Below are 72,089 nucleotides of genomic sequence, written 5' to 3' on the forward strand. Positions count from 1 at the left end.
AAAGAGGAGTACTTATATCAACCATAGTGAAAATGAGAAACTCCGATGTTTCATAAACTTCATCACCAGATTAATTAAAATACACTAAAATGTGTATCAAACTGAATTAGTTTCTCGATTTTTATTAGTCTTTATATTACATTAAATGAGCCAATTATCATGATATTAAAAGATATATAAAGGTTGATCCATTATAATTTTTTAATTCAGTTTTCTCTTATTTCCATTTTACTGTCCTTCAAAAAAACCATAGTCTCCTGAATGGTCTTGTTGGTAAAGTCAACTTTTATTTTTTTTAATGATAAAAATAAAAGTTCGAGTTGAGAAGACATTATTGAGCCGTATAGTTTTGGATTAAAGCATTAATTGCAGAGTTTCTTAAAAAGTGCACTGTGGAATTCTCCTTAAAAAGGAAAAACAAAGTGCATTAAGAAACCGTATCAGCATCTAAACTACCCAACCAAAGTTTCTTCACGCATACGTACATACATACACCACACGCCATACTCGTACATACATACATTTATACATACTCCTATCCAAACACAACATTAAACAAATCATTCATTCATAAAAATGGTTAATTGAGGTGGTGGTGGTGGTGGTGGGTGGCGGCGGCGGCGGCGGTGGGAGAATGCAGAGGGAAGAGTGGTAATAGTTCAGGAGGTTGAGAGGCTCTGGGGGTGGAGAGAGGGGAGGGGTGCAAGTAGAATCCTTTTTCCGCAATCGCTCTCTCTTCTTCTTCCTCGTGCGGCGTGCGTGGGCTCCCACGCGCCAGCATCATCTCGAGTGGGGAAACGGGGGAGGCCATGACGAGGTTCTCGCATGTTCTGTTTCGGAGAAGGGACACGTTGTTGGAGGAGACCATGAGGACGGGGAGGTCAAGGTTTTTGGCGGCGGCGTTGCGGCGCTCGTGGAGCTTGAAGTTGGGCCTTTTTGGGCCGACCAGGGGAGATTGGGCCGCCAGCCGCGAGGGAAGAGTGAGGGGCAGTTTTGGGGCGGCGGGGTCGTCGGAGGCGCCGGTGAGTTTCTGGACGACGGCGCGGAAGTTGGACGGGTCCGCTTGGACGAAGGTGGTGTTCGGGGTTGTGGGGTCGGCGGCGTAGGTGGTGGCGGCGGCGGCGGCGGAAGAAGCCATGTGATGTAAAAACAATGTCAAACGTTGTTGTTTATTGCTGAGGAAGCGGGAAAAGAGGAATGAAAAGTGGGGTTTTATAAGAAGAGAGAAACGGGGTTTCTTCGGGTTGGTGTGTGGCTATGGGTCCGTTTGGTTTCACCCAAAATCAAAAACAAAAGAAAGCAACAGATTCTATGGATTTGGAGAGAAAAGTTAGAGGGAGTGTATCACTTTTTCTCAAAAGACACAAACAACCTTCACTTCACTGCATATAATTTTATTTTTTTTCTTTATTATTCCAATAACAGTTTTTAAGTTTTCTGCTACATTTCTGAAATTTAGTAGCAGTTGATTTTTAAATATGTGTGAAGTTTTCTGAACAAATGCAGTGTTAATGTAATCTTGCTTTGCTTCAATGTGTTGAATGGCGTGTGGTAGAAGTGTGAGATATGTATGAAGTCAGAAGAAAAAAAAACTGATACTTTAATACATGTAATTCTGTAACGGTTAAGCTGAGAAAAATATACTTCACATGCAAGAAGTGTTTCAGGAAAGAAAGAGTGAGATTAATATAATGAAAAACATTAATCTGATATTTGTATCTTGGTAGTGTATTCAGAACTCTAAAACTGTTTATTACGTAATTCTGCATGAAAAAGAAAAAAAGATGAGATTTATGGTTGAGTGATTTAGCAGCAGTTCCACACACCACACTAAACAACAGTGTTTTGTTTCTTACTGTGCTGTTTTCTGATGAAAAGTTGGGGTAAAATCTTTGGGTACTATTACGTATATACAATAACATAATAACGCAGCTTTTTTAAAAGAAGAAACGAGAGAAGCTTTTTCTGATGAGTGGAACTTTGTATCTTTCTTTTATCCTTGCAAGTGAAAATTCATTATCATGACATGATTGACATCGAGTTAAGTTACCTTTTTAATGCGAGTATTATTCAAGTTTGTCGCAAAAATCACGTGAAAACCTTCAAACTTGGTTTCAATTACTGGTGGTGATTAATTTAAGAACTTGTTTAATCAGAGGGTGAAGCACTTGAGCACTGCACATGGGCATGCATGAAAAGTGTGAGTGGAGTGCAATAAGAAAAAATAACAATAATAGATATAAGAGATTAGAAAGATGTTTAATTTAAACTGAATTCATTTACTTGGTGGTGAATATGAAGATGGTCCAAAGAGCAATGAATGAATGAATGCATGAATGATGATGAGTGATGGGGTCAGTTGAGCATTGAAACAAGAAACAAAAAGAAAGAGAGAAAGCAAAGCTATTTTTGCAGAGTCTGAGTTATGATCAGAATCTCAGCATGATGTGCCTCGTGATTCTCACTTTCTTCCACACTTTTTTTAGTATCACTAAACTATATATAGTGTAAAATAAGTAATTTCTGCTCTGAAATTCATCACTCTTCAAGAATCTATCAGTTTATTTCTGCATTATCAGCATAAAATTGTTTTATGAGAGAATTTAAATTTAAGTCAAACATCCTATTATTTTATTTTTAATTATTTAGAAATCGATATTTAAATGTTTTTTTTTATTTCACTTATCGAAGTGTCTTTTAAAATAATACTATAACTTACTCAATATCTTAAAGTGAACAACACCTAAATATATGGTGATCGATAATTATTTTATTATCAAATACCAATAAGAGATAAGACAATTTTATATTAAAAATATGATGCAAATTTTATTTTATAAGTCAGTTTTGTAGGATCGAATTAGACTTAAAACTTATTTCTTAACATGGTATTAAAGTTAAGTTAGAGTCTATTTTAGTGAACTTTCTTGAATATTTTGTTTCACCTTCTATCGAACCGCTAATGGATTATTTATTTTTAGATCCACGCATAAAATGTTTATACCTATATATCTCGATGTGAGGGAAATATGTTAAAAGTCTCACATCTACATATAAGATAATTGTATATTGTATAAGTGAAATACAAATTTCATTTTATAATTATATAAGTGAAATACAAATTTCATTTTATAATCAATTTTGTAGGATTGAATTAAATTATAAATTTTTTATGATATAAAAAAAAATGAGAAGTGAAGGTTCGTTGATTTTGGATTGATACCAATTTGTTTGCTTTACTCTTGGATTGCTTTGCTGGATATGATTTGATTTTTCTGACTTATGACACTTTTTCACAGTTTTGGTTTCTTACCTTTGCAAAATCTTCACTTTTCCACCTTTGTTCTTTCTCGTTTTTCAACACTTCTTCCAAGTTTATGAACATCAATAAAAAAGGAAATTGAAAGTGTGTACAATGATAACCCATTATGGTAATAATAATACAAAAGAAAAAAGGGAGAATAAATGTCAATGATTTATATCATAGCTTTTGGCTAAAGAACAAAAACACGGCTCAATCCTTCCACGTACTTCTATTTTTCTTTTTCTTTTATTTTATAATATACTGATAATGAAATTTTTTTATCTTGACGATTTAATAGTTAAGAAATTAGTTAAATATATTTTTGGTATCTTAAATTTTATTGAATTTTGTAATTAGTTTATTTCAAAATTTTAGATCAATTTAGTAATTTATATTTCAAAATACGTAAATTTAATCATTTTAATCAAATTTTGTTAAGTTTATTTAAACATTTCAAACGTATTTCATGATAGTATTTGACTTAACATTAAAGCGAAAATGTGTCAAATAGTATAAACAACTCAAATACAATCTTGAAATACATACAAGACATCAAATAAATCTAACAAAATTGTATTAAAATGACTAAATTCACTTATTTTGATAGATGAATAACTAAATTGGTCCAAAATTTCTAAATGGACTAATTCCAAAATTCACTGAAAATTAAGAAACAAAAACATATTCAACCCTTAAGAGATGTAGTCGAACGTAAGAATAATATTAATGATGTTTTATACATTTCTTTTTATTTTTGTTATTTTAAGAATATAATTACGTGTTTAAGCAAAAAACTATTCTTTTCAATCAAACCAAAAAGGAATTTATTTTTATCTATGATAAATTTCTTTTTATTTATCTATTTTTTTATTTCTACCAACATGATATAACATAATTGTAAAAAGAAACTAAAACTCTTATTTTAATAAGCATGTTTTGGAGGGGGTAATAACTTTACAGGATATATACACTATAAATAAAATTTAATGCTTTAATAAAAAAAAAAATATTAAAAACCATCGAAAATCATCGTACTATTACATTATTTTATGAGAAAAACTAGTTAATCAGAAGCATTAAAGTGTCGTTTTATATAAAGTGATGGCATTTTTGTTTAATAAAAAAAATGTGATTTAGACTATACAACCTGAAGTATTGCTTAACTTCTTTTACAAGACTCATAAATAAAATAAAATAAAAACAATAAGACCGCACATCAACCTAATAATTCTTATTCAAACTTTGTTATATTATATATATTCGAATGCTTTTAGATAAGAAAATTGAATTTAAATTTTATATTTACATGTGTATAAAACAAGTGCTAATAAGCCCTCACATGTTTGTCAGTACTTTTTTATAATCTAATTATTAAATTTAGGTTGGGGACATGTTAAGTTTGTAAAGTTTTAAATGTTAAACGTTTATCAAGTGTGGATTGTAAGTTATTACTAAATAGAAGTTTATGCACTTAGTGCGTAAAAAAGAGATGAACTGAACTCGCCGTAAACATTTAAGCAATAAAAAGTTGTTTTTGTGAAAAATTCACCCTAATTTTGTATTCGTTGTGGGTTTCGACCAAACACCTTATTAGTGAATGCACGAGGTACTACTAGCTGCTTATCAAGAAAAAAAAAAAAGCAATACGGAATCACATGGACTAAATTTATAATAAGGTTAAACATGTTTTACGTAATTTAATTTTATGAATATTGGAATTAATTTTTCTTTAAATTTTAGATCAATTTAGTTTCTCGTATTTAGAAATACGTGGATTTAATCTTTTTATTTAGATTGAGCGTTTACCATTTGGTCACCAATTATTGGATCGAATGCTTACCATTTGACCAAAAGTTATAATTGTTAGTCAGAATGCAATTTATAATTTTTCTATTTAAGAGCATATGAGCCAAAACGTCATGATTCAATTGTAACTCGGTTCACCTAGCCTCTAGCACTGGACAATTGATGCCACCATTAACAATTTTAACTAAATCCAAATTTGGTTAAGTTTATTTGATGTTTCAGACGCGTTTTTCAACTAACATTGAAGCAAAAATATGTTAATTGACGAAAATAATTCAAATGTTATCATAAAATGTGTTTAAAACGTTAAATAAACTTAACAAATTTTGGTTAAAATGACTAAATTCACACATATCTAAAGTTTGAAGACTAAATTCACACATTTCTAAAGTTTGAAAACTAAATTTGACTAAAATTTTGAAGAGAGACTAATTTTAATTTTCACTGAGAATTAAAAAACCAAAAATATATTTAATCATTTATTATATATATATATATGACAATTTTTTTCTTGTTGAATTAATTTAATAAGATTGAGTTTGGTTTAAATTTCGTTATTTTAAATTTTGTTTTAGTTGGAATTTGAACCAAAGTAATGTTGAATTACAATAAAACAATGAATGAGGTTACATGATTAAGGAATCATATATTTATTACCTTTGGTCTAGATTTCATATATGTATTATAATAAATTATTATAATATAAATAAGTGTGAATGAATTCTTAAAGTTCATTTTTCAAAAAGAAAAAAAGTAGTATATTATTACTCCATTAGTTGATATTAGTAGTTATGCATAATTTATGTGAATATTGATGAAATTGACAAAACGAAGGGTTTGTTATTTTTTTTAGTCAAAAGGTGCACTTATAGAAAACCATCGTTTTCAATTTCAATGATAAGAGGCATATGTGGAAGACACTATCATTGCCAAATATAGAGTGCTATGTTAACTAACCATCACACTCTTATTTCAAATTACAAGTTTGCTAATTTTATTTTTAAAATCACATTAACAATAATTAACTTTTGTTAATTCACTAAACCCATAAATTAGAGTTTACCCTATAAATACCTTAAAATATATTGCTATAAATATGTGAAAGTGTTACTTTATCCAAAAAAAAAAGGATAAAAACAATGAGGAAAACTTAAAGTATTGAATTTCTGTACAAATATTAAATAAGAAGCTCCCATTAATTAATCTTTTCTTGTATATTAAAATAGAATAATACGTTTCAATTAAAGAAAATGCGAATGGGAAAGTTTAAAAAGAATAAAATAATAACCTATTTTTTTAATTTTAAAATATTTAAAAAGATGTTTAAAAAAAATAGACTCGTTCACTTTAATTTATTTTTTGGGTGCATAAACAGGGCCAAGGCCCAACACAGGTTCTTCATCGTCGAAGGAAAAAAATGTGGAACTTGCTGCTTACGCTTTTACTTATATTTCTTTTGCTTACTTATATTTTTGGTACTAAATAATTTAGAAATTTTGCATATAGTTTCTAATAATTTTTTTATAACTTTTGATTCTTGAAAATTTTATATTTTATATTGGTCTCTTCCACTATAATATTTATATTGATATGATAAGTTATTATATAATAGAAGACACGAGTTATTATGATGAAAAACTAGAGATAAAAAAAAAGTTTAAAATATTTCAAAAAAAGTAAGAAAATAAATATAGCAATAGAATTAAAAAAAAAAACCATTTCAACGATCAAATATCTATAAATAATTCAAGGACTAAAAATAAAAATTTGAAATTTTAAAAAAATCTTAAATATTATATTTAGAACAAAAATATAAGTGTACAAAAAGTATTTAACCAATTTACTCTTTCATTTAAATATATAACTTTGAGTGTGAGACTTTCATTTTAAATTCATCTTACATGTTTTTTCCTTCTCTATTTCAAGTGACTCTTGCTTGCTCTCATCATAAAAGTTTTCTCGTTCTGCATAATCTCCACACGACACATGACTTTTTTATTTTAATTTAATTTTTTATTAAAACTATCATAAATATATTATATAGATTTTTTTATCTTTATCTAGCAATATCCGTGTCATTTATGTAATTTTTTTAAGTATATTAAATAATAATAAATAGATAGTTTTTTATGCTATAAGCATTTGAATTTATTCTTTATATAATATCATTGATATGTGGATGAAATTTCTTATTATCAAATACTCTGAGGTTAGTAACAGAATATGTATGATATATGATAGTCTAACAAACAATTTCGCAAATTTAGTTAATATTTGAAGCATGGTTGAGCATAAAAAAAAACTTAGATAGAGAAGAAATTTAAACCAATAAGAGAGTAAACTATTTTGTTTTGTCCTGTGTTCAGTGTTCATGAGGAAAGATAAAATGTCATGCTTTGATGCCACATTTGTTTTTTCTTTGTGAATTCTCAGACATCAATAGAAAACATTATTAAGAAACCACCATTCGTGTAATTCTTCTATTCTATTTCATTTCTCTTCTCCAAAATTCAAGAACAACATAGAAACGTAATGTCAAATTTATTTGATAATTAACACAATTATTCCCTCCAACTTATATAAGAGTAGTGAAGGACATTAAAAGAGAGGAACTTTAAAAAGACAAAATCAAAGAGCAAGATTAGCCAAGTCAAAAGTTTTACTAACAGCTTTGCACCAAGATTCAAATTTCTTTTTCCTTAGTTCCTCACTCATTAAGGGACGGAAAACTTTAGCATTCTTCATCTTTTCCTTGCAATTGAAAATATGTTCTTCTTTCCAAACCCCAATAGCCAACCCTGCAGCATATGCTGCTCCAAGTGCTGTTGTCTCTATGTCAACAGGTCTAACCACTGACCTTCCCAACAAATCTGCCTGTACAACAAACATCATTATTATTCACAAAAACACTATCACTTATGTACTAAACAACAACAAAGCATTCAACACCAACACTAAATCATATAATGTTATTGTTATTAGCACAAACCTGAATCTGCATCAAGAGGTTGTTAATAGTTGCACCACCATCCACTCTGAGCAACGATTCCTCTTTGGAATCTAGTGTTGAGTCTTTATGCATTGAATCCAAGACCTCTTTCACTTGGAAACACATGCTCTCAAGCACCGCTCGAGCAATGTGAGCTTTGTTCGTAAGCCTTGTCATTCCAACAATAACACCTCGAGCATCTTCACGCCACCATGGAGCAAACAATCCACTAAAAGCAGGAACAAAGTAAATCCCACCAGTGTTTTCAACCTCTGACGCCAGTTCCTCTATCTCCGAAGCACTCGAAATGAGGCCAAGACCGTCTCTAAGCCACTGCACTGCAGCTCCAGCAATGGCAACCGATCCTTCCAATGCATAATTGGTTGGTGCATTTGGGCCAAGCTTGAAGGCCAAAGTGGTTAGAAGACCGTGTGTTGATTTAACTATCCCTTCACCAGTGTTCAGCAATATAAAAGCACCTGTGCCATAAGTGCTCTTAGCCTCCCCCTTATGGCATGATTGTCCTAACATCGCAGCATGTTGATCCCCTAAACATCCAGCAATAGGGATACCAGCAATTGGCCATCCAGCACCAATCTCTCCTATAACTTCAGAATTACTAACAATTTTAGGCAGAATCTCAGCAGGAATTTTAAGAGTTTTTAGGATAGTTTCGTCCCACTGCAGGGTTTTCAGATTCATGAACATTGTCCGAGATGCGTTTGAAACATCAGTAACATGCAATCCACCCTTTACCCCACCAGTCAAATTCCATATCAACCAAGTATCTATAGTTCCAAACAACGCATCCTTTTTCTCTATAGCCTCCTTCACAGCACTCACATTCTCCATCAGCCACAGTAACTTCACTGCACTGAAGTATGTGCTAATAGGCAAGCCACACCTCTCCACAAAATGGTTTCTACCTCCAGATAACTCATTTTCCAGTCTCCTGTTTCAAAAATCAAATCAAATCTAGTCCATGAGACCGTGATTAATAACAAAACAACAGCACAAGAAAGATGAAAAACTACCCCCACCAAAGTATTAGTAAATGATTTGAGACTCTTGAGCAGTTCATACAAGTATACTATTATACACAAGCATTTCCTTCTGTTTCAATCCATGTTTGATCATATTTGAGATAAATTAAAGTGATTTTCAATTTTTTCATGCGACACACCAATGTTTGGTTCCCCTTTGAAAAATTGATTACAGTGCAAAATGAATTTCAAACAGTTCATATTCCAAACAGACGGATCCAGAATCACGTAAAATTATCAGGGAAAAAAAATTTAAAATTTAGAAGCGAATCGTGGTTTAATCCATAGAACAAGAAAATAGGACCTGCAAATGGAAGAAGTGCGAGCATCCATCCAAACGATGGCGTTGTAGAAAGGGAGACCGGTGGATTTGCTCCAAACGAGAGCGGTTTCTCTCTGATTGGTGAGACCGATGGCCTTGAGGCCCTTGTCGACGTTGAAGCCATCGGCGGTGGCCTTGTCGACGGCTTTGGCCACGCACACCTTCACGCTCTCCAGGATCTCCATCGGGTCATGCTCGACCCACCCGGGTTGCGGGTAGAACTGCGTGAACTCCACGTGGTGGATTCCGATGGCTTTACTCGATCCGTCGTAGATTATGAACCTGCTGCTGGTCGTACCTTGGTCGATGGCGCCAATGAACACATCCTCGGACGACATCGTTTTCGATGTTGTCGATGCTTATCAACTTAGAAGAAGAACACAACACAACACAACACAAAAACCTTTGTCACTGCCAAACAAAAGAAAACAAATGAAATCAAATGCCTCTGCGTTTGTTTGGTTTGATTAATTTATGAGAGTTGACCCGAACGCCACGGGTTCCTCGGAAAGCTGGTCCTTGTTTTTAGAAAATTGGATCGTTGATTTCAGAGTTTATCCCAATCTGCTATTATCCTATTTGTTACACCAACCATTTTTCCGCATTAAAGGAAAAAATCGAGAAGATCCATGGATTCAAACAACATCAAGATATGGATTATGTTATGTTCAATCGGTTATAACTAGAAAGGTAAGAAAAAATTAAATATATTTATATAATATTAATACCTTTTAAAAGACTAATTAGGATATGATTATGTACTTTGACACTATGTGTGTATACATATAATGTTTCTATTTTACTTTATAATATTATTTTAGTTATTTATTTTATTAAAATATATAAATATTAATAACGTAATTAATTGTAATGTTTGTACTTGGTATACGTATTTTTTTTATTTTATTTTCTAAAAACTTTTTTAGATTAAAATAATTATTTTATCAATTGATTCTTTAATTGACGGAAAAAATAAACTAAGACATCAAATTCATGATATAAAGAATTTTAATACCTATTGAGAATAAATATATGGAGATAAAATGTTGAATAATTTATACTCTTAAAGTCAAATCAACACAATAATCTATTTCACAAAATACACAACTTTCAACCACACCTTCAATAATATTTCTTCCAAGCATATTTGAAATTATAAATAATTTTCATGAACTCAATAAAAATTAAAAAAAAAAAGTTTGAACTCTTAGGAAAAAAGTGAAAAATTATTTACATATTAATCCTAAATTCTTCTAAAAATGTCATGTTTTTAGTGATGGTTAATATGAGCTCCATATTATTACTTTTCAATTGGAGATATTTTGCTAAAGGATTAAATTGTTTAATTTTAGTCAAATACATTTACAATGATATAATTACATGGATCGAATTACAAATAATTTAACTTTATATATATAATGATCGTAATTTATACACGGTGAATGCATGCATATTTAACTCGTAATATGTAATAATAACACTATTTCGCGAATGCTTTTTTTCTTTTCAAAATTATTCTATTTAAAATGTATTTCTTAAAATAATATCAATGATTATTTTATAAGGTTAATAAGGTTTAAAATCTAATTATTAATTTTTTTTAGATAAATTAAAAATTATTTTTAATTCTATAAATTTTAATTACAGAATTTAATGTTGAAACAAAACTATTTGTTCAAGCTAACATTACAACATAAATCATTAAAACTGAAATTTGTTAATTTATAGCCTTGCATGATAGAATTAAATAATTAAAACTTAAACTTTTTAGTTTATAATATTGAATTATAGAATTAACAAATTAACAAAATTACATCCAAAATAATTATAACTAACCATGTGGTGTGAGTTTAGAATAATAATAATGGATAGTTTGATGCTTTAGTGCATACTTACTTACTTCTCTTATCACTAAACAAAATTTTTAAAAAAAAATAAAAAAATTAAATGTCAAATGAAAAGTACGTGTTTGAAATATAAATAAATTAATATTAGTTGTGGATTAGTCATAGTGTACTGTATTAGTTGACTCATAAATTTCAACAGTTGTTGTTGACTTTCTTACCTATCTTTAAAATAAAATCTAGACAAAACTTTTATTTCACAAATTAATATTAATTTAATAGATATGCATGAAAGTAAATACATAATTTAAAAAACAATAATAAAATGTTAATAATTAATCATTAAAAATGGAAAACATTAAGGTGAATGTCAATATTCAATAATTCCTTCACACATTAAATAAAAACAAATAAATGTGTATTTTAAACAAATAATTATATTTTAAAGTATATTTGGAAAATTATATATCTAATGTGCATGTGAATTGTTAAGGTATAGTAGTTGGGAATTAAATGGTGTGTGGGTGTTGGATACTTATTAGCTTTTGGAATTAGTTGGGAAACACATGAATTAGTGTGAGTTTAGTTGAACTTCTTTCACGTCTTTGAATTCATTTTCTTATATATATATATATATATATATATATCAACTACTTTTTTTTTTCCTCTTTCTCTTGTTTAAGGAAAGTTTTTTCTTGATAGATATCGGTTAAAAATAAATAATACGTATTTAATTTTATAAGAATTTATAGTTAATTGTGAAATTAAATAAATTTTATCATAAAAATATTAATGCAAATTTGTTTTATTTAGAAGAAAATATATTTATAAATATTGTATCACTATGTTTAATATTTTATTTGATACACACTAATAAAAAATTAAAAAATAATAAAATAATTATGTTTTAATATTATTAAAAATTAAAATATAATTAAACATACAAAAATATAAATTAATGGAAAAATCAACAAAAAATAATGCTAAATATTTAAAAAGTAAAAAAATGAAATATGAATTAAATGATAAAATAACTATATTTTAATGTTGTTAGAAAATTTAACAAGATATTTTATTTTTCATAAATTAAAGACATTACCTTTCAAACATTTCAAGTCTCCACATTTTAATTTTCATTAATAGACTCTTTAAGTAATAGAAAGATATTTTTTCTTGCTTTGTAACAGACGACCGTGATTATTTTTGTAAGAGATATATTATTTAAAAATTTTAAAGAGTATTTTTCTCTTTATAAAATTTTTTATATGAATTTATAATATAATTAATTAATAAGTTAATTATTCCAGTTTTTAATGATAAAATCAGTTATCATTAGTTATTCCTTAACCAAAGACTTTAAAGCATTGGTTAACATTTTTTTTATTAATGGAACAAAGGATTTTTGTAGAACAAATTAGTAAACTATATTTTAATAATAACGATGATGATTTTAAAAAACATATAAATTATAATTTGTTATTAGCTGCTTAACTTGCATTATAAAAGAAGTTAAGTTTAGGTACATAATTTGGAGGAAAATATAATGTTAACCTGATATATACATAAATAAATTAATAAAAACATAAAAGATTAAAAAATTGATAAAATGCTAATAAAAATTGAAAATGTTAAGCGACTTATTAATTTTAATTTAGTAAACAAATCAGAACAGTGATTTGATAATCTCTTAACATAATATAAAAATGTATGATATTTTAAAAATAATTATTTTATTTTAGCATATATTTAGGAATTCATTTAATTGTTATAAATGGAATCACAAACGTTAAATGTTAAAAAAGTCAGATAATAGTTTTTTATTTTTCAAAATAATGAAGTTTTTAAAAGTTGATATTTTAGTTGTTATAATATTTTGTATGAAAATACATAGATTAGATTTGGGAACAAATAATTCTTTTTTCTATTCTTGAGTTTTTATATTCAGTTACATCTAATAAGATTGTACTTAGAATTACTGCAAATTCGAACTCTATGCCGAGTTAAATATAATTAATAAAACCAAGTTATTAAAAATTCGAATTCTGCGTTGAAGTTATTTTTAAGAAGTAATATTAGAAGATTGAACTTCTATGTCCAATTATATTTAACAACCTTGAAATTTAATTACCACAAACTAAAGTATTTTTTTTGCTGGGTTGTCAGAAATTTAAGTTGTTTTTCAAGTAATTTCTAATGAGTTTAAAGTTCACTTATTAAAAGTTTGAGTTTGGTGTAATGATTTAAATATATATATATATATATATATATATATATATATATATATATATATATATATATATATATATATATATATATATATATATATATATATATATTGAAGTACTTTTGGATATTTAAACTTAGGAAGAAAAAAGGTTAAGCTCCCAAATAACATATTTTACTAGGAATATGAATTTATATTTAAAATATAATTCAAGTATTTTCTAAATATTTTGTTAGAAAATATAGAGAAAATAAACTAAAGGAATATATATATATATATATATATATATATATATATATATATATATTATGTTTTTATTCACATAAATAACAAGAGTAGTTATGATTCTATAATGTTATTTGTAGAAACAATTTATTGTCAAAAGAAGATTATTTACTATACCTTATTTGTATTATGTAGATTGTTTTTCATGTCTACTTCATCTCCATAATCTATTGAAGACATTTCATTTACTAAATTAAATGCTAACATCTCACTGCTTTCTTCATTTATTAAAAGAATTATCTTTCATGCATAATGTAATTGGCAATATGGTTGAACAAAAAATATATTTTTCTTGATTGATTGAATTAATTTAAGATCTATTTTTTTAATTCAATTCATTTAAGATCCATTTAATTGAATATGAATTTCAAAATATAATCTACATTTTATATATTTGATGGACTGGATATCCATAATCTAAATCCAGATTTTAAAATATAAATAATCCAAAAAATTCAATCAAAATTTTCAATCTAAACTATTAGTTGAGTTAGGCATAAGCTAGCCCAACTTTAGGCCTTATTCGATTAAGTTGGTGCGACCCAAATATGACCGTATTTAATCGAATTCAATCGAGTCAGTTCTGATTGAAATTTGGTCCATTGAGGCTTGGACCAAATATGGTTGTAGGTCGAGTCGACCTCAACCCAAATTTGACCACCTTGGGCTGAGTTGGCCCCACACAAAATTTGGTCAAATTCAATTGAAACGACCCTAACAGAAATTTGGCAGAGTCGACCTTGACCCAAATTTGGTAATATTCAACCGAGTCGACACCAGACAAAATTTGACTATTTTGGCCAAGCCAGTCGGCGCCGCAATTTGGGAGTATTCAGCTAAGTTTGTCCCGTTCAAAATTTGGCCGAGTCAACTCCACACAAAATTTGACAATACCAAAAAATCATAACTATAATATCTTAATAAGACGACAGTAAAGAAACTGAAGTTGTCTACCTTAAATTCCATGTTCTCAAGAAATAAAAAACTTTGTCATATTTGTTTTCTCTTCTTTCAAAATTAAACTATTAAATTTATATCATTATATTATTAAAAGTTCTTACTAGAATAAGTTATAAATTATACCATTCATCAAAAATATAGTTTAAACTTAACCTATTGAAGAAAGTATGAGTATGCTTAGAAGAAGAAAGAACATAGATAAAAACATGGCTATTATTTCTTGCAAAGAACCAAACGGCTAACCTAGTACCTCAAGGTGAGTATTATTTAGAAGGTCCTTCTCAATCATCATCTACTATTCCCATTATCATTCCCAAAGGCAACTAAGGATATACTCAAATCTATGGATATACTCAAATCTATGGACCTGGACCTGACTAAAGTGATATTTTTTCTTTGATAAAATGACTATTCTCATACTCTTTCTTGCAATGGCATTCATTCGTCATTGGCTTCTTCATCACTTGACATTACAAATGCAACAATCTAGAAAATGAACTCTACATAGAACAACCTCCTAAGTTTATTGCTTAACGAGAGTCTAGTTGGATTTGTAAGTTACACCACTTTTTTTATAGTCTCAAGCAATCTTTACAGACTTGATTTGAAATATTCAATTACATTTATCAATCTTTCATGCTAAAACACAACTAGACAAACCACAAAGTTTTGTATTGTCATACCTCCCATGAAAAATGTGTATACATAATAGTGTATGTTAAAATCTTTTAATTAAAGAAGTATTTATACAATCATTGATCTTAAAAATCTCAAATATTTTTTAGAAATAGAAGTAGCTCAATCATAAAAAGGATTGATAATTTCTCAAAAAAATTAATATTCTTAACATCTTAATAGAAACAAGTATGTTGATTGTAAATCAATAAATTGTCCCATGGATCCAAATCAAAAATTAAAGACAAAACGAGGAGAAACTATTTATGATCTAGAAAGATATAAAAGAATAATCGGAAAACTTAGATATCTCACTGTTACTTTTTGTTGAGTCAACTGATGCAAAAATAATTCCAATTAATTACATTTTTGAAACTCAGGTGTATTTTATACTAGCAAATGTTAATGGTTGATTGATCAACACGCCTAAACTCTCATTCACCAATTCTAATTTATTTCTTTAATGTTATACACTCAGAAAAATAAAACTCAATCCGTTATCAACATTATTTTACCTCAATTCATATGTCTAACAAGGAGTAAACCTGTTGACATGCCCAAAAGAAAAGAGTCATGGTTCCATCAACATAGCTCTATAAAATTATCTAAACAAGTGCTCAAATAACGATAATCCGATTTCCCACAGCATACAGAATGGGAAAATAACTCCAAAAGCAGTCACAGGCAAACTTGTACATCTATGTGAAAGTATATACCACTTCGGAACAAAAAACTTTATTCCAAAGCCTAAAGGATCCCAGATCAAGCCATACAAAATCACCCATAATCTTTCCACAGGAAATGCTCAAAATACAACCTGACAGGAAGAGAAAGAGAGCACTCTACAACCATTTCCACCTATATCCCTTCGGATCAGAAACATTCTGTAATCCAGTGAAAAACAATATCACAAGGGCGGAATTAAGATGCATGATATTTATGACGATAGTCCATATGAAAGTTTAAACAAAAAACAGTATCAAAAGTTGTTAACAACAAGCACTTTGGGCCTAAACAAAATGAACAAAGGAAAGAATAATGCGCTTAACCCCATCCCATGACAATTATAAAACAAAATTATTTTGCATCCAAATGCACAAAGTAGGGACAAAAAGAAGCTAACCGCATACCTTCAGAGACACGGATGAAGTGATGAGTTGTCTCCAACTAATCCTCTGCCCAAAGCACCAACAAATATGAAGTTAATTTTCAATTTCACAAACAGCATAAATCAATTGCAAGTCAATGAAGAAAACCAAATATCAACAATCAAACATAGTGAAATCAAGTGCAGATGTGACTATTTAAAATAAGTGGAACATACAAATCATGATGATCTGTTAGAAGACTTCATAATAACCAAAGCATACTTAAAATGATTTTTTAATAGAAATAAATCAACAGAATCAACATTCAACCTTAAAATGATTTTTTAATAGAAATAAATCAACAGAATCAACATTCAACCCCAGAAGTACATTAAATATTCATATTAATAGAAACTACCTAGTTTTCATCCTGAGTTTATTTATTGCATATGCATTACGAACTCCCATTTACTCCAAATCCAGAACAAGAACATGTTTATCAAGCATGTAGTATGAATGGTAACTTAACAAGCATGTACACACAGCAGAAACAAAACAAAAATAGGGACAACAGAAGGCAGGACTCTTCTTATACCTTATTACCTCCTACACTTGCCACGAAATAGGAGTAATGCAATTCTAGTGTAAAATGCCTCCGTGGCAAACCCATAGATTTATGGAATACCTAGTCAATCAATTCACAATCAAAACCCATAGAGCCTAAAGAACTCATACTAGAAACATGGCCAAGAAGTCTTTACTTTAAATGCAACAACTCAAAAAAGTGTTGCACTAGCTACAACATTCAAGAGGAAGAAAAAGCAGTAACCCGAAAAGCCCATACGAGTGTTTGTTGATGTGAAAAGAGATTATGTTTGGGTCAAGTTGTTTCAAGTTTTCCTGCTTATAGTAAAGACTTCAATTCAAGGCCATGTCATCTCCTTAGGCTCTATATTTTAAAAAACTTGAGCTTGTGGTTGTGAACAGTCTAGTATGACACATTGTTTGGATGCGGAAATACCAACACTTTTGCTCTCTATGTGTATCCTTATACCAACATGACCTATGAGTGGTATTTGGCAACAGTTTTGCTCTCTATGTCTATCGTTAGGATGACATGACCTATGAATCAAGCAACACTTCCATGAATAAAGAAATGGGGCAGTTAAGATAAGAGATAAGGGATTAAACAATAGGGACTGGGAGAAGAAAAGAAACCAGATTACAAAACACAGCTCCATAAGACTATAGTGAATGCTTATGTCATTAGGCTCTTCAACTTTTTGCTACAAAAGCCAACATATCCCAAAATTTCAAACAAATTTCAACCCAACCACAGTAGTTAATTAATGTATTCAAAAGACAAAACGCAGTTTGAAGCCGTGAAGATAAACTCAACTAATGAAGAAGCTGAAAGCCCCTAACCTTTCTTGTGGGGCTCATCCACCTCCTTCACCGCCACAACCGCCTCAGCCGTCGCAGCAACATCATCAGGATAACGCACAACAACCACAGGACAAACACAGTGATGCACACAGTAATCACTCACACTCCCGAGCCTCCCATCGCTCCCGCGCCTCACAGCACCAAACCCGCGGCTCCCCATGATGACCGCGCTCAGCCCGAGCCTCTCCACCTCCAGACACAGTCTCTCCTTCATGTCGTGGTCCTTCACGATGTGGATCTTGTACGGAATCTGCACTTCCCTTAACGGTTTGGCGAGATCCGCGGCCTTCGACGCCGTGAACGCGTCGAAGTCGTCCTCGAGTTTGCGCTTGGTGCTGTGGTCGTTGTTGTTGACGGCCTCCTCGTCGGAATTCGGGTCGGTGTTTATGGAGAGGTCGATAGAGCCCCAGTCGGCGCCAAAGAGGACGTTGGTAGGGCTGACGTGGAGCAGGATCACGGCGTCACCGGGGCGGATGTAGTGCTGCACGGCCCAGCGCACCGCGTAGGCACTCTCGTCGGAGAGGTCCACGGCCACGCCGATTTTACGGCGCGCGCCAGCGGTGGGCGTGGGGGTGGCGGCCGCAGGGGAGGGGTGTCGGGGGGAAGAGGGATGGTGGATTTTGATTTGGGGCAGCTGCGGGTCGGAATCCAGTGCGGGAGGGTTCAGGTAAGGCTGCATTTTTTTCAAGGTTCTAAAGATTTTTGGTATGTTTAGCTCAGTTAGTGAGAGAGGGAGTGAAGAAAACAATTTGAAGCACCGTGTTTGTGTTTTTTGTGTAGGGAGATTTGAAGTGACGGAGTTTGTGTTATAAATATATAGAAGGGACTACGAGTTGGACTTCGGGTTATATCCAAGGCGTTTAATATACTTTTTATATTTTAAAATTTTAATTTTATTCTGAATTATAAAATAAAAAATATTTACAATTTAAAATATAGTCTTAAATACTTTTTTCGTCTTCATTTTCGTAGTATTTATTGTGGATAATCATAATCTTGACAGAATTTTTAAAATGGTTCTCATTTTTACGGAATGTTTAAAATGTTTTTCATTTTTGCAATTTGTGTGTTTTATTTGATATGTAATGTCGTTTAAATCAGTAACGGATCATTGCTGTTTGTATTACGTGTTGCATTGGGGTGTGTTACGTGTACAGTACAGGTCAAATATAGTAATTTAGAAACCATGCAGAACATCACAACAATCCAAGCACAAACAAACCCCAATACCGAATTACGAACACCCTAACCCATGAGCAAACACAACTCAGAAAACCTTAAACTCACTTACTTGGTTGATGATGATTAACTGTAAAATTGAAATGTAAAATTGAAATGGAAATGAAGAGCGCGACTGCAATCCAATGATGAAATGACAAATATTATCTGCTTCCTCTGCAAATCCGAGCTCAAGCAAGACGAAGATGAAGAAATCGCCTCCAACTATGAAGAGCGTGATTGCAATCCAATTCAAGCCCTATTTGCAAAATTTCCTTCAAAAACAAAACACGAATTGCAAGAATGAGGACTATTTTAAACATTCGGTAGAAATGAAGACCATTTTACATATTCTGTCAAAATGATGACCATCAGCAACAAATACTACGAAAATAAGGACAAAAGAGATATTTAAGCCTAAAATATAAAATTAAATTATAAAGACGAAGATGAAGAAATCGCCTCCAACTATGAAGAGCGTGATTGCAATCCAATTCAAGCCCTATTTGCAAAATTTCCTTCAAAAACAAAACATGAATTGCAAGAATGATGATTATTTTAAACATTCGGTAGAAATGAAGACCATTTTACATATTCTGTCAAAATGAGGATCATCAGCAACAAACACTACGAAAATGAGGACAAAAGAGATATTTAAGCCTAAAATATAAAATTAAATTATAAATTATATAATTTAAAATATATTTTTTATATAATTATACAATTTAGAATACCTAAAAAAAATACTTCAAACACCTTTTATTATTGCACCACCACCACTAATGCAGAAAAAAATAAAAACTCATTTAGGAAAGTTTTTTTCGAAAAATATTTCATATATTCTGGAAAACTTTTTCTATATTTATACCACATATGAATATTCCAAAAAAAACTGCAAAGACATTTTATGAGTTTTAGAAAGTTATTTTCAAAAAAATATTACGAAAAATCATTCCGAAACACATTTTATGTATTCTGAAGATTACATTCTAAAAATTTTATTTAGAAATTTTGGAAAACTTGTTAATTTGAGGGGGTGAACGAAGAAATTGAGAGGTGCAGGAAGTAAAATCCTAAAAACACCCATAAGAAATCTGTGTGGGCTGGCCCATGTATGCATGGAGAAAGCGGTTCAAACCCAATAGAGATCGGATGCGACGGTTCTGGCGGTTGTCCTCGTCTCAGCCTCGCGTGTTGTTTCTATGCTCTTTCATCTTTCTCTGAATCTCCTTGTCCAACCTTCCATAGCATTCAAAAAGAACAATTATCACGATTAGATTCATGCAATTAGCCGATTAACCAATCATTAGTTCTTATTGTTGTGGTGATTCCATTTTCGCTCCCTTTCGGCGCCAGAAACCATGGCTTTGGGATCGGTGTCTCGACGGTTGGGGACTAAACTCTTCCCTGCGTTATCTTCCACTCCAAGGCTATTACATTCTCACGCCACCAGTTTTGGTTGGTTTACATTCTCTACTATCCTCCGCAATCAAATTTTAATTCTCAATTAAAAAGTGAAAAAAAATGATGTTATGGCACATTTTCAGGGTTTAAACATGTAAACGAAGAAGATAAGGCTCGCATGGTTGGTGATGTCTTCACGAGCGTGGCTTCGAGCTACGATTTCATGAATGACTTAATGAGTGTTGGATTGCACAGATTGTGGAAGGATAGGTTTATATTACATTTTGATTTCTATAATTAATAATAATTTCAAGCATATCTCAATTGCTATTGGACTTATTTGTGATTATTTTCTGCTCAGGTTAGTTTCCAAGTTGAATCCGTTTCCTGGAATGAAGCATCTTGACGTGGCTGGTGGCACAGGTCTGTCGCGCTATCACTGTATTTTTAAACTGTTTTCTTGGCGTTGGCTTGAGAAGATTGCAATGAGAATTAAATTGACGTGAAAAAAAAAAAAATGTTAAAGTTTTGGATTTGGTTCTGGAGCTTAATCTGTCAAGTGAATGAAATAAATGAAGGAATTCTGAATTGGTTAGTGGGAGAGGTTTTAGTTCACCAACTACTTGATCAAACATATTGTCTGTGTTCCAATTTTGCTGATTCATCTAGCTATTTTTTTTTTTGTGCTGTTGCATGTTCAAGTACTCAGAGCATAAGAAGAGATTGTTTTGATTTGTTTCTATAATACTTAATTATTTGTTACTGGGTACAAGTCATAAAGTAAATATATGTATGTGCTTCATATGATGGTATTTTAACTTTTTGAACAGTTAGTGTTTGCTTCATATGGTGGTATTTTAACTTTTTGAACAGTATTTATGTGCTCCATATGTGTTTAAGGCTGTTTTAAGGAATGTAGTTGTAAGATGTTTCTGTATTTATTTAACATAAACTTTGCTTCTTCTCAATAAAATTCTCAGGAGTTGAAGTGATATTGCTGTTCATGCGATTCTTAAAAGTTTTAAGGGTTTTTGTATCAAGCTTAAAGTTATTGATTTTACAGGGGATGTTGCTTTTAGAATCTTGGAGAGCATAAACAAAGTTAAACTGAGAGGACTTCAAGGTGTTTTTCAAGATACTTTAGAGGCAGAAACTCAGATTTATGTATGTGACATTAACCCTAAGATGTTAAATGTTGGCAGACAGCGTGCCTTGGAGAAGGGTAAATGAGTATGCCTTAAACTGTCAATGATTGGTTTAATGTATCTTCATTTGCTAGGAATGAATATTTTTGTGCTTATTATAATAGGTTTTGGAGAAGATGGTTCCCTTGTATGGGTGGAGGGAAATGCTGAAAGCTTAAGTTTCCAAAATGATTCAATGGATGGTTATACTATTGCATTTGGGATAAGAAATGTCACACACATAGAGAAAGTACTCAGTGAAGCTCATAGGTAGGTTTGCACTTTTTAAATAATTTGCTATAACTTGTATGCTCCGTGATGGCAATCAATTAAAACGTATGAGGAATCATCAATATACTTATTATTTCTTTTTTTCTTTAACAGGGTATTGAAACCAGGAGGAAGGTTCCTTTGCCTTGAACTTAGCCACGTTGCTATTCCTATATTTAAAGATTTGTAAGTATCATTTACAAGATTGATGAGTATTTGTGGGTTGACATATGATAAGGAAAAATGGGAATGACGATATACGTTTCTACTCACGTTTGAGAAAGAAAATATAACATGGAAAATTCGAATTTGGATATTATGCTGGGTTTTTCCTGTGCCGTTCTTCTGTGGTGTCTATTAAAAAGTTTTTAAGCACCAACATCAGTAGGCACAACAGAAGATAACATAATCTGAACCAGAAAATTCTGGAAACCCCTTTGAGATAGATATGAATAGATGATGGGATGAAGTGATAGTCCTCAAAATACAGGCATTCCCTGCCAACCAAATGTAACTATACTCCATAAACTGGCCACTATTATAGAATCACGGCCTCCTTTTGTACTCAAAGTCAACTTTCAGCTTGATGTTACTCATCTTCTTCTGCATGTAGGTATGATTATTATTCTTTCTCAGTTATTCCATACATGGGCGAACTGGTTGCTGGTGATCGAGAATCCTATCAGTACTTAGTTGAGAGTATCAGGCGTTTCCCCTCACAGGTTATCACACTTTCCACTATTGATAACTGTTTTTTACTGTTCATAATTCTACTCGTGTTTTCTTATTGTGTTAACGAATGTGTTGTAATTGATGAATTCCAGGAAAAATTTGCTTCTATGATAGCCGATGCTGGGTTCCAGAAAGTAGAGTATGAAAATCTAGTCGGAGGAGTGGTTGCTATCCATTCAGGGCTAAAAATCTGATATCCTTACGAACCTTGCTCTCTATTATTATATCCAATAATTCATGAATTCAGATTAAAGATCAAACGTGATGTTATCTATTAGAACTCGTAGAGAAGATTTGTACTGTTAGAATGTGTACTGTAATTTCCACCGGATGGCGCTTTCAATTCTTTTACTGTAAACATATTTAATTTTTTTCCAAAATAATAAATTGTTTCATACCGAAGTTGAATTCATCACTTCCATTGTTAGTAGTAGAATTCGATAACCTTTTTTATCTAAATTATTTTTTCAATTATGAATTCATGCTAAACTTTTCAATAAAATTAAATATGCGAAACTTTAATTAAAATCTCATTGACCAGTGGATTTTAAAAATTTCAATATGAAATCAATTACGCACTGAAGTGTTGTTTTAAGAGAATTCCGTCAATTATACACTTTTAAATTTGTTGGATTGATTCGTGCAATAGCGTAAAGGATGAATGGTTAAGTAGGATGGAAGTAGAAACAAACAAGTGATGCCATGATTGTTGATTAATAAATGGAGGCATAAATTAATTTAATGAATAAAAAATAAACGAAGATATATTAAACCAATGGTTATGTTAAGTAGCGTGATGAACGAATTGAACGAGCATCATTGCGTGCACACAGTTCGCAAGGCAACCGAGTGGGTCCCACCTACTCTTCCAAATGGATAAAGTCATGAGAGTTCCACCTTCCTCTCAATCCCTTACCTACCATTTTCGCCACGTGTATTCCGATGTTTGCTTCGGACGGAGCCTCGGTTACGAGCCACGTCCCCACCCACCACTCTTTTCTTCTCGCACTCACTCCCAGGTTTTCAACTTTCACCTGCAACTTCTTCTCAGTTTCCCTTCGCTACAAACTCTCTCTGCTTTTTCGGTTCACTCTTTCCACAATCGTCTTTCGTTCTGTTGTTCTTTACCTCTCTGCAAATCTTCATTCAACAAAATCTGTAGATTCTGCTGTTCTCTGCAGTTCGATCATCGTTCGTAACTAGCTATTATGTTCCGTTTGTGTTCTCTGCAGTTCGATCATCGCTCGCAATTTGTTACTTAGCCGTTTGGGTTCTCTGCACTTCGATCATTGTAAGTTGCTACTATGCGGCCGGTTCTTTCATCGCTACTATTATTTATTTATGTACCTGTGTATGCTTAAGTTTATTTGTATATGTATTGTAATTTTAAACCCTCCTATTTTAGTGTATTTTATGAGAATTTCGTTGTTTCAGTTTTTTACAGTATTGTTACAGTACTATTGTGCCGTTCATATTAGTTTTTTTTAAGTACTATTTTTATTTGCAGTGTCCTTTTTTTAGTGTACAGTGAGGTCCTAGTGTAATCTACCCTTTTCCTGTTTGTGTGTGTGTGTTTAAGACAAATATGGCAAGTGGTTATTATTGTGCAATTGCTGATATTTCAAGCTGATTTGGCAGTTTTGGTCTTTGGATTTTAGAGGAGGTGGATGTTGTAGATAGAACTTGTTAATGGATTCAAGAGAAGTCAATTCCTGAATGCTCAAGTTGCTGAATCTTATTCAGCTATTACTGTGTCTGGCCTTTTTAATAGGATGAAGTGATGCGTTAGTTCCATATGTTAGCTGTTGGTTATTGAATGGATTCGTCTAGTGTTGTGCTGCAAGTTTTTTGACATATATTGGTGACGGGAATATATCCTGGATGGGGGGAGCTTGTTCTAGGAAGCGAGAGCAGGACAATGAAGATAGTATTATCAGAGGTCTATCACGAAGATATTCTAAATGTGGGAGTTTGAAATGGTGGACATCCTCTTTTTCTTATCCATCTATTGATTTTCAGTTACGGAAAGGAGAATGTCCACCATTGTTGGACCTGTGTATACAGAAAATAAATGAGGTATTGTTTTAACAAAAGATTTGTTACTTGTTCGGACCCTATATATGTTGATGATTAGATCTAATCACTGCAACCTTTATCTGACAGGACATTGATAAATATAACTCATTTTCTATGCTGCCACGGGATATAAGTCAGTTAATTTTTAATAATTTGGTTTACTCCAGACGTCTAACCAGTGTTTCCTTAGAAGCTTTTCGAGATTGTGCTCTACAGGTAAATAATTAAAGGTAATTATGAACCTGGTTGATTATGTGTTCTTGGTCTAACAATTATTTTTATCTCTTTTTTTTTTTGACAGGATCTTTACTTAGGAGAATATGATGGTGTTGATGATAATTGGATGGATGTAATCTCATCCCAGGGTTCATCTTTACTTTCTGTAGATCTTTCTGGGTCTGATGTCACTGATTTTGGGCTGACATACCTTAAAGATTGTGAAAGTATAATTTCTTTAAATCTAAATTATTGTGATCAAATTTCAGATCGTGGACTAGAGTGCATTAGTGGTAATCTTTCTTTTCCTGTTTGTTATAAAATCACGCTCAATGCATCTGCAGTTATTCATTTATTTCTCCTATTTGCTCTTGGGTGTTAGTCCTTTGGCATTTTATATATTTATATTATTTTCTTCATCTTAAAAAATTTAAAAAATATTTTAATATTCTTTGGTAAACATTCTCTATACATTGATGTGGAAATGGGCTACGTATTGCCTTATTTTTAATGCTATGTGAAATATTTAAAGTTAGCCTAGGATACTCTGGCTGCCAGTTCATAATTTTTTTTTCCGGTGATAGTTAGGTCTTTTCAATGAAAAAATTTCAGTGAATGAATTCTTGGTAAATGATTTTCAATTTAAGAACTTTATCCTTCAAGGGATCAGTATAAGGAGTAAGTATAAACTCATTGTTAGTTTTGAATGTCATTAACCACTTTGGTTATTACTTAGAAACTTTTTTACCAGAATTCTCCGCATAGTTATCTTTATTCTTTTGGCAAATTTGTTTCCTATTGATGCACCTATTTCTCATTTTCTTTTCTTTTAATATTGAAAAAATGAATACATGAATCTTGTGCCGATCACCTGCATGCTATTACATTTTAGGTGCTATTTTTACTATAATGTTAAATATTTTAATATATCATGTTCAAAGAATTTAATTCTGGAGAGAAAACGCAGATGATTATTTTACCTGCCTTGGAAATTCTCTTTCTTTTAAAGAATGAAAATGTTTTCAACAGCCACCCATATCAGTTAATCCAATTTGACACAATGAATTCTGAACAGGGAGGTTGAAGTGGTTTGCATGCATTTTTGTGTAATATATTGTTTCTGTTTACCTCTGCCATCTGTCTTAGCCTTTTTGCTACATAACGTATTCATAATTTTCATGTGTCTTACATATAATGTAGATATTCATGTGAAATTACTTACTTCTAGGAGCTTCGTCCATAAGATGCTTTTACTGAATGTTTACAACAACTGTGATAAAATATTCCAGGCCTGTCAAATTTGACAAGTTTGAGTTTTAGACGAAATGATTCAGTTTCTGCTAAGGGAATGAGTGCCTTTTCTGGTCTTGTTAACTTGGTCAAGTTGGATTTGGAGAGATGCCCCGGGATTCATGGAGGCCTCGTTCATCTTCGAGGTTTGTTCTTAGATGCAATTTTTGTGTGAAAGTAAAGCTTTACTAACCAGTTATTGTAAGACATTCAAAACTGTGTTCAAATTTGAACTTCCAACTTATTTAAGTCATAGGCTGCTACTATATCCTATGATGTAGTATTATTGTCTAATGTCTATCACAGTTGTTGGATCTTTCAACTTACAATTGACATTGTGTTGTCAATGAAGCAGAGACAATTAACTGAACATCCAAATAGAGTAATATTTTTTGTCCTACCTTGTGCCTCTATTCTTGACAAGTGCTATGGAAAGCTAAAATAAGGAATCAATAACTTACTACACTTTTTCATAATATTAGCTGTTTCATTTACAATTATGTATTAGTGAACAAGTGCACACTGTAAAAGGTTGAAGGAGTTCTATTACAGTAGCTGTGATTATGTAGCATGAACTCTTGGACAACAAAACAAACTTGATATCCATGTAATTTGTGTCAAATGATTTGGTCCGTATTTTCAGGTTTGACCAAGTTGGAATCTCTCAATTTAAAGTGGTGTAATTGCATAACAGATTATGATATGAAACCTCTTTCAGGTTTGTTGCAAAACATCTTGCTTTCTTTTGATTACAGTAACTTAATTTTTACCCAAGATTGATTGTCTAGACTTTCTTTTATGCAATTAGTATGTTTTCTACTACAGAGTAGTTTTTACACATATTCTGCAAAGTTTATTTACCTTGAGTTTAAGGGTTTTATATCACTTGAGAAGATTAAATAGCAAAAACTGTATTTGATAACAAAGAATTGTCAGCATGCATGTCTTTATTTTTATAGAAGTAAACATTGTCATCTTATTAGACATATTTTTCAGTAATCAACAATACAATTTATCTGATTCAATTTACCTCCAGAGCTTGCTAGCCTGAAAAGTCTAGAGATTTCATCCAGTAAAGTGACTGATTTTGGCGTCAGTTTCCTGAGAGGTATTGTTTTCCTCAAAATAGTTTTATATGTCTCTCTTTAGTCTTGCTACACATGTTCTATGTGAAGATGCAATGGTCAATTGATGTTTTGTGCCCACTTTTACTTTTGTATGTACCAAGATTTTATTCAATGAAGTTATTAATAGAACTTTATAGGACTTCATACTACTGTATGCAATTATGAACTGTTCGTGTTTTATAGAGTCGAACTTTTATTTTAAAGACCAAATTAGTTATTTTTCTTTTAATTTCAGATTAAAATACTTTGTGCTTCAATTTTAAAATGTAGACTCGTTTTGTCTAAGAATGCTGATTTAAAAATATGTTCATATAAAGTCCACCTCATGATGAAATATTTTGTCAATTATTTTTCCAAGGTTGATCTTTGTTAAGTTGTTTAATTAGAGAAATTGCACAGTTGGGTGTACATCCAAGTTACAATGCACTAGCGTCCCAGCTTACCTGTTGAAAGGAAATTTCATAATTTCATATTAACCTGTCTCATTTATTTTCAACATTTTTGGTTCATTACAGGGTTACAGAAGCTTGCCCTGTTAAATTTGGAAGGGTGCCTTGTAACAGCTGCATGCTTGGATTCTCTTGCAGGTATTCTTTCATAGATTTTTATGCCTATTGTATTAATCCGTCTTGTTAGAACCAGTTTGGTAGGGGTATAATCTCTTGGTTATTGGCTTAAGTATTTGTTGGAAATGTTATAGCCCTGCTCTTATATTTGAAGGGATGAATACTTTAAAGCTTAAAGCATTAGTTTGGATCCTTTTAGCATACTACTGCAAGAAGATTGTAATTTGAGAAGGGAAAGTCTACTAGCTGTGAAGCTTTAGAAACAAAATGCTTGGGTTGGGATGTGATTCCAAGTATTTAAACTGAGCTTTCTTAGACAACGTCACCATAAAATATATATGATTACTAATAACTTTGCTAACTTAAAAATTAAAGTATATGACATGCATGAATATTTTTAATATAAAACAAGTGAATTTATTTTATTTCAAGCACATTGGTCTTACAAACCAAAATATATTGTTATATATACACAGGTGGATGTGCCGATACTATTTCAAAACATCACAAATGATCATATCACATTCTATTTACTTGCTCACGCATTAATATATGATATCTCATAGCACATACAAAGCACAATGGTAAATTGTTATTATTTAAATTTAATATACAATTCCAATTCACCATTAAAAACTTCATATAAACTTTTGTTACCACGTAGAATTATACAATCAAATTATGAATCAGTCTATCAATCACAATCCTAGCTTTACTCAAGGCTCCAAGAAATTTAAAGAATATCCAACTTGACTCATGACTCGATAACTTTAAGAAGATATATCTTAGTCAAGCCAATTACAACATTATTGGCTTCATTACTCAATATGCACACTACAGCTTAGTCACCCTAATTACCACCTAGGTAATCATCACTTTCATAAATCCAACTCAAATTTCATTTTAAAACTCAATTATCATTAAATAACTAATTATAAACATTAAAGGTAACATTAAAAGATACACTCATTTATTTAATCAAATTAAAACTATAAATATGAAGGTCATTTCAAAAACATAAGCAAATAATTAAAGGTTAGTTTTTTAGGAATCCGTTTAGCGAAATTAAAAGTGGCTAAGCGAAATTTGGCTAATACAGAGCAGTAACATATTTTTGCAGAACCAAATAATCGAGCGAAATTTCAGTCCACCAAGCAGTTTTTAGCTAATGCTTTGATTACCCGCCAAAGGAATTTGGTCCAAGCCTTAGTTAGTACCTTTTCAGAAGAAACCCAGTTATTTGTTTCTAATAATTTATAATGTTAGCACAGTATTTACATTTTTGTTTATTCAGTAGCTTTGAGGTTTTAATTTTACGAGTTTAATTGACTCCAACCAAAAAGGTTTGAGCTGACATTCCTATTATTTTGAACCACCTACTATTAGGGTTTTTATAATCAGTGGACTGTTTGTTGAATCTTAGTCTAAATTCATCATGTCTTTCTTGTCAATAAATAACCTATTGAACGTGAAATGTCCATTGATGATTGATTTGATGTTATGTTTTGTGCCAGAGCTTCCTGCACTATCAAACTTGAATCTTAATAGATGCAATATCTCTGACAATGGGTGCAAAAAATTTTCACGTAAGTTGTTAAGAATTGCATGGTTACCTCTTTCAGGCTGTAATTTTATATTTAATAATAAGCTTTTTGGGCTGTTTTTTTGACACCATAAATTTTGTTGGGGGCATTATGTTTGTAACATTATCCTTTTTTTTACAGGACTGGAAAATTTGAAAGTATTAAACTTGGGATTTAATGTCATAACAGATACATGTTTAATTCACTTGAAAGGTGATTTCGAATCTCTTGCTTGTTTTATTTTCCTATATTCATCATGGTCTATTGTGAAGATAGAAGCTATTTATAAACTTGTAAGTGGACACTAGTAGATCTGTCTAATGGAATTCTTACATGCCATATGGGCTGCTAGGTAGTTAAACCTATCCTTTTCCGGGAATGTGAAATGTGGAACCAGGAATTTAATGCTAAATATCCGAGAAAAAAAATATATTTTTGTCCCTAATTATGTGGCATTCCAAGTCCTCAGTGTCATCCATCCATCAAATTATATATTAGAAAAGTATACAATCTACCTCTATTCCGACTTCAAATCCTAACTCAAAGGAGAGGATTGCTTGAATCTTGTAAGGAGTTTGGTCATATTCCAAGCTTACTGAGGATATCTAAGCACACCCATCTCACATCCAGGATTGGACTGTTTGGACTTTGAAGTTTGCAAGACGGAACATTTGTGGGCAGCACAACTTCAAGACTGAACAAACTATAGTCTTATATTAGAAACGAACATATTGGTTTGATGGTGTGATACTGTTTTCTTTGAAATTTCCTGAAATCGGCAATAATTTTGGCGCCAATTTTGGAAGATGTAGTGTTACACTAATGTGTTGACTCTGTAAGACTACTTTTATAGCAATGATAACTGATTAATCTCTACTTCACATATTACCTTCATGAGTTACACTCTCAATAGTATAGTCTTACTTGTAGTTATTGTTCGTGATATAACTTGTAACTTATTATTTTGTACATGTTAAATTAATACATGAGCAGAATATTTATGTATTATTAAAGATATAAAGCAGTAATCCTAAGACAGTGGATATATTTGAAAGAAAATGGCTGTATCTAACGGTTTGATGTATGTTTTCAAGCAGGATTGACAAAGTTGGAGAGCTTGAACCTTGATTCATGTAAGATTGGTGATGAAGGGTTGGTCAATTTGGCTGGTAGATGCTTGAATTCTCACTTATTTTATTATATGCTATTTCTATTGTTTTCTTTCTCTTTTTTATGACTTCCTGGATGTTGTTGCTGCCTAAATGTTTTGGGTAAAGAAAGTGAAAAAATTAACTTAGCACATTATCTACTTGGCATAATTGGTTGCAATTAATTAGTTTAAGATTGTTCATGTTATTTATCATTTTAAACGCACATTTCTGCTTGAGTGAACATTTGACTCGTTTTCTTCTCAATGTTTTAAGGCCATAAGCGATTGAACTGCTTGGAATTGTCTGATACAGAAGTTGGAAGCAATGGACTACAGCATTTGTCAGGTTCGATATACCAGATCCTTACTATCATAATTTGTATGTTTTTTTGGTTGAGCTTTGCTTGTACTTCGAAAAAATTGTGGATATCAGTGTATAGTGGCCAACCTCAAAAATAAACAGTATAGCTTATTAGTAAGATGGCCTCTATTTTAAAGTTTTATATGTAGATCAAATAATTTATACTATGTACAAATATAAGTGCTTGCGATTTAAAAGAAAACACTCAACATTGATGACATATTCATATTTACCAATAAAAGGTCATGTCATGCATGGGTTTTAATAAAACGTCAGCTAATAACAAAAGACGTCAGGGAAACCAAGGCATGCTCATTTATCAAATTTTAAAAGGCAAGACATTCAGACATTTAATAAAAAGTGAGGCCAGGGTGGATGTTGCAGAGTTCTGACAGAGGAGGATGAGGGTTCAAAGTAGAGAACAATAATGGAAGGTGAGTATCACTAGTAATACTGCTAGAGATAGGTGGGTGTTGGTTGAAACTTTAGAGAACTACATATTAGGGGTTTTTTTAGTTCTAAAATAGGGGACAGAAATCTCAACTTTGCTCCTAACCCCTCTCCTCCCCTGAAAGAAACTGTAATTTTGTGGCCGAAAGAGGGTTTTCAGAAATGCCTCATTTAAGCAGCACTATGGCATGGCACAGCCACTGTATTGGCCATAATTAAAAAATGCACCACTTAAAAACTTCGTTGACTGTTCTGCTGACTTCACTTCTATAATATTGATAACTATGATGTGGTTATGTTCGTAATTTTGAGAGATATTTTATGCTACTGAATTATGTCTGATCGTTTTACCTATTGCATCTCATCCGATTTGGATATTTGGGACTGATGCTCTGATGCCCCATCTCTATAGTTTGTGTTTGAAGTTTCATTCTTTCTTTTGAAGTTAGTTTTATCCCTTTTTACATTTGAAAGTTGATGTTATCCTATATACTAATCTCGTGACATGGTTAACTGCTGATTAATGAATAAACCAATGAGGAAGAAATATGACATTCTTTGAGTTGTGATTCTTACTATGCGAGGTGCAGTAAATGCTTGAGATATGTAGAATTCTGTGACGATTTTTTTCATTGATTATTTTTTTATTCTATTTGTTGTAGGATTGTCTAATCTGCAGAAAATAAATCTTTCTTTTACCATGGTTAGTGACGGTGGTTTAAGCAAATTGTGTGGACTCTCATCTCTGAAGTCCCTTAATTTGGATGCTTACCAAATTTCTGACATCGGCCTGTCAAACCTTACAAGTATGTGTTTCTATATGTGAAATATTTTACACATGCATCCCATATGATAATGTAGCGATAGAGTGACTTGAGTTGGCACAAATTTTTCTATTCTTAGCTTAAGGTTTTATTTTCTAATCTTAAAGTTTAATTTTGCAGCATTCATAATTCTGAATTTGGCAATGCAGGTTTGACTGGCCTCACTGACCTGGATTTGTTTGGTGCACGAATAACAGATTTTGGTACAAACTATTTGAAAAGTATGCAATTCATCACTAAATATTTACTTCGGCACGCATGAATATTCGTGGATATGTTGATTATTACCTTTTTCCTTCAATATGGTTCTCTTTTTATTTTATTTTTTCTGGCTTTTTGTGTTTCTTATTTTTACATGACAAATAAAAGATGTCTTGTCTTTTCTTTACAGTCAAATTACATGAGCTATATTTTATCTGAAATGTGATTGGATAATGCTTGTCTCTTAATTCGCAATGTTTAGCTCACATACATTATTTTTGTTTAAGTTTAATCTGATCACTAAATGTCAATTTGATGCATGTAATATGCAGTTGCTGGAAAGATTTTTGTTAGTCTCGTGTGAAAAGTATATGCACGGACTGACTAGTTTTTACTGTAAATTGTTTCTTGTCAAATAAGATTCAAATTCAATATTAATTCCCCTATGATTAGTGGTATTTACATGGAATAGAAGGAATGTTAATGTTCTTTGATTGAGCCCATATCAGTTACAAGTTGAATTCGTTGGTTTGCCAACTTTCTTTGTGGTGAAACAGAGTTTAAGAACCTGAGGTCTTTGGAAATATGTGGTGGAGCTTTGACGGATGCTGGTGTGAAAAATATCAAAGAGCTTTCTTCTCTGGTCTGCTTAAATTTATCACAAAACAGCAATCTTACAGACAAAACTCTTGAGTTAATTTCAGGTACTTCCGCATTCCTTTGTTTTATCTGACAAGTATGTTGTATAATTCTGCTTTCGTTTTTTATTCCTTCTTGACCAACTTGAAAACCTAAATAATCACAAAAAATGTGAACAAGTGTTGTGATTTTAGTAAACAGTTTCATAACAAGTTGTCGGGCTTGGGTTATATATTAAACGGGATCATATGCCCTTCTTTTTGAAGGGCGTCTGCTCGTGAAAGTCCTAAATGCTTCAATTCGTTGGCTATTCAAGGGACTCTAGTTGGGAAATTTAAGTCCTAAATGAATTCTGAAGTTTGTATGTAATAAATATTTTCGTTGTGCTGTAAAGTTGAGTTAAATTAGGTTTCCAAGGCAATAACCCAATTTGGTATTAGTAAAAGGCATCTAAATATGTCAGCTTTGCTCTATTATTGTCTTTATTTTCGATGAATCTTTGTCTAGAAATCAAGTATGCATACCTTCATCGTGATATGCAAGTGCAGTAGAATATCCCGGTATACAAGTTATACTCAAGTGGTGATTGGATATAATCAGACCTTGGTCTTACTTTCCTGGTCCTTTGGACACTATCTGTGTTAGTCTAGTTATTCTGTATGTGTAGGTTGTGTCATTCATTCACAAAGAAGATTATTGTATCCTCTTCTTTTGTTTATAGTCAATATTGTGTTGGGAAATTATTCTTGGGAAAGGTCACCTAACTTTAGTTAATTTTCATTGAATGACCAACTTCAATTTTCCAACAAAAAAAATATAATGAAACCAATTAAAAATTGAGCAAAATTAACTAAAGTTACCGTGACTTTTCTTGAGAAAAAGTCACCGAATCCGTTCCCAAATCTTCCCTGCTTTAAATTGGTATTATCTTAATGAAAAATGGTTTGCATTTATTCCTTTGGCCAGAGTCGTGAAAGTTAGGTGATCGTAGTTAGCTATACATGTCTGTGATGATCACACGTTTATGATCATTATTTCAGGGCTCACTGGGTTGGTTTCTTTGAATGTTTCAAATTCTCGTATCACCAATGCTGGTCTGCAGCATTTGAAAGCACTCAAAAACTTGAGATCTCTGACATTGGAGTCCTGCAAGGTGACAGCAAATGACATGAAGAAACTGAAATCAATATACCTCCCGAATCTGGTAAGCTTTCGCCCAGGTTAGTTAATGCGCTATTCTGATCTGTGTATATACGTATATTATATCATAAATACATGTCGGTCGTACTCTGATGTATCTCAGAGAAGAATGGAAAAACGACCTCAAATTGTACATAGCTATAATAATGGCTTTGTGGAAGCTGTAACTCCACGTGTGCTGCCAAGCTTGCTTTTGTTGTTTGGTTGTTTTGTAAATGTTCATAATGGAAAAGAATTATGCAAGGACGTGTTTGCTACTGCATATTCAAGGTGGTGATAAATTCACTTTTCTTGTTTGTCACGTTTGAAATATAAAATCAACTGTTTTGTACAAGCGAGTTCTTGAAGTTATAAAGATGTGTGTGTATTATTATTTAAACGATTTCAATGTGTTAATTACTCAGAAGTGAGTAAATTTTAGTTTTAGTGGTTAAAAGTAAATATAAAAGTAACATTTGTTTCTCTAACAGCAGGTGAAAGTATTCTAATTTTTTAGACGATATTGATGCTGATAATGCATACGTTATATCATATCGATTTATGATTTTCAAGGAGAATTTTAAAATAAGTTTAATTGTTTCTTTTCTGGTTTTTATGATGTTTTAAAACATTTATTATTGTGTTGAAGGTTTTAAATTGTCATATTGAAAGAAGTTAATAGTATCGTAGGTATGATTGATAGTAGCGGTGCGGTAGGTGGCGAGATACTTTATTATTTAAACTTAATTTGTTGATGGGAGTGATATGTAACATAAATAAATTATATATGTCTATGTTTGTATGTTTGTAATTTGTCACTTTCAATGAAATTGAATTTTGAAAACTTAGGTGGTACAAAAATAACTATCAAATCTAAATGTTATTATGTATAGTATATATTATGATGCTAAAATAAGATTGGGAGGAATAAACAATAAAAATAAATACTAGAATCATAATTTGTTTGCCAATGTTTTTAATTTTAGACAGTGAAAACAGAAAATATTGTAAAATTTGAGACAATTTTGTATGTATTGAAATTTTAATTTTCTTAAAAAATGAAATTTTTGAATTTTAATTATTTTTTTGTAAAAGAAAGTGACATTATTTTATTTTATAAATTAAATATTAAGTTAAAAATAAAATTAATCATATATAATCACTAAAGAAATCACAATTAGTTTATACTCATACCTTTGTCGTGTTATACATTTATACTGGTTGTATCCAGCGAACTCTAATAATGAAAAAGGTATTTATTAGTCATTACATCTAATCCTAATTAATTAAACTAAAACGCACAAGTTGTGTTTTCTTTTGAAAGTTACGACTAGTTTTAAATCCAATGTAAGGGTTAATATTTACTTGTGTGATTATGTTAAAAGAGAAATTAGGGATTAAGAAAAGAAATAATAAATATTTTTAAATTTTTAATTAAGTTTTAAACAGATATGAGTAAAAGGATAAATTAATTCTCTATAAATATGTCACAGCGAAAAGCTGGAACATAAATTTACTACTACATTTTAATAATATATACAATTAAATTACAAAATAAACATTACATGTTAAGATAAAATAGAGCAGTAAAGTAGTTGTAGTTTCTTATTCTTATGAAATGTTGTAAATATTGATTGCCAGAACTGCACCCACGCATTTAATTAAATTGAAAAACAAAATGAACAAAATTGGTCAGAAAGTTTTAAAGAATAATTTTTATTGTTATTCGTATTGTTTTCCTTCAAAATAGAAAAAATTAATATTAATTTTTTTGAAAAAAAAAATTACTATTTTGAAAGAGTAATGTTAAATTTAAATATTGTAGTATATGTAATTTTTAAGTGTATTGTGAATGTTAATAACTTACTTTTGCTTTTTATTATTATTATGATATTTTTTTTAATGTTATTATTATATTTAGTTATTTGTATATTTTATTAATATGGGTTCAATCACCTATTTGACTTGAATCGGTGTCTTTATCAATTCAATAACCGGTCTGATTTGTAAAAACATATTAAAACACGAGCTATTGGACTATCTTATTATTTTTCAACTTCAATTCTAAAATAATTTAATATGAATAGTTATCATAATACGAAATTGTAATTTAACTATTAAATCAATAAAAAAAGTATATAAATTACTCAAATGTAATTTGATTTATATATATAATGTTGAAAATAGCTGCAATATAAGAAATTGAATAAAAAATATTTTATGATAAATTATTGGATAGAGTGTTATTGAATATATCTAACTTGTTGCTATTGAGGGAGAATGGTCCCTTCGGTCACACAAATTACATCTTCTAGAATATTTTATGTTTCAAAAAAATTAGTTGAACAATTATATCAAATAATCAACATGCATAAATGTTTTTGGATAATGAAAGACGAACACTCAAATTTTTATCCAACTCCTATCTTACACCTATAAAATAATATTTTTACTTTAAAATATAAAATAATTTAAAAACAAATCACCAAGAAGAATATAAATAACATTTTTTTAGTAGGTATCAAATAGGGGCAGAAAAACATAAGAGATGTTCATGATGAAACTTTTTCCTTTACAGTATCACTCAATCATAAATGATCACATGATAAATTTGTCGATTTTTTTTTCTTTTTGTAATAATTACTTTAAAAAATACATCACCAGTAATATTTTATTAACAATGTACCAGAAAAAAATTATACTAACAATACGAAATCATTAAAGTCAATAATTCATAATATAATTGCATCAAAAGAAACAATAATGTGAATTTTTAAGCAGGTGTAATATTGAGTATTTACTAGAAAATTGCAACTTGTGTTGTGCTCTTATTTTGTTTTTGAGAAATAATTTTTTGACTACTAAATTTTGACAATTTTCTTATAACTTTAGGTGGTATCTTCTAAGTGATTTTTTATTTTTTTCATTTTTTCATTCTTAATAATCTAAAATCACTTAAAAGATATCACCTCATGTTATAAAAGAAAGTTGTTAAAATTTAATAGTTAAGATATCATTGTCATTTGTTTTTTTGTTGTCAGAAAGTGAAATTGATCTGAAGGAAGAAAGGGGGGCCTGGGATTGTTGATGCCAAACAAGGGACAGCAGTGACTATGAATGGGGTATCAAAATAAATCACATATTCATACCCTACCATGGGTAGGTACAGTGGGTCCCAACTCAAATCATGCATTTATGGACTCAACAAATTGCACCATATAATCTAATCACAACACTCGTGGACTCGAGAGAACCTATCTATCCCCAAATTTAATGCTCAAACATTAAAATTGGACATTTTTTTTAATATTTAAAACGTGCCAAGAGCCAACACTTCAGGAGTGTTCTGCAGTGTTTAAAATGAGGGAAAACAGCAGCAATCTCTTTCAGCTTTTCTGAGAAACTAAATTTGACACACAAAACTATTTCTGAAGTTAAAATGGTTGTTTCAAACTTTTATGTATTCATGAACAAAAAGGCTTTCATTGAATTAAAAGGTCACTTTCTTTTTCGAAAGAATTATAACATAAATAACAAGACAACTTTATTACTTACTGCTTCATATACAAACCTTCAGAAATAACAGTAAGAAAAAAAACCAAACAGCTTTTACAGCTACTAAAGCAAATAACTGGTGCCTGAATCCTGAGCAAAAAGATGGTATAAACCTAAAGATTTAGTGCTTTAGACCTCTTTCTTGGGTACACCACAAGGTGCACATTAAAAAATCATACAGAAAATTTGGGAACGATGAAATATGAAGGATTAGCACAGTGATTTACATGCAAGATTGGAACGGGGCTGACAGAAGGCAACAAGTTAGGATCAATCAATCTAATTAAATAGCCAGAAGCAGTTTGAAAGTGCTGAAAAGAACTTGTACATGATCTGTAGCATTAAACTTAAAAAGAATTTTTCACATCTATCGGCAAATTACAATGTGGTTTTGGCCTTCAACCAAAGGAGTTGCTCCAGGGCTCTGGCATGATGTGATTTTTGTGCACAGCACGGTCGATGGATTTAACTTAGTTGGATGAACTAAAGTGAAGAGTGCCCTGCATTAAGTTAAGTACAAATTTAGTTCTTAAAATTGGCCAGCAAGCCAAGTATGTAAAAGAAACTTGTCTTCGGCTGTGACACGGATCATCTTTGAGGTTGATCTGAAGAAGGTCCAACAGAAGTAGCTGCAACATTGCTTGCTGACCCATTCTCAATCGGAGGAGGCACACCCCACTTCCCTTCAGACTCGAGGGGTTCAAAAACATGAACTCCACCATCCGACAGTCCTACAGCAAACTGATTTGGCTCTTGTGGGTGAGCCGCAATTACAAGTGGTTGTACGCTGGAACTGCTTCACCAAGACAATGTTAGTATTCAACAAAAACTTGTGTCAAAGATTCATTACAAGCACATTCTGAACTAGGAATAATCTAGGGTAACGCAAAAAAGAAATTAATAACAATGCAAATCATATTCAATTTCAGGTTGACTCTCATTTTGGAAGAAGGGTAAGAAAATTAAAGCATTTTAAATCTATTTCTTTTAAGTCATAGAACATTCTTCCCCATGCCAGCTGATACAACTAGTTAATAGAATGATTACCTGACACTTGCTGGAAGATATGCAGAAGGATTGATACGACAACGTAATCTGAGATTTGAAGCACTAAATACACAGATTGTTGCGTCTAAAAAGCTAGCATATATAAGCTGGCTATCACACGAGAATGTTGCATGCGATATTGGAGCAGATGAATCTCGCGGGCACCACTACAATTGAAGCTATTGGCATTAGACAAAATGATCGTAAAAATTATTCACATGATACATTGAACTAGACTAACCTGCTTTAGGCCTTCTAGTTTTGTTGCTTCATAAATGGCAAGTTGAGTTTCATGTACAACCAGGAACTGTATTTGATCTTGATGAAACTGTACACGGGTATCTGATTGTGCCGGTGGTGTCCTCCCAGGAGGAAGCTGCAAGAATCTAGACTTCTGCTTTTCCCATCCATCCGTGTTCCAGACACAAATCTGCATAATAAACAGGGTACAAAATTAACTGCCCATATCATCACAGTAGGAGTTGCATTGCCACAGAAACCAGTTAAAGATCCGAATCCACAAGTTCTTTTATGCAATTGAACCATAGAAAAGCCAAATTCTGAAGACAGATTATAATAAGCAATTATTACCTGAGCATCTGCTCCAGATGAAACTAATACATTCAATACATGAGAGAAAGCAAGACCAGTAATTCTTTTAGTATGGCCTTTGAGTTTACTTTTAACCTGCAAAAGAACTGTGCATTAACAACAAAAGATCTCAAATCATGAGTACAAACTGCTCACATACAGACAGCTCTGTTACCTCGTCAACACGGACATTGTATATTTGAATAGAGGAGTCATCCATGCCTATGGCAATAATATTGTTATCCTGAGGATGGAAAGCAAGAAAGGTTGCCGCAGGTGGTGGAGGCATGAACGTTGTCATAGTCTGCACTTAGCCAAGAAGATTGAAATTGGTTCATTGGCATGTTCCAAAACGTGGTCTTGAATAATGATTACACTCATAGTTTACCTTAAAGGTCATCATATTGAACAGAGATATCTTCCCTCCTGATGCAGACATTACGTATGAGTCATTTTTGGACAATGCAAAGCAGGGTACAGCATCCTCAGGATTGCTATCAGCAATGTCATTGGTCATCAGGATGCCACTAGAAGGTTGCCACAACTGAGGTTGCAAGGTAGCAGTGGCCTACAGGATGAGTTATCAACATCAAAAGGGAGTACAATTCCCAATATCAATTTCTGAATAGAGAATACTTGTCTGACATAAGAAAATTCACATGTTCTCACACCTTGCCAGATGAATTGCGCTCGTTTCGCTGCCATTTCCACAGCAGGTGAATGGCATTTGATGCTAATGCAAGAATAGCATTACCCGAATTTGTATATATCAACCTTGATATCTGTCAAAAAATCACAATTTCCTTCATGGAGATTTGGCCAGAGAAACATCACAAGAATGAAGGTCACAATTGTGCAATCACTTTTTTTAAAATATACCTTATTCAGAGCCATATTTAGGGAAAATATTTTTGTATAAATACTTAAGGATTATTTCACCAACCGTCAACGTTTATGCATCAAGACACAAAAACAGGTTCTATGTAAGATGGTAATACAAACTGAAATCATGAGTTTGGCAATTACAAAATTTACATGAATAGGAGAACATTTCCTGCAAAACTACATGGAAGCAAGAAATCCACAATTCTTTTTTGTTGCATAACCCAAGTCCGTAAGATACTAGCATTACCAGATAATACGAAAAGGCACTTTTAAACTAAGCAACCAAGGGTGTATCCAACATCTACTGATAAAGATTATGTTCACTGAAGATTAAATTAAGGTTGGATGAACACAATTTTAAAAGGGGTTTTCCCTTAGAATTGTGGACTAAAATGGTTTGAGATAACACTACATCTAACCATGAAAACGTCTCTAAGGCTGCAATAAGTTTGTTACTAAATTTCTATGGATATACAATAAAATTGAAGTAACATACCTTAGTAACTCTAACATTCTCTGGTAGCTTCAAGGATCTACATTGAGATTGTTCATTGATTTCAGTGAGCTTCCATACCTTTGACTTGTCATTGGATTCTTCACTTATTCTGGGTTTAACATCACCCATGTTTCTCGTATCCCCATTCTGACGAGATGAAATTGACAGTTAACAAATAATAGTTTTCATAAATCATAACAAGTATGATATTTCCTATTTCCCAATAACTGATGAATAATATGCACTATTTATTAAGTGCAGGTTGAACAATAAAATAAACATTAAAAAGAACAGTACAACTATCAAGCAAATAAATTACAAGTCCCACTGATATACAAAGACAAGATCACAAACCATTCCAGTAATAGCTACTACAGATGAAGCCCTCTCTGCCAGTGCAGCACTGGTTGCAGCAGCTGCGGCAGCAGCAGCAGAAATTGGATTAATTGTAGGCTGCCACAAACATTGTGTTAGATTAGGTTTTATTAAAAATAAAGAAATGGGCAATGTATAACATCTATAAATCTACCTTTGTCAAGGCTTCTGATGCTCTTGAAGCATCATACAAAGAATTCTCTAGTGTGCGCAACAAACGTATGCCATCCCCATTGGCCAAAATTTTGATTCCATTCTCATTTGCAGAGACAGCTAAAAGTGTTCCATCCTTGTTGAAACGAATACGCGGGCTTGCCTATAGTGTAGATCAGGCAACAATTAGCAAACAACTATAATTTCTAGAGGCTAGCTCTCTAACTTTCAATAAGATAATTAACTTACAGGGAGACCTCCATCAGCATCAACAGTTGTCAAAAGCTGAACATTATCCATATCCCAGAATTTGATGGAGAAATCATCACCAGCAGCCAAAAATCGATTTTTGGTAGTATCAAATTGCACAACACCCAAAGATCGCTTACGAAATCCTTGATAAGTCCTTTTCACAGCTCCTTCACTCTCATTCCACTCAACAATAGAGGACTCTCCATCTTTGCTAGTCCCACATGAAAAGAGCCTGCATACATTCATAGCCAATTTTGAACATTGGGTGATGAAAAGGAAATATAATACAACTAAGCAACAAGATTCAGCACAAAAGGATCCATTGTTGAGAGTACATACCTTGTACCATCAGCACTATAAGCCATGGTAGTGCACCAACGACCAGGAGCTTCATAATCAACACGAGATCCTAAATTGTCATACAGCCATGCTTTTATTTTTCCATCTAATGCTGTTGAAAAGATGAACTACAACACCAAAAAGCAATGAGCGTCAGCAAGAAAACCAACCCAACTAACAATCCCTGAATGTTTGGAAGTCAGTTTGAACCTGAATGTTTTCTTTATAATGCGGGCAAACAGAATAAACAGGAGCCTCATGACCTTCAAATGTATACTGCTTTGCACCTGAAGCAGCATCCCATACCTTCAATTACAAAATTTAGTTAGTAACACATTCAGCTTCTCCACTTGAAACCAAGCACACGTTCTGACAAACTTACCCTAATGGTCTTATCATCACCACAAGTTATCACGCATAGTTGCTTATTTGGGTGGGAGAATGCTAGATCGTTCACTCCACCAACATGAGCATCAATCTAGAAAACAGGATCATTAAGTAAGCAAATACAAAAGATGCACATATGCAAATGCATTATGCATTTATGCATGCAAGTGTATACCTCCAAGTGTTGTCGTATTTCATCCCCACCTTGGTAAGCGTATATCTGAACAATGTGCCTTGAGTAAGCAACTCCTGTTCATTGAACAAGCACAGACATTTCGGATTGGTTCAGGTGGCATCTCAAGACAAATATAATATGATTATCAGTATACAAGCATTAAAGAATTAAACATTCTTAACTTACCAAATAAAGCACCATCAGGACTCCAAATCACACGGTTGACAGAAACACCCGGATCTTTAACAAGAGCAGCCTGAATTTATCATAATTAGTTTTTCTTCAGAGATGACAAAATTACAAGTCTTATGGTTCAACTCAGATTCCTATCAAGAACATTCATGCGTAAAGGTAAAGGGACAACCTGAAATGGCATTGAACATGCACTAAGATCCCAAACTTTGAAATTCCTTGAAACCAATCGCTCCCTAGAACCCACCTCCCACAAAGCAATGTCCCCCACATTTGTACCAACTGAAAAATGACATCAAATAAAAGTTAAGTGGAAACTTGGTAGCAAATACATGCAACTTCAAAAACAATACTAAAAGGCCTTAGAAGAGCAGCAGACCAAGAAGTAAAGATTGTTGAACTGGATGAAAGTCCATGCTCATAGGAGCTGACCCCTGATTAAGAGTTCGCACAACAGCCTTGGGTATGTCATCAGGTGTGTTAAAAGCTTGACTATGTTGACCATGACCTGGGAATGTTGCTGATAACACATTGACAGGTAGATTCACCTGCATAAAGTGATGAATAGCAGAAAACATGAGATTAAAACTTGATTTTTCAACCAATGAATTGCTAATTATTTTCATAAGCATAGTCATATTACCTCATCCGAAATTCCAATCGGCCTTGTTCTCTTAGCAACATGCTCTGAGTCTCCAGATGGATAGTCAACAGAAGGATTAGTTGGGGGAGTCCTAGGATGCTTCAAAGCAGCTTAACAAGGCAATGAAACATGTTATAAGTCAAAGATAAATTAGATACGATCCCATTATGACAACACCTCAAGAGTTGGTGAAGAATACCAGGGATCGACGGAGCACCAAGACCTATAGCTCCACCTCCAGAAACCGCAGCATGTGCTACAGTTGTTGGATTCGACATCCAACCAGCCAGGGGTGTTGGCACTGGTGCTGGAGTAGGTTGAAAAGGCTGTAAAAAGAAGCACAGAAAGGTCCAGCACCAAAATAAGAATTGAAACATAACAGACATGAATGATGCTCTCATGCTACCAAAAGAAGGTATAAAATTAGTTCAGGAGCCCACCCCATGTGCACCAAGTGGAGGAAATCCTCCAGCCTTTGGTAAGGAGCCTAGTAGCGGATTATTAGCAGGTGAAGGAGCTCGTGCACCATTTGGTTGTCCACATGAATGATCCACGAAAAGTGTTTTTATATCAGGATTTGGCCTTGGATTCTTGCAAAGTTGATGTTGCCAATTTAGGCTGTAATTAAAAGAAAAAGAAAAGCAATTCTTTGTTAGTAGAAGATATTTTAATCAAATAGTCAGAAGTGTATCTTTAGTACAAAACCTAGCACAGCAATGCACGATCTATAATTTAATAGAAAGGAGGCACAGAAGCAGATAATGCAGTCAAATATTGCATCACCTTGCACTAGATACAGATTGATGGAACTAATTTTGATGAAAATAATTGTCACATACAAATGGAAATTGCAAAAGATTGAATATCAGTAACATCAAGCTTTTATAAACCAATAAGCACATAAATCTAAATACGACAGATGATCTCCATCAATTGTAAATTAAGAACGCTACCTAATGATTGCATTGGGTACAAGAAAGTTACTTCACATTCAAAGCACAAATATGTGTTCCATACTAAGCACAAATATGGACATAAAAAAAATTACCTTTGATTGATTAGAGTCCGTAACCTTGAGTTTTTAAGGTTGGGAAATTGCAATTTGTCACGAAATAAGGGATTTGCTTCAATGAGCTTTTTAAGCTCAACCAACATTATTGCTCGTGCAGACTTTGTATCGCCATACTTAGACAGTTGTTCATTCTCCCTGTGTCAGCAGAAACTCATTAGCTGCTTCTTAGAGAACTTTTTCACACTGAAAACAGGAGTAAAATTTAACATTGGTACCTAAAGTTTTCCAAAGTCAGAAGCTGTGTGATTTCCTTGAACAATTCTTCATTAAAAGTGGCAAACACTTTCAAATCCTTCACTAATATTTCTACTGCCTTAGACCGGTCATGCCTACGTAAGAAAATTTAAAACAGTTAATTAAACTGGTCTGCTGGTAGAACACTGTAATTTAAACACTCAGAATCAATAAAGAATCTAAATGTGAATTTGTGGTGAGCTTACTTATCTAAAGCCTCCAGATACTTCTGCTTCCTTATCTCAAAAAATATCTTCATAGAATACCTATTATCATCCACCTTGGTGAAACCAGAGAGGTATTTCTCCACCTCATCCCAATTCCCATTGTGCACTTCATCCTCAAAATATTTCATGTTAAAGAAAAACCCTGATTCCTGCTCAAGCCTATTATTTTTTTAACCCAAAAAAATTAGTTAATTAATGAATGTGGTAAAAAATAAAAATTAAATAAAACACCCAAAATAACCTAACAAAATAACAAACTAGCCCCACTTGTGCACAGTCTCTTTGAACTTTTCCTCATCGAGAAACTGCAAGATCAAGAACACCAATTCCCTACTAAGAGAAGACATCAGAACCCCCTCGTCCTCGATTAGATACACACTGAAATGAGCAACAGTGAACTAGATCTGCAAAACCAAAAAATAAAAGAAAAAAATAATAATAGCAGCTAGGGTCAGCCATGTAAACCACAGAAAATAAAATAAAAATTAAAAAAAAAAAGACCAATAATCAAAATCCCCACCGTCAATGAAATCATCTAACCAGAAGCATTTATTTATGGAGAAAACCCTCCATATTTTCCAAAATTAACCCAAGAAAAAAAAAAAAACGATGCGGTTTCGGTGGCCAAACGAAAACTAAGAGAAAACGAAAACGATTTGACTCTATCTACATCCTACACGATCAACAAAGCAGCTTTAATCTAAGATGCATGAACCAAAAGTTTCAACCTAAAAAAAATGGCATAATTTTTTTTAATAAAATTAAAAAAAAAAAAAAAAAAAGCAAAAAGCTACAGATTCGGAAACATGTAAGGGAGAAACTCTAACCTTAGAAGCTAACACATCACAAACCAAACGCTCTCTGTCTCTCTTCCGATTCTTGCACTTTCTCTCTCCTCGCGGAAATGGACTAATCTACTCGCTCTCTCTCTAGAAACTCGAAAATATATATAGAGAGAGAAAGAGGTCATTTGAACTTGCAGAAATAAGGTGTTTTTTATATAGGAGGCGACAGATAGTGGAAGTGATAAGCTTTTTCACTTATCAATCTATCCCAATAAGTTATCAGGGAAGGGCAAGCACTTATATTACAAGTGCAGTTAATTGCGGGACCCACTAAGCCGGCTTCGGTTTTGTCTAAACAATCGGCTCGGAATCTCGAGCTAACAGCTGTCCTTCAGCTCCAGTATGGGAGTAATTTTCCTGTGCTGACGCAACATCAAGCTACTGTATTTGGATGTTTTGCTCAGGTTCCGCAAGGTGATGATGTGGCATATTGGATGGTGAAGATTCGAGGTAGAAGGGTAGGGGAAAGGCGTGGATAGTTGCTGAGAAAGCGACTTTTACTGGGTTAAGATCCCCGGTAACGACAAAGTTTCTCGGAGGGGTCCCATAAATTTGACACCAGAGTTTGGAAATTATTACACTGCGTGCCATTACTTGCAACTGCGACATGCGCGTTTTATCACCGTGTGATATGGGACATTATCCCGTACGATATTTTGGATGTGTCGCGACATGAAAGTTTAGTAAAGTAAGTGAAGTGAATTAAATGTGTGGTCAGAGAGGTGTGTAGGTTATTGTCCTTGTCAGGTGTGTACGTCTGTTCTTTTCCACCTAGCTGCAATAAAATAAAGATAAAAATATTCATGAAATAAAATCATAATTTTTTTAAAATTATACTGAAAATGAAAAAATTAACCACAAATCACAATTTACGTTTGGGAAGTAAAATTGTTTTCGAATAACATTTTTATATAATTTATTCTCGAAAAAAAAATCTAAATTACTCGTTTCAATTAACATATTGATCACTTTCAGACAAAATTGTGCAAAGAAATATATAGATATATTCATTTAGGGATAAAAGATGCTAAGAACTTTTCACACCTGGAGCCATCTAATTGAAAGTAATGTCTCTTAATTTTATTTTTATTTTCAAAGCTAAAATTTAATACCTTTTTCAGATTAAAAAATTGCTAACGGACATTCACGTATTAATCTATAACAATATATAAAGGGGATTCCCCTTTTTGTGTCCACTTTTCAAAATACCGATTTTACCCTTTAAATATAATAATTTATTAAATTTTTAAAAATTGACCGTTACTTTATAAACTTTTTATAAAATCAGATGTCTTTGTTGTTCTGATATATTTCACTTTATTTTTAATAAATATAATTTTAATATATATATATTTATTTAATAACATTATAATATTATCACTGCTAATAAAATATTACGTATATTTAAAAAATATACACACAGGCGCGATAGCGCCTGTGTTACGCTAGTAGTCAAATAAAACATGTTTAATGTCTTGAAACATAATTTTTTTTAATTAAATTTATTTGTCCTTTTTTATAACTTTATCCAATTTATTCTCTTAATTTTATAAATATGTACATAAATTTTTTTAATTAAATTTGTTTGAAAAATTAAAATTAGTTTCTTTTTTATAATTTTGTCCAATTTAGTCTCCTAATTTTTTAAATGTGTAAATTTCTTTTTAACCAAATTTTATTAAGTTTATTTAAGATTTTAAACATGTTTTATAATAACATTTGAATTGTCTATACTGTTTTACACATTTCTCTTCTAATATTAGCTAAGAAAATCATTTGAAAGGTAAAATAAAGTTAACAATTTTTTTAAAAACAATTAAATATACTTATCTCTAAATTTTAGGAACTAAATTGAATCTTAATTTCGAAAGGAAAATAATTTAAATTTTCACTAAAATTTAAGGGATAAAAATATATTTAACCATATCTTATAATACTGTTAAAATTATTATTATTAAATTTAAAAATTATTTTCAAACCAATATAATTCTTACATATATTTTAAAATATATAATATATTTTAAATTCTAAAATTATAATTCTTACAAAACACAATTTACAATTTATATAATATTAAAATCTTCGTAAACATAAGTAAAATCCTATAGAGGATTGAAATAAACATAATACTCAAATATTACACAAGAAACAACTTACTAAAACTTAAGGATGAGCTCTCAACCCACAACACAACTTTTATAAATATTAATATATAAGACGTTTTTCAATTGTCATTTCACCTCAAATGGCACCACAATTTCAACACACAAATCATTAAAACAATAACTCCAAAACTTATCATATATCATCTACCAAAGAATTTTTAATAACCCAAACATCATCCAAAACACTTCCATAAAAAAATTTACACATAAATTAAAAAAAAACTATATTTATTTAATTTTAAAATTTGGTATAAAAATCGAAAATGTTACAAATTTCAATTTTGCATCAATAATTTAGAGAATACAAATATATTTAATTTTAATATATATTATTTTTAAAAAATATTTTTATTATTATTTATCTATAGTAATTTTAATATATAAAAAATAAACTTATTGTTTACTCCCTCTTTACCAAACACGGCAACGTTTTCAGTTTTTCTTTTTTTTTCTACTATTGTCCACAATAATAATGTTTAAGTCATAAAAGTTCATCCCCTAGTGTCCTCATATTGTTTATCACCTACAACTTTTTCTCAACATTCAAACAATTCATCTTGATGTGACATCTCATTTTGTTCTTATATCACCATCTTTTTAATAAACAATTATCACCAAACTGTATAAATAAAAAGTGCCAAATTTATGGAAGAAAATTATTTAAACAAAACACATCAAGTGCGACAAAAAGAATACAACAGAACAAATCATTTATTTATTAATTAATAATTGAGTGTATACAAAATTCCTTCTATTAATCAATTAAGCAATGATATTAAATTTTAGTTCTGCATATACAACTGTATTACTCTTCATAGTAATTTTATATATTTTATATAATTTTAACAAAATTATTTATTGCGTGTTATCAAAAACCTACTTATTAACGTGTTTCCATATCTTAAAACAAATAAGGTGGACCCTCTTTGAAAACTCGTGTCGTGACAAGTGATGCTGGAAAGTTATTTTGGTGTAAAAGAAAGTCAATACCACTAAAACAAATAAGGAAAAAAATAATATAAATTAAAAACAGCTGTTATAATTACAAGAATATTTAGAATATATTCTTGTAATAATATCATTGAATATATTCTTTTTATAATAACTGTATATTCAAGAAAGCAAATACGAAATTGGTAAGTGTTTAAAATATTGTAATTATAATAAAAAACTAAATAATATTTGGATTTTCGAAATGTAAAACATACCTTAAAATGGGAAGGGTCCACAATTGAGAAGGACACCTACAAAGCAAATTGGGTCCAGTGGGTCCCACATTCTCTCTCAGACTTTCAGTTTAATCTAAATTAACAAGAAACTTTAACTGTGACGCTCTCTCTTATTTACTTTCCTTTTTTTTTCGCTTTTAGTATAATATTTATTATATTGAAATGGTTATTTTTTATTTTACTAAATTTTGAATTTCATCACATTAATTTTAGTTATTTTTTAAAATAAATTAATATGATATAAATAAAATTTTACTTATTAAAACTAATTTATTATATTTATTTAAATTAGCATTAACAAAATACACTATACACAAATAAATAATAAATGTTATGTATCACTTTAATAATACCACCGTCAATGTAAATATAATAAAAGATGTCTCGTTTCGATAACAAAAAGAAATCAATTTCAAAACATTTAAAATACTAATATATTTTCTTAAAATTATAAAATAAAATAAAATTTAATTACTTACATAATACCTACTTTGATAAAAATAAATCAATTTAATCTTAATTTTAAAAATATTAATTACATCTTAACTTTCAATATATATCTCATAGAATATCATAGAATAATATTATCCGAATAATTAAATAAAAACCTATTAATACATTATAAATTAAGAAAAGTCAACTTTCATCCCATTTAAAATAAACAAAAAAAGTGATAAACTATAAATATTTTATTAAATATTTATATTAATCATGATAAAAAGGATTAAAGTTTATTATTTAATATATTAGATCTAAATTATGATTTGTAACACGCTCAAAATTCAAATAATTAGATTTAAAACTAATTTAAAATAAAAAAAACTTATGAAAACATAAAATCAACTTATAAAAAGTGAAAAACGTCTATGAAAAAAAATACTTACAAATAAGATTTTTTAGAAATCACTATCAACTTTTACTCTAGTTAGGTTATCAAAGATAACTACTCTTATATATACTTAAATTATAATTTATTTAAATGATTAATCTTCTTAGGAAAAGTTATGCAAAATAGTTTATTAATAAAGAAGTTGAAGATCGAAAGAAAAATAATGTAAAAGGTTAATTAAAATTAATATTAAATAATTAAAAAAATAGGGTTGGAATTTGTTTGAGCATTTAAGGTGTTATTAATTTTGATTGCGACGGTTGGGTTTGGTAGCTACTGGATGAACTTTTGCGGTAAGCACAAACCGACCACGTGCATCTTCTCCACCAGTTATATTGTTTTTATATTCTAGCTTTGAAAATGTAAATGCATTTATTTTCCTTCATATTAAAACTTTTATATAATAAAATGTAAATATATTTATATTTATATTACGAAGATGTCTTTATTAAAGTACAAGAATTCAAAATCACTTATGGTATAAAAAATTATTTATTTTTCGTTTTAATAATACAATCATCACCGAACCTAATTAATTGCATTATAAATATACGTATAATAACATTATAACTGATTATATTTTTTCGTTACCCAACCGACGACAAATTGGAATGAAAATATTATTAATAATAGAAGTAAAATACTTTTATCCTTCTTACATTATTTTTTCTCACACAAAAATCTAAACTTCCTTACTTTTCTGAGTTTTTATTTGAATCTTCTCTACATATTTAACTTTAAATATATTTTTTTTCAAAATTTAATCATATTATGCGATTTTTCAATAAGGATAAATTGTTTTATTTTAAAAAAACCATCTATTTTCTTTCCAATTTGATTATAGTTAAATTATTTTTAGGAGAACCATGCTTGCAATTACCCTAATTTTTAGTTATTTGTTAAGTTGTTTTTATTATGTATCCTCTCGTAAAAAATTAGTACGTTCTTACAATTTTGAAGAAAAATAATAAACAACACTTATAAACAAAATAAATACGCTCATCCGAATATTAAACAACCAAAAAAGAAATAAAAATGGAATGAATAAAGTTACCTTTTACGTGTCTCAACGAAGTTTGAATTCTCGATGTCTTATTCAAATAAAGTGATACTATTGTATTCCAATTGGAACACACACAAAAAAATAAAGTGAAGTAAGTGATGTTTTACCTCATCAATAGGACCTTTCAGTGTAACAAATATTTTAATGTCTAGAAAAAAATTTAGCTAAAATAACGTGTTGCTGTCATACACAAGATAATTTATTGATATTAAAAGAATCAGATAAAACATTAAATTAATTAATGAAGTTCTGATACTTTTTGTTACAAAAATATTCTGTTTTTCATTTTGTTAGTTGCAGGACATGTTCTCTCTTTTGTATAGATTTGTAATTTGTAATTATAATTTGTGATTAATTATGATGTAATTAAGTGGAAGAAACCGAAGAATTAAAATGCGTATATAATTAGGTATTAAAGTAAGTCAATGAGTTGATTTATAGTTGATTAAGCTATAAAAATGAGTTGGCTCAATCAATTTATTATTCGGTGAACTAAACATTTTGTAGTTTTACTTTGATTCATAAAAATTGATGGGTTAGTAAATTGATTTTATTAAAAATGTTTTATTTTTTTAATTTATTTTATATATTTATTAGGACACAATTAACATGAATTGATTGAACTCATTTTTTATATTAATTTAATTAAAATACTCATTTATTTTGTCAAACATGTTTTTAGTAAAATTAGTCAAAATTAAGGCGTTAATATATATAATAATATAAAATAAATAAATTAAATATTAAAAGTATTCAAATATTATTGAACAATATTATAATATTTAAAAGAAATAAAATTGTCAACTTACATAGTTAAAAGTAATAAAAAATAAAAGTTATAAATTATAAAAAATGATAAAATTTAATAAAAAATAATTATTAATGAATTACATACCACCCTAATCTGACGATCCAGACGAGTCAATCTGACCTACGATCCAAATGGGTCAATCTAGTTCGGTCCGAAAATCCAAACTTAGACTCACAATTGAGATGGCCGGATCTGAAATGACGATCGAGATAGACTGAGCCAACGATCGAGATGACCTGGACCGACGTTTTAAACATGTCAATCCTACGTCGATGAAAAAAAATTTAATAACATATTTTAAAAATTAATATATTTTTCATCTTTAAGAAAAAAATCTACGAGCTAACTCGTACTGGATCAAATTAAGAGCTCTAGTTGTTGATGGATTGAAGTGATCATGGTTATGGTTTGTACATTGTTATTAGAGGGATTTTGGGACTTTATAAGGTAAATGTTGGTTATGCCACTCATCTATTCCGATACTTCTTGACTCATCGTGTGTGGGATGTTGGATACGTAAAAGGAAACATCAAGAATATTCTTAATTAACTTCATTTTTTTTTTTCTCTTCACACAATCACTTCCCAGTACAATTTTCTCATTTTCTTATTCTTTTCAGTAAAAACATTTATCTATCTCAGTAACACCTCATTAGTGTTCTATATAGGGTGATATTTTTTCTAACTTCTAAATTGTTATTAAATATTAAATATTAATATTTAACTAAATCATGTATTTTCAAGTACGCACTATTAGTAATAAAAAAAATGCATCAATATATAGAAACGCATTTACTGTTTTCCATTAAAAAAATTTACTTGCATTCAGATTGGCACGCAAAGTGAGCAGTGAGAGAAATGAAAGCAAATTATGAATCTCACTTTCTCGAGAAAGCAAATTATCGCGAATTAATATCTCGTGATTTATCAAGACATAGAAAAATGGTTCGTGTAGATATCGTATCGGTGGTGCGATGATACCGTGATGTGATGACCGAACAAAAGGATTGACTCCCTTTGGACATAAAAATTTAAAATATTTTTAGTGATTAAAATTATTGCTAATACTATATCACGAAAACGACACATCAATGAATAAATTGTTATGCAGTTATCCACTCTCACCATGTGGTGCGTGCCCTACACGTCTGCACGATTCATTAAACATTCTAGGAATTTAATTCAGAGGTAAAAATAGTTACATTTTTGAAGTACACAATTTAAAATGTTGGATAGTAAAATGAGAATATTTAAAATGATTTATCCACGAAAAAATTTAATCGGGAAAATCATGATGAAAATCTATAAGAAAAAAGACAAAATATATTATGCTAAAAATATCTGATTCAAATCACGAAAATAGCAAAAGTTCCATCTATAAAGTAGTAACAAATTTAATAATAAAAAAACATGTTTTAGTTTAGACATTATACGAAGTAAATGCTTATTTATATAATTAAAACATGTATAAAATATATTTCTATATTTATATATGTAGTAGTGTTTCATCATTTGAGCATTGTAATTAATGTTTAAGTAATGCAATTAAAGCTTGGGCAACATTTTTCCACAAATTTGTTTTAAAAAGTAAAATATAATATATGATATGTATATTAAAAGATGTACAGTAATTATCAAAAATAGAATAAATAAAAATTAAAAAAATATGTATTGGAATTGTTAATGTAAAAAATTATAAATTATTATCAAAATATTATTATTTTATAAATTAAATACTTTATTAATAAATATCGATAAAGTATTAGATACAAATATACGACTACTTTATTAATAAATGTCGATAAAGTATTAGATACAAATATACAACTCGAATTAAAATATCAGTAAATCAATCTTATACATATTATATATTTTGTATATGTACATTATTTCACATCATACTTAAGGGATAAGTAATATGTTTTTAGAAGTAAAAAACTATATTTTTGTCCTCTCTAAACTCTCACTTGATTCTTCATACCTAGAACAAATATCATTTAGCCTAATTTATTTATTTTGTATGATTTACAAATCTTATAACTTGACTAAATCCATGATGGTTTAATGGATTGATTTGTTTAAATACATTTTATTCTTTTAAATATTAACTACAATTATTTTCACCTCCACTTAACTTTCTTTAGTTTTTTTATTAAACGAGTTCAATTTAATTTATATTAAAAAAGACTTTATTCTTTTGACTTAATTTAAATCATAGACATGAGTTATTTTATTTATGTTTATTACTAATTATATATATATATATATAACAATATTTTATTTTATAAATATATAAAAAACTAAATTATAAGTAAATACAACTTTTAAGACTTTTTGTCCTCGTTTCAGTCACAATTTTAATCAAAGTCGTTGGTTCTGCCTCTAATTAATATTCATTTAATAGTTTGACTAGTTAATACTTCATCTCGTTTATTTATTTATTTATATATATATATATATATATAATATAATATAATATAATATAAATTTCCCAAAACTATATTCTAACATTTTGAAAAAAAAAGAATAAAAATGGTTTTATACTTTTGTTTGTAAAAGGAACATTTTGCGATTGATTGAAGGTTTGAATTGAGCCCATTATCCTTGCAATTGATGTCGAGGTTCTCCTTCCATACCTGTCAACATCATTCCAAACTTTGTCACTGTTTCCACTACATCTTCAAAAACACAAAAGTTGCGTAGAAACACAGAAACAAAGAAAAAATAAAAGAAAAGTCCAATTTTGATAAAATTTTATCATATCTTAAAGAACCAAAAATAAATAAATAAAATCAGTTTAAAACCATTCAATTACATCCCAACAATATTATCCATTAAGTTTACCATTATAATTAATTATTTTAATTTTATTCCCTATTAATGTTTGGTTTTTGTTTTATTTAAGAAACATATCATTAATTAAGATCAACAACACTTGATACGCGTCACCGTAACTTTAATAGAAAATATTACATATAAAATTTAATGGTTTCTATAATAATGATTTATTAAATTATATCCATAAGAATTTCTAATTATCGGAGATAATACATATTTTTACATTAATCATACTTCAAAATTAAAATCATATTTTATACTAAAGTACATATATGGAGATAGGTTTTATAATGACGTTACATATATGCTCAATTATTAGTGTATTTAAAATGATTGCATATACAATTATTTGGGGTTGAGATCTTAAATTGGATTCCCTACAAAAGTTATTTATGATCCTGGTAACATCCACGCGTTTAAGAACTATGTAATTACTAATTTTTTTTATGTACATAATTGATAAATATTTAAGGTTTAAGGTATCCTTTCAAATTAATTTAATTTGATATAAAAAAAAATATGAATATGAAGATTATTGTTAATTGTTAATAAAAAACAAAGATAAATACCGTTCAACCTTCTATTTAATATATTAATTATTTTTACATAATTCTTTGGAAGTAGTGTTTAATATTATTGTCTGTCACCTTGTCGTGACAATTGAAATTGGAAATTGGAAATTGGAAGACGCGAGTAGATGCGGGAGAAGAGAGAATACGAGAATATGGTAAAAAAGCGCGATAAGAGAATGGTTGAAGCTGTACGTGAGAATTTAATTGAAATGAGAAGATGTAGGTTTTGGTTTTTGTGTGGCGTAGATGAAATGCGATGCCAGGTATGACAGTGAAACCGTACGGAGAGAGTTTGATGCAATAATAACTCAACATTTTCTTTTCCTCACAAATTGTCATAGTTTTTTACATTGAATTTGAATAAAAAATTATTTACACTTTTATTCACAAATAATTATATATAGACTTTAAGTATTTTTAATTAAGTTTTTATTAAATTATTTACTTTTTTAGTATTTAAAATTTTGTTTTTCTTAATTAAATATCTGTTGTTTAACATAATGATCTTATATAGTTTTATTATTTTTCTTAATTGTTTCTTAAGTATTAAAATTATGATATTTTATAATTAATATAAAATTCCTGTACTTAATTTAAAATATTTTGACACATTTTTACTGACAATAATAAAAAACACTTATTATTTTACTTTAAACGCGATATATTTTTTCATTAATTAAATGACATATTAATATATGCATATAAATAAGCAAAATAGCAAGATAAATTATGTCATTCGCTAATGAATAATTAAAATATAACCTTTTTAGATATTTAATCATTTAACAAACTTTAATAAAAATTTAATTAAAATTATTCAAATTTATCATATACTTCAAATTTAACTAATCTTTATTATTTTTTTTTTCATTTAACTTGTATTTTTTCTATAACTTACCTTTTAAAAACATTTAATTTTATAGTTCAACTAAATTTTACTACAAAATGATTAGATTACTAGCATTCATCATAACAATATTATTTACAATTGGGTAATGTTCATTATAATAAAGAGACTAAAAACAAAATAAATTTATGAAGATAAAAAACTTTTGAAAAACATAATTTTTAATGAGTTTCTTTCCTTTAACTAACTTAAACCTAAATATGAAACCGAGAAAACACTTATTACTCTAATATTATTACTAATTTAGTATCATCGAGTGGCCTAAGTTTGTATTTTCCTTTTGTCATCAAGCACAATTCAATGGCCAAATTATTTTTCTTTGAATGGAAAATTATCTACTTTTTTTCTTTTAAACCTTTTTCATAATACCAAATCTTATTCACCAGAAATTAGACAGAATTAACTTTTCTCAATTTGGATGCTATAATCATTTCTGCTTCTATTTTGGACCAAATAGTGAAATTTATGTGAATTTATTTTTGGCTAATAATCATTTAAATTTATGCACAACTTGTACGTAATTTCTCTCTTCATTGTCAATATGACGAGTTGTAAAAGTAATCTTACAATTAAATAATTATTTCATTAGCTTATATAGATTGTGTGAGTTTTAATGATATTTATTGTTGTTGATATTGAAAAGCAAGTATTTATACAGTGTACAAGTTTATAAATTATTGTAAAATATAAGCAAATATAAGCTTATATATTTATTTTGTTCAATAAACAAGTAAATGAAAGCTAAATTGAATAAGAATAACATATTGTAAATATCTCACCACACAAAAATATTAAAAGTTGACGTCTTATTCGTGAAAATGACGCATATATGAACTTGGTTTACGTACCTATATTGATGGATTAATATAATATTTTTTTTTATTCGCTAATGCACACTTTTATAGTCTCTTAATATTTTAATTTAATTAAGACTTGTAATGTGATTGACATAATTATTTGTGAAGGTCTTTTAAAATAAAAAATAGATAAAAATAGGGTAGCAAACAAGTGAGACCAACCACCAAGTTGCAGAAAGCACCAAACATGGGGATGTTGCGAAAGTGGATGAAAAAAGTGTAATATACTATGGCGACAATTATTTATAAAGTTGTACTAATTATTTATAAAGGAAAAAAAAATATAACACTTGAATTAAAGGATTTTTTTTCGTTATTTTTTTTTTGTCTTTTTAGTATAATGTAGTATGGAAGAAGGTGATTTGTTTTTGTTATATATATACATATATATATATATATATATATATATATATATATATATATATATATATATATATATATATATATTACACAAAAATTGAAAATATGTTTTCAAATTAAAATTAAGAAATAAGTTTCATATTGAATAAATCCTTACTTTTCTTTTATAAATTGAGAAGAATGTGAGATGAGTTTTTTTGTGGTGGCAAATTAGGTAATATGTCATGTCATGATTTCCAATTAAGAGTTCACAAAAACAACAAAAATACCCTAATTTACTAATGATATAATTAATATTTATTTAATTAATTCAATTAAACCTTTCTAGTTATGAAAAGTTTAACTTGATAGTTAGTTTTTACGAATTGCGAAAGTAATGTTAGTAATGTGCGAAAGTGACGCGTTTTTAATTTTAAATATGTTATTACGGTCAATTAGATGAAATAATAATATTGACATGATTTAGAAAATTCAGAGACTAAAATCTAACGGATCTAATTAAATAAAAAGTGAAAGGAAAGGATTTTTTTAAAGAAAAAAGAAAAATCCAAGTCTTGATTGAACTTTCTATAGTGATAATTATTCGGTCAATTAAAGTTGAAAGTCTTTTAGCTTGACATAAAAACTTCAAGTAAACTTCAATAAGCGTTTTAGTAGTATGAAGGATTTATCAATAAAGATATAGAAAATCAAGTGTATCGAATCAATAAAGTTCTCTACGAGCTTAAACAAACTATATGAGCTTGGTATAACAAGATTGAAGCATAATTTTTCAAAGAACACTTTGATCGATGCTCGAGTGAATATACCTTGTTCATTAAAAGGATTCATGGTAATATTTTAATTGTTAGCCTATATGTTGACGACACATTTTTTATTGGAAATAGACATCAAATTTGTGAGGACTTCAAAAGTTTGATACAACTAGAGTTTGACATGACAGAGTAAAGTGAGACTTTTCAGTTGCCAAAAACGTTATGTTCATGAAATGATAGCTTGGTTCAACATGATAGAGTGCAAATCTCTTCGCAATCCAATTGTGTAAGACACTACACTATCCAAAAATGATGAAGGAACATCAGTTGATGGTACCAAATTTAAACAAGTTGTTAGTAGTCTCATGTATCTAACAGTCACTCGGTCAGACCTAATGTTCAGAGTCAGCCTAATCAGCAGGTATATGGCTACTCCAAAGACATCATATTGGGTTGCACAAAACGTATTATGAGGTATGTAAAAGTACCATTGAGTACGATATTCTATATCGAAAGGGATGAAAGACCGAAATCACAACCTATAATGATAGTAACGATGCTGGGAACTTGGATGATAGACGAAGAACTTATACAACGGTATTCATAATAGGATTAGGGGTTGTGTCATGGGCTTTGAAAAAACAATTAATGGTCAACTTATCCACTACAAAGGCAAAGTATAAGCAGCAACATGTGCCTATCAATGCATTTGGCTTCACATAATTTTATAACATCTTGGGGTCGAAAGAAAGGAAGCAATCACAATTCCATGTGACAAAAACTCTATTCAACTGTCCAAAAATCCTGTCTTTCATGGCCGTAGTAAGCACATTGCAATGAGATTTCATTTTCTTAGAGATCTAGTAAATGATCACGTGGTTCAATTGAAATACTATAATACTCATGAATAAGTGGTTGATATAATGACTAGGGATGTGAAACTTGAACAATTTGAGAAGCTTCAACAAATGCTTGGAGTAGTTGACATTACTATAGTAAGCTCTATAGCTTAAGGGAGAGATTTTTAGCTTATTTTTGCAAGTACTTCCAAACTTTTACCTTTTAGAATGATTTGCTAATAATTCAAAGTTCAATAAAATCCTTATTTGGATCGTGGTTATGTATTTCCTCACTAAAAATGTCTGTCGCCCATGCTCAACCTCAACCTCAAATGATTCCCCTTTCTCCCGCGACACCGTTAGATTACATCCTAAATTAAATTGGACGGTATATTCTGAACATGGTTCCTAGAGTTCAAATTCTGTAAATAGGACAACATATTACTCAATCTCCACGCATAATTACTTGGTCTGGAAAAGATGATCAGGAAATAATAAAACACAATAGAAACATACATAAACAGAAAATGAATAGATATAAGCATAAATGGAATAGATATAGGTAGAAAAGAAATAATATATATATATATATATATATATATATTTAATATAAAGTTTTTTGAAAGAGTTTTTTTTTTAAAAAAAAATAGTTATTTATGGTATATATATTTTTGAAAGTAGTTTTATTTCTTTTATATTTAGTGATTAATGCATGTTTTATTTCCTATTATATTAGCATACTTTTATTTTCCTATTACAACTTAGCATAGTTGTTGTTAATATACGTATGTATTTATGTTTCTGGGTACGTTACACTCTTCTATCCATAATGTGATTTTTTTAATCTCATAAAAGCCTCTAAGCATGCAAAAATGAAACATTTTTTATCTAAGATAATGTTAAAATATATTCATTTAATTAGTATACAAAAAGTTAACATATATTCGTAATAATGTTAAAATTCATTACTCAGCATTCTTATTAATATTTTGTACAAATAAACGGTTAATATTACATAATTTACCGGCACATAAATATTGATTATATATACATATATATATATATATATATATATATATATATATATAATAGATTAACATTTTAAAATTAATTGAAGAACTAAATTTTCAATTAATATTTTACAAAAATAAGAATGGTACATTTACGAAACTATAAGATCAAAAGCAATTTTTTGTTAGGGTTTTTGAAATGTTCATAGATACCGAAGGGAGTGTATTGGGCCTAGATTAGAGACAGGTTGGGATATATGGGATTGTGTTCAATCGTAGCCAATGTTTCATAAGGCATTTTTTTAATATAAATGTTGCTAAATCTTTAGGTTTACATTTTTTATTTTTGTATTTTTTTTTAAGTTTTACTATTAAAATTTATAAACATATCTTTGTTTTTATTTTATAAATTTGATTTTGCTAATATTGATAAATAAAAAACAATAAATTTATTAACTAATATGCAAGTGCACTTAGAACACCTTTCTCTTTAGATAAATGTTCCTTTTATATATATATATATATATATATATATATATATATATATATATTGATTCTAACCTAAATTTTCTATTTATAGCAAAATTTCTAGTTCTATCTTTTTTGCAAGCTCAAAGTTTGGGATAATATAATATGACATTCTTATGAAAATTTAAAATGCACAAAATAATAATAATTTCTTAAACATATATTTGCTTAATGTTGTGTTAATAGGAAAGTGGAATTTTTAGTTGATACCCATAAACTCAATTATGATGTCCACAAACAAACACACCTTTACCAACCAAATACAATTAATTAATTATTATATTATCACTTTCTCTTAAATATAACTTTCACATAATTAATTAACACTCTTATTATTTTAGTTTCTATAATCATTTGTTTGTCTAAAGCCAGAATAACCCCAAATTCATTTGCATGGTGTTTAAATGATACCCTTCTTCTTCACAAAGTTGTGTTTAATTTCTCATTATTAAAGGGCTTTTTACACGAACTTCTAATTCCTACGTTTATGATCGCAATTAATCTTTACATTCACTTAATAAGGTTGATTCATACGCAAACATGAATTTTATTGTGGTCCTTTGAATAAGACATAAAAAAAGATGCTTTTACGTAAATATTAACATGGAGTTGTTGTTAAGTCTAAATTGAATTTGAATTAATTTAAGTGGATTATAATTAATTTATACACTTTTTCAGCCACCTTTGCATCAACAACTTTAAATTTAACTATTAAAGAGGTTATATATATATATATATATATATATATATATATATATATATATATATATATATATATATATATATATATATATATGTATATATTTTAGTATCTATTTTGTTACAAAATTGAAATTAGTTTTTTTCTCACTACAACAAAAATCGATTTAGGTAACAACACTAAATTATGAGTTAAACCACAAAAATCGTGGGCTAAAGTTTAGACAACAATTCTTAAGCGTAGTCTAGGTGAGTGTAGTTGTAGGTAGGTCACTGTTTTTAGTGCGACAACAATTTTAAAATCGTTGCTTAAAATCCTCATAAAAGACAACAGTTTTGATGTACGTGTTTTTTAAAACTTCACATTTTCAACACTGTGAGATTTTGGCGTTCTCAATCCAAAATCAAAGGGATGAAAAAAATTTAAATTTTTTTATTTTTTGAACTAAGTTTTGCATTTTCAAGGAGGGAAAGAATATTTCTAATCGAAAAGCTTTAATTTTTAATGTATTTTAGACCACATTTTAATGTATTAGCTCACACTTTTTAGAAGCAACATTTATATAAATGTTGCTTAAGATAGTTTTTAAGTCACATCTAAATAAATGTTACCTTTACTGTGTTTAGACCACACTTTTATACATGTGATCTCGTTTAATGTTGTCTAAAGTCATTTTTGTTGTAATGTCTTTCAAAATTTAGATATAATTTGTCAATATAGTTTAAAAATGAATATATATATATATATATATATATATATAATTATCTTAATCTATTTATGTTAAACTCTTTTGACGTGTCAAACTGTATTTCATGTTAACGTTTGAACTTTTTATACCATTTGACACATTTGAACTTAAATGTGAATATGAAATGTTGTTTAATATGTAAAATGCATTAAAATTTGAAATAATAACAAATTATAATTTCACATCCAAATTTATAAACTACAAAGATATTTAAGCTTATTAAAAAATAGACTATCAAACTTAAAAATGAATATACAAGTAGTTAAAGTAAATTGAGATGAGTAAAAAATAAAATAAATTCCAATTTTAATGAAGCTACTCATATTTGAAGAGGGTAGATACAAAATTATTTAAATAGGCATGAATTAATTAATACTTTGACTTGTGAAAAAGAAGTTTGATTAATTTATTTGAATGGGATGAATCAAATACATTAAATGATTATTAGAAAAATGCGAAGCCTAAGATTAGACGTGAATAAAAATGTAAATAGATCAAGTCAATAGTTTGACTTGTTGAAAAAAATATGTTGATCGAGTTTGACATTTATTAATTTATTTAAATCAAACAATAAAAAGTTTAGGTTTACACTATTAGAAAAATGCTACTCCCCAAGTTATTATTACATTTATTAAATGTATTATTCACGTTTGCTTAAGTTCACCAATTTAATTAATTTACACGTTTGGAGATGATAAAAGCTCGAAGGAAAATATTTGAATTTATTAAATAAATTTGGATATATTAAGCATTGTGAGAATTTCTTATTTTGTTGAGGAAAACAATGATTTGACATGTAGCCAAAGCAAGTTATGTATCACTTTTTGTTCTTATTTTCAACTTTTCTTTATTATTTTTTCGAAAGTGGCACATTTACTTTTGAAAGTTGATGAATGGACTAAAATAATAAAAATAAAAGAGAAGACAAAAGAAGAAAAAGAAAGTCACATGGCAACCAACATTAATGTGTGAAAGATATCCATCCATATCATTCAATGGCTACTAACATTCTCTAATCAATCAACTTTAAAATTAAATATTATTTTAAGTTGGAGATCAAGTTCTAAGTTATAATTAAGATTTACATATATCAAATTATTTCTTTCAACAATTTTTATTTGTAAAGTTAAAAATAATGGATAATTCTGTACAATTTATATTCGGTATTTCGGTCTTAATTTTTTATTATATTCTTGATAAAATGTATTATTTAATTAAAGTGTTTTTGATAAAAAAAAATTTATGATAAATTCATCTTTTCATCAAGGTGAATGATTAGTAAAAAATAATTTCAACATAGAAATTATGAAACTATATACAAGAATAATTATATGCATTTCGAGCATGTAAGATATAAAACAAGCAAAAGAACTTAAAAATAAGATGTTTTAGAATGCAAAATATAAACACTTTTAAATTTGTTAGATTATTCAATACTATCAAATTTATTTACATATTTTAAAGTGACACATACACAATAATACACTAATAGTTTTTTTTATGGGTATTAATTGAAAAGATTCAAGTAGATTAATTTATATAAGGAATTGACACCAATTTCTACAAAAATATTAAGATAATGAGTATTTTTTTTATATATTACTCAACTTTATCATTTTGTGAGACTTAAACTCGCACTTGAATTTCTAAGTTAAAACTTTTGATACAAAAAATCTTAACATTTAAGATTCTTCAACTGTTATACTCATCTATGCCCATACAAATAATCATCACATAATTTATTTTTTATAATGTAATTCAATTTTTTTCGAAAAGTTTATGAATAAAAAAGTGAATCCAACTTATATGAAATGAATCAACATTAAACAAAAATGTTTAGGACACTATTCATTATACAATTATACCTTTATTTATCTTTATGCAGTTCTCACAAAAACCTTTCTTAAACCTTTTCAAACCAATATACACTGCTAAAATAGTCTACTTTTATGTTCTTTGTGAAAAGTTCTGCAAATCTTTTTTTTTTTTGAAAATCTTCATTAATTCTAAACCCTATACTCTCATTAGAATAACCTAACTATTGTTTTAAATTATTCATATTCTCCATTAACTATTTTATCATAATAATTTTAGGTGAACTGTGATATAAACCAAGAAAAAAAAGGTGAGAAACTACATTGATTAGGATTTTCACGTATTAAATCCGACCCATTTGATCCAATTAAAACGAACTTTTAACCATATAAACTTTTCGAATTGGTTTAAAATATAAGCTCTATTTTATTTTAAAGGGTTAAATAAGTTTTTGATCCTTAACTTTCACCGAAATTTGGAATTAGTCTATTTTGAAACTTTAGACCAATTTAGCTATTTATCTTTCAAAATACGTGGATTTAGTCATTTTAATCAAATTTGTTAAGTTTATTTGACATTTCAAGCGCGTTTCATGATAGTATTTGACTTAACATTAAAGCAAATATGTGTCAAACGATATAAATAACTCAAATCCAATCCTAAAATGCGTATGAAACATCAAATAAACCTAACAAAATTTGATTAAAATGACTAAATCCACGTATTTTGAAAGATGAAGGACTAAATTGGTTCAAAGTTTTAAAATGAACTAATTCCAAAATTCACTGAAAGTTAAGGGATCAAAACATATTTAACCATATTTTAAATTAATTTAGAGCGAATTATAATCTTTAAAACCTTTTATATTGCAAATTTAGGGCTTTGAGATTTGAAAGATTCCAAACGTGCAAACTAATCAGCCATTATTATTATGCTCAACTAATCACAAAATTATAGTTATTAGAAGCTAATTGGATGGTGATGGCACGAAGAACCAAAGTCAATGGAACATTACATCTCAAAGTTAACAAAGATAATTTTAAATATATTTCCAAATTTTTTCCCTCAAGACTCCAAAATTGATCTTAAATTATGGGTTTTTCCAACCATAATGACGGTTTGGGTAAGATTAATTATTGAGATAATTATAGTCAGTGTTTCCTTAATTTATGAAACTCTATCTTATATTCTCTCCCTCTATTCTCTCAATAGGGTTTGACTTATTGGAAAATGAAGATAGAATTAAAATATCACATTTTCATTGTTTGTCCGAGAGAAGAAAATATTAAAGGAATTTTTTTTTTCACGAAACAAAGATTTCTCATGATACTGACATAAAAAAAGAAAAGAAAAACATTTCTAACATTTTTAGTTTTTTTTTTTAATTCTCAAAGTTTATATAAATTTCTTTAACATAAAGTTATTTTTATATACTTTGATAAGTTTTTGTTTTGATTCTGACTCAAATTCGTTCCACAACTATCGTTAAAAATAGATAAAAATATTTAAATCTTGTTTCACTCTAACTCTTAAATAATGTGAAATTTATTAAGTTTATCATAATAATTTTTTTTTTATAACCAACGAGAGTAAATATAATATAAATGGGTTTCAGTGAAATCTCCTATACATCTGTAATAAAATATTTGTAGGGAATTGATAACAGATTATATGATAAGTCTAACCAACTTTCTACCATGTAAATAAATAAAGAATTGATGGTCCGAATTTAGAATAATTGAACATTCAAAATACACTAATAAATATTAATTTTGATGTTTTAAAGTATATCGAAAATTATTTTAACATATATTTTGAATGGTAGGTGAAAGTATAACTAACACAAAAAGTCAATAATAAAATTGAATTTTGATTGCTCTATTTATATTTTATAAATTTTCTGAGATCTCGAATAACATTATTATTTATTGTCTGAAATAGTAGAAACAAAGGACCAGATTGGAGTAAAAAGTTGAGGAAATCGTACTTCTTCTACACGGAATGAGTGAGACTCCAACTACAAGTTTCATGGTTATGAAATATTAAGTGGATATTAAATTTTTGACACCATATTTTTTTTATTATTTGATATTATTTTTTTGTTATTTTTTATATATTTATTTTTATAAATATAAAAGTTAATTTTTATTAAGATTATGGTTAAACAATCGTCAGGACTATTTTTTTTTATATCGTGAGGACTATTTTTTCGTTAATAAAATTTAGGATTAAATATGTTTTTATCTCTCGATTTTCAGTGAATTTTAAAATTAGTCCATTTCGAAATTTTGGACCAATTTAGTCCTTTATAATACGTGAATTTAATCATTTTAATCAAATTTTGTTGGGTTTATTTGATGTTTTGTACACATTTCAGGATTGTATTTGTGTTATTTATACTATTTGACACATTTTTGCTTTAATGTTAAGTAAAAAACTATTATAAAACGCGCTTTAAATGTCAAATACACTTAACAAAATTTGATTAAAATGACTAAATTCACGTATTTCGAAAGATGAAATACTAAATGGTTCAAAATTCGAAATGAACTAATTTCAAAATTCACTCAAAGTTAAGAGGCCAAAAACATATTTAACCCTGAAATTTAATTATTAACATTTGTCTATAAGAAAAAAAGGTTTGTAATTTATTTGACGGCAAAAGAATATGGAAGAAGACATTGCTTTTCCTTGACTCCAAGCCACTTTTAATTGTTGTAAGTAACGTCTCCATAGTTTTCACACTTTCACTCTCAACTACTCAACACCAAACAAGTAGGGGTGGCTCCACCACAAGTACTTTTCCATAACCCGTGATTCAAGGGCTAAATTTTAATAAGAAAAAGAAAAAAAAATTCATATTCTTAGGTCTCACTCACTCCTTAAAGTTTGATGTCACAAACCCTATTTCTGGAGGGAACATGAACATGGGTGTGGGTTACAATGCAATTCACATACCCCACAAAAACACACACACACACAACCCTATGCTTACTTTTTCTTTAGTCACTCTCAAGACTCAACTAATATACATAACTAACTAATTTCACAAAAAGAAAACCACACACTCTCTTTTTCAAACCCTCTTTACCATTCTTTATATAAACACTCCACAACTCTTACAAAAGTTGAACAACATCACAACACAACACAACACACCAAAACACAAAACTTATAACTAACTATGGATTGGTTCTCATGGCTCTCAAAAACAAGCCTTGAGCCAACCCTAGTGTATGAGTATGGTCTTACTTTTGCACACAATGAGCTTGAAGAAGAAGACATGATATACTTCAACCATGAGTTTCTGATGAGCATGGGAATCTCCATAGCCAAACACAGGCTAGAGATTCTGAAGCTGGCGAGGAAAGTGAAGGGAAAGAGGGCACCACCGCGTCCTGTGGCGAGGCTCATGGTGGCGATCAAGAGGACGAAGAGGTGTTTGGCCAATTACTTTCGCACCTTCATCAGCTGTGAGGAAGAGTCTTCGGCACTTGTTGTGGTGCCATCATCGAGAACAAGGCCTTATGGGACAAGATGGAAGAGCCATGTGATGAAGAGGAATAACAAAAACAAAAAGTTGATGGTGGCTAAGCAAGAGAGGCTCTTGCTCACAAATGGAAGTCCTAACACTTTGCTGCATCATGGCCTTGATGCTTTTACCAGTCCCATGGTTTACCATTTCAACAAGGAGGAAAAGATGGAAGATGATGATGATGATCATGGTGGATACTGGTCTTCAGCTGCTGCAGAAGAAATCAGGTGGGATACCATGTTCCAGGATCTAAAGCCAAATTGATAAATTTTTTTTCCTTTCTGGGGTTGATTCTATAATCCCTTATCTTTCTTTTATTTCTTTTATTACTTTTTGGTCTCTTTTTTCGTTAAAAAATGTCAAGTTGGTCATCTAGATTTTTTAATCTCAGTTTGATTCTAATTTTGAAAACTTTGATGCAATTTTATTCTTTTTGTTAATTTTTTTGAAACGGATCAAATTTTTTTTTTTATCAAAATTGACACTATGGTTGTGTTAGTTATACTAACAAAGCAAACCATCCTTATCAACTTCAATTTTGATAAAAAATCTTTGACCTGTATCAAGAAATTTAACAAAAATAACTAAATTGCATAAACTTTTTAAAAATCGAGATCAAATTAAGAATAAAAGAAAATAGAATACCAATTTTACATTTTTTGAAAAGAACAGAGACTAAAAGTATAATTAATCCCCTTATCTTTTTGATTACTTGGTGAGAGATGGGTTTTTTGGGTTCTTCCACCAGCATACTTTTGTTGTTGTTTTTATGAAAGGTGTGGGTCATGCGGATAGGTAACTTTAGCATGCAGGTATCTGTTTCAGTAATGAGATTGTCTACTTTGCTTTTTGTATGGTCATGTGATGGATGCCCATTAGCTTTTTTGATAGGGCAAAATTTGAATTAGATTAGCGTGTTTATGGGGGGAGAATGATTTGAGGTAGATGTTTAGTTTTGTTACTTTACTTTACCAACTTTGAAACCCCAATTAAAAAGTTTGGCTTGACTTTGGGTTTGTGCAATGTAATGTCTTGTGGTTGACGATACACACATTAACAGAGTATATTTAGTATTTAATACAATACTTACAACATTGCCATTCTTGTGTTTGAACTAATTCTTCATTGAATGACCATGATTGTTTTACTTTTATTTTCATCTCAACCCTTAAAAAAGAAGAAGAAAAAAAAATGTTCTATGTAATGGTTAATTTTCTTTCTTTTTATTAGATTTAATTAGTCGAATGGTATCTACTTTCGTTCAGATGTATCAGTTTGGTAAGTTTGGTATCTATTATCGTATGACTAATTAAACATTTTTATTAAAGGTTTGTCGAGTTTTAGTTGTTTTATTGAGATAAAGCTGTATAAAGATATATTTCAAATACAGTGATAATATATAATCCATTGTGCCTCCACGTGAAAACATGAAGATAAAGATAGTATTCTCATTTATTTAAATTTTTTTCTCTTATTCTCAATCAAGAACTAAATTTCAATCAAAAAACTATACCAGGTTCAAAACCCCTTTTGCATAACCTAAAACATATTTGAATATCCATTTCCAATCATACAAACACACATTCACTTCCAAAACATGGTAAAAAAATAATTTTGCCATTGGCTTGCAACGTAGGTTTGATCAATTTCAATTAATAACCAACAACACTTCTACATTAGGAATAGATACTCTGTACAACATTACTGGAATGATCAATACATGAAAGGAATTAAAAGCAAAAACTAAGGTCTACTGCTTACAGGAAAAAATCAATTTCAACTTATCAAAATTTAACCATTATAAAGCTAAACTGAAACAGAAAAGGAAAGCAATTATTAGAATAACTTTCCGCTTCATATACGATTATACTTTATGTAATTTTACTAATACGGCCTAATCATGATTATTACCTAGACAAATGGAAAAAAAAGTATATACATAATGACAAACCCCATGGTGTGGCTATTCATAACTAGGCATTTATCTACGTCAACAATTATTACTTATAAATAGAAAGATAATGTTTGACAGCAACTTCTAGGGTGAAAGAAAAAGGTGCATGGAAATTAGTTTGTGGTCAAGCAATTCTCCCAAGTTCCATACTTAGAGCTGAAGCTTCCTCCCCCACTCTGTTGGGCATGCTCAGAAATAACACTGCGAGCACAAACATCCCAAGTCCTTGCTATATCCCCAAGTGACATAGGTTGTGATAAACTGCGCAAAGAAATGCTAAACTTTGCCTTTGCCTTCGCCGAAAGATCTTCATTCTCCTTACTGTAAGAATAGAAGATAAATCATTAAGAACACTAGTGGACCTACTTATACACGAGGGTGGACAAACGCACCTCATGGTTTTGTTAAAATTATTACTAAGTATATCAAAAAAAATTATTTAGCCCTCCTAATCTTATATATTTGCGCCCTTAGCATATTAATCCCACTGACTTAGGATCTTAGATCCACCACTAATTAAGAATATGTTTCCAATCAAACATTAGATAAACCATGGAGAAGGTGAGAGAGGCGAGACATGTCTTTTATAGATTATCGTTATTTAGAAAGGAAAACAAACATTCCAGAGAGCACCTAGGTTAAAGATAACAAGTCTCATAAGCATACATAATTATCATTATTTCAATAAATAATGTAAAACGAAAGACTCTTAGATCATATATAGCTGCTAAGTTTTTGTGAACATTGAAGTGATCACAAAACGTTATAACACAAGAGATACCAATGTGTTGTTCAAAATCTCACCTGGATTCAACTGGAAATTTGTCTAGGAGTATGGGAGAACAATTAGGATAATTTGCAGGGACCAATAAACGCAGGGGTTGAATAGGTGACTGTACAGTAAGAAATGAAAATAAGGCTAAGAAAGAAAATGAATAATTAAATAAAATAAAATAAGAAGGCTTAAGATTGTTGTAATTGCTAGATCTCAGAAGTGGGAACCCACCATCTGCGCTGAAGCATATTGGGATTTTAAGCTAGGGCTGAGAGCCACAGCAATGAAAGAGCATTTGACAAGGATTCCTTCTGCTCCTTCATCAGCGGCAACAGCAGGTGTTGGATCAACATTGCTTATGTCTACTACTGTGTCGATAAGTTGGTGATTAATCTCCCTTATTTCTTCCAAAAGGGCATGGTTAACCTACCACCAAGTCTTCCGTATCAGAAATAAAATACCAATAAAGCGGATAAATTACACAATTACGGATAAAATCCAGAAATTACGTGGTTTCCTTTAGAAAGTAATAACTTGATAAGTCTTGTAGAAGTTACTATCCATTTTTTAGTAACCATGGCATTTGCAAGTCTTTTAGAACATTATCTGATGAACCATCATGCTCTAATGAAACACAAACAGATTTTAATATGATGAATTTAATAGAATGTCTACATGCTATATTAACAACTTCAATAATGTACATAAGTGAGTTATTCACACCAACAATAGGTTCTAATTTCTAAGCTTATGCCATAGTTGGTCATTGTTACCATACAGGGTGGATAAATAGTAAACATGAGACTAAGTAGTGTCAAACATGCATCAGCCTTACCACTAAATCATTTCTTAATGTCGCTCAATTACTGCTATAATTCTTTTATCTTTCTTGGTTGTTGTTTAACTAATTAGTAATTTCTACATCACTTAGTAAAATTTGATATAGGATTAGGACTAGGAGTGTAGTTTTGGCAGAAAGTTGGAGTAACATCCATGTTAAGACTTTAGATCCTGTAAGCCCCACGGGACAGTTTAATATCAGTAGACCATCTATGAGTTTTGATGATAACAAACACTCTGTCTTATCTGTTTCATTAGACCATCCAACGCTCCTGGCAAGTCTTGTGATAGACTGTTTAATAGGACCATGAGTTCTTAACATGAATTTAACTAATAATTAACAATAAAATATTTTCTAGATAAATATCAAGTGTTTGAAGCATTATTTCCAACGTCTATGTTATCCATGTTTGGAAATATTTTTATTACATAGGGTCTTGTAAACATCCACTTAAGGAAACAAGTGAATCAATGCATTTATGATTAATTGTTATATATGCAAATCTTATTTGAATTGTTTCTATACACATAACCAAGGCAAAAGCGCTTTTAAGATTCAAATTAAAACTCTCCATATCAAGCGTCTAAGCTAAGGAAGATGAAGATTCTCATTGAAGTTTCAAATTAAAACTTTACATATCAGTCATCTTCCGAGCCTATATTAAGAGTTCAAGATAAACACGAAAAACACACAGCTGCCATATACATTTTTTTCTATCTTATAGTGACTTTATAGTATTCTTTGTGGGAGAGCGATAGTCTTTGTAGTCTTTCAGATTGTGAAGTATACCTAGTGATCTTCAATTGTGCTCACTCTCAGAGTGTTCTTTTCTTTTCTTTAGGAAGTTCTTAATCTCAGGAATAGGTATAACCTAAGTGGTTTATGTACTTGTGAGAACCAGGAGTAGTTTGTGTACTCACTTGTAAACAGGAGTGATTGGTTACTAGATTGTAATCAATTGATTGCTTAGTGGAA

General features: G+C 29.9%; 8 protein-coding genes across 16 annotated transcripts in view; 3 read left to right on the forward strand and 5 right to left on the reverse strand.

Annotated features, from left to right (window-relative positions):
- Positions 1-331: 331 nt before the first annotated feature.
- On the reverse strand, positions 332-1,268 carry LOC114167225 (VQ motif-containing protein). Its single transcript, XM_028052243.2, has one exon. It carries the CDS (start codon positions 1,136-1,138, stop codon positions 581-583), a length of 558 nt encoding a protein of 185 aa, XP_027908044.2. The 5' UTR covers positions 1,139-1,268; the 3' UTR covers positions 332-580.
- Positions 1,269-7,634: 6,366 nt separating this feature from the next.
- NHO1 (Actin-like ATPase superfamily protein) lies at positions 7,635-10,094 on the reverse strand. The gene is made up of 3 exons (XM_028052000.2): positions 9,447-10,094; positions 8,100-9,051; positions 7,635-7,984 (listed from the first exon to the last, which is right to left on the reverse strand). The coding sequence occupies exons 1-3, from the start codon at positions 9,800-9,802 to the stop codon at positions 7,739-7,741; spliced, it is 1,554 nt and encodes a 517-aa protein (XP_027907801.1). The 5' UTR covers positions 9,803-10,094; the 3' UTR covers positions 7,635-7,738.
- A 5,841-nt stretch (positions 10,095-15,935) lies between these two features.
- On the reverse strand, positions 15,936-18,788 carry LOC114167197 (universal stress protein PHOS34-like). 2 transcript variants are annotated; one of them, XR_003600135.2, is made up of 3 exons: positions 17,940-18,788; positions 16,583-16,627; positions 15,936-16,336 (listed from the first exon to the last, which is right to left on the reverse strand). XR_003600135.2 is itself a non-coding variant. In XM_028052204.2 (3 exons), the coding sequence occupies exons 1-2, from the start codon at positions 18,663-18,665 to the stop codon at positions 16,620-16,622; spliced, it is 708 nt and encodes a 235-aa protein (XP_027908005.2). In that variant the 5' UTR covers positions 18,666-18,786; the 3' UTR covers positions 15,936-16,336; positions 16,583-16,619. The 2 variants fall into 2 exon arrangements, 1 of the variants encoding a protein (XP_027908005.2); XM_028052204.2 differs by having other exon boundaries at positions 17,966-18,786.
- Positions 18,789-20,353: 1,565 nt separating this feature from the next.
- On the forward strand, positions 20,354-23,206 carry LOC114166136 (S-adenosyl-L-methionine-dependent methyltransferases superfamily protein). The gene is made up of 8 exons (XM_028050806.2): positions 20,354-20,662; positions 20,752-20,878; positions 20,970-21,031; positions 21,672-21,830; positions 21,918-22,062; positions 22,177-22,248; positions 22,676-22,784; positions 22,887-23,206. Exons 1-8 carry the CDS (start codon positions 20,566-20,568, stop codon positions 22,986-22,988), a joined length of 873 nt encoding a protein of 290 aa, XP_027906607.1. The 5' UTR covers positions 20,354-20,565; the 3' UTR covers positions 22,989-23,206.
- A 456-nt stretch (positions 23,207-23,662) lies between these two features.
- On the forward strand, positions 23,663-34,739 carry LOC114166585 (Leucine-rich repeat family protein). 3 transcript variants are annotated; one of them, XM_085668021.1, is made up of 17 exons: positions 23,663-23,813; positions 24,027-24,085; positions 24,433-24,870; positions 24,958-25,086; positions 25,172-25,379; positions 26,376-26,522; positions 27,020-27,094; positions 27,413-27,484; positions 28,019-28,090; positions 29,584-29,655; positions 29,794-29,865; positions 30,750-30,821; positions 31,077-31,148; positions 32,276-32,419; positions 32,587-32,658; positions 33,196-33,342; positions 34,318-34,739. In XM_085668021.1, exons 3-17 carry the CDS (start codon positions 24,676-24,678, stop codon positions 34,500-34,502), a joined length of 1,734 nt encoding a protein of 577 aa, XP_085524147.1. In that variant the 5' UTR covers positions 23,663-23,813; positions 24,027-24,085; positions 24,433-24,675; the 3' UTR covers positions 34,503-34,739. The 3 variants fall into 3 exon arrangements, with proteins under 3 accessions (XP_085524147.1, XP_027907133.1, XP_085524148.1); XM_028051332.2 differs by lacking the exon at positions 23,663-23,813 and having other exon boundaries at positions 23,822-24,085; XM_085668022.1 differs by lacking the exons at positions 23,663-23,813; positions 27,413-27,484 and having other exon boundaries at positions 23,822-24,085.
- A 3,536-nt stretch (positions 34,740-38,275) lies between these two features.
- LOC114166640 (protein TOPLESS-like) lies at positions 38,276-46,061 on the reverse strand. The gene is made up of 26 exons (XM_028051393.2): positions 45,907-46,061; positions 45,347-45,483; positions 45,059-45,238; positions 44,834-44,947; positions 44,595-44,753; positions 43,987-44,164; positions 43,746-43,872; positions 43,547-43,656; positions 43,283-43,451; positions 43,076-43,185; positions 42,898-42,967; positions 42,712-42,785; positions 42,532-42,627; positions 42,360-42,455; positions 42,150-42,277; positions 41,808-42,042; positions 41,560-41,721; positions 41,385-41,483; positions 41,031-41,177; positions 40,321-40,431; positions 40,038-40,217; positions 39,825-39,953; positions 39,650-39,745; positions 39,300-39,488; positions 39,059-39,225; positions 38,276-38,804 (listed from the first exon to the last, which is right to left on the reverse strand). Exons 2-26 carry the CDS (start codon positions 45,424-45,426, stop codon positions 38,600-38,602), a joined length of 3,411 nt encoding a protein of 1,136 aa, XP_027907194.1. The 5' UTR covers positions 45,427-45,483; positions 45,907-46,061; the 3' UTR covers positions 38,276-38,599.
- A 21,023-nt stretch (positions 46,062-67,084) lies between these two features.
- On the forward strand, positions 67,085-68,674 carry LOC114166197 (Sterile alpha motif (SAM) domain-containing protein). Its single transcript, XM_028050883.2, has one exon. The coding sequence runs from the start codon at positions 67,194-67,196 to the stop codon at positions 67,806-67,808; it is 615 nt and encodes a 204-aa protein (XP_027906684.1). The 5' UTR covers positions 67,085-67,193; the 3' UTR covers positions 67,809-68,674.
- A 682-nt stretch (positions 68,675-69,356) lies between these two features.
- The window catches only part of LOC114165062 (mediator of RNA polymerase II transcription subunit 15a-like), a 14,356-nt gene continuing 11,623 nt past the window's right edge, over positions 69,357-72,089 (reverse strand). For 5 of the 6 annotated variants that reach the window (XM_028049715.2, XM_028049714.2, XM_028049712.2 and 2 more), the window contains 3 exons: positions 70,505-70,699; positions 70,303-70,391; positions 69,357-69,819 (listed from right to left, as the gene is read on the reverse strand). In XM_028049715.2, the coding sequence (XP_027905516.1) occupies positions 69,612-69,819; positions 70,303-70,391; positions 70,505-70,699 (492 nt within the window). In that variant the 3' untranslated portion in view covers positions 69,357-69,611. The remainder of the gene's footprint in view (positions 69,820-70,302; positions 70,392-70,504; positions 70,700-72,089) is intronic. The other variant, XM_085668372.1, reaches the window with a different exon arrangement.

The sequence above is a fragment of the Vigna unguiculata genome, chromosome 10 (genome assembly GCF_037176805.1).
Source record: "Vigna unguiculata cultivar grain cowpea cultivar isolate G323 ecotype 2 chromosome 10, ASM3717680v1, whole genome shotgun sequence".
In the NCBI taxonomy this organism is placed as follows: domain Eukaryota; kingdom Viridiplantae; phylum Streptophyta; class Magnoliopsida; order Fabales; family Fabaceae; genus Vigna; species Vigna unguiculata.

Coding starts and splice junctions, on each gene's coding strand:
- LOC114167225 (XM_028052243.2), bottom strand. CDS start 1,138: ATGGCTTCTTCCGCCGCCGCCGCCGCCACCACCTACGCCGCCGACCCC.
- NHO1 (XM_028052000.2), bottom strand. CDS start 9,802: ATGTCGTCCGAGGATGTGTTCATTGGCGCCATCGACCAAGGTACGACC. Junction 9,052..9,446: donor CGCACTTCTTCCATTTGCAG/GTCCTATTTTCT, acceptor TTTTTGAAACAG/GAGACTGGAAAATGAGTTAT. Junction 7,985..8,099: donor ACCTCTTGATGCAGATTCAG/GTTTGTGCTAAT, acceptor TTTGTTGTACAG/GCAGATTTGTTGGGAAGGTC.
- LOC114167197 (XM_028052204.2), bottom strand. CDS start 18,665: ATGCAGCCTTACCTGAACCCTCCCGCACTGGATTCCGACCCGCAGCTG.
- LOC114166136 (XM_028050806.2), top strand. CDS start 20,566: ATGGCTTTGGGATCGGTGTCTCGACGGTTGGGGACTAAACTCTTCCCT. Junction 20,879..20,969: donor CACAGATTGTGGAAGGATAG/GTTTATATTACA, acceptor TTTTCTGCTCAG/GTTAGTTTCCAAGTTGAATC. Junction 22,249..22,675: donor ATTCCTATATTTAAAGATTT/GTAAGTATCATT, acceptor TTCTGCATGTAG/GTATGATTATTATTCTTTCT.
- LOC114166585 (XM_085668021.1), top strand. CDS start 24,676: ATGGGGGGAGCTTGTTCTAGGAAGCGAGAGCAGGACAATGAAGATAGT. Junction 28,091..29,583: donor ATGCTTGGATTCTCTTGCAG/GTATTCTTTCAT, acceptor GTTTTGTGCCAG/AGCTTCCTGCACTATCAAAC. Junction 32,659..33,195: donor TGGTACAAACTATTTGAAAA/GTATGCAATTCA, acceptor GTGGTGAAACAG/AGTTTAAGAACCTGAGGTCT.
- LOC114166640 (XM_028051393.2), bottom strand. CDS start 45,426: ATGTCTTCTCTTAGTAGGGAATTGGTGTTCTTGATCTTGCAGTTTCTC. Junction 44,165..44,594: donor CGGACTCTAATCAATCAAAG/GTAATTTTTTTT, acceptor TTTTAATTACAG/CCTAAATTGGCAACATCAAC. Junction 39,746..39,824: donor ACAATGTCCGTGTTGACGAG/GTAACAGAGCTG, acceptor GTTCTTTTGCAG/GTTAAAAGTAAACTCAAAGG.
- LOC114166197 (XM_028050883.2), top strand. CDS start 67,194: ATGGATTGGTTCTCATGGCTCTCAAAAACAAGCCTTGAGCCAACCCTA.